At 43.5% G+C, this 60948-nt stretch overlaps 1 protein-coding gene across 1 annotated transcript; it reads right to left on the reverse strand.

The window, feature by feature from the left end:
- Nucleotides 1-21650: 21650 nt before the first annotated feature.
- On the reverse strand, nucleotides 21651-60691 carry zgc:110789 (Xan_ur_permease domain-containing protein). The gene is made up of 14 exons (XM_036977920.1): nucleotides 60355-60691; nucleotides 49819-50050; nucleotides 49476-49635; nucleotides 39031-39165; nucleotides 38497-38654; nucleotides 30727-30886; nucleotides 28767-28948; nucleotides 28131-28251; nucleotides 27304-27460; nucleotides 25390-25643; nucleotides 25070-25234; nucleotides 24322-24430; nucleotides 24038-24133; nucleotides 21651-22098 (listed from the first exon to the last, which is right to left on the reverse strand). The coding sequence occupies exons 3-14, from the start codon at nucleotides 49521-49523 to the stop codon at nucleotides 21845-21847; spliced, it is 1839 nt and encodes a 612-aa protein (XP_036833815.1). The 5' UTR covers nucleotides 49524-49635; nucleotides 49819-50050; nucleotides 60355-60691; the 3' UTR covers nucleotides 21651-21844.
- Nucleotides 60692-60948: the final 257 nt, after the last annotated feature.

Below are 60948 nucleotides of genomic sequence, written 5' to 3' on the forward strand. Positions count from 1 at the left end.
CTTGATTATGTATTACTGTGTACATGTAGTGTATGCCTAATATTGTGAAGAATATATGTACTGTATTGTAATTTGTTCACGAGACACAGTACTGACTTGAATACCCCACTCCTCAGCATCATCTCTCAGCATCCTCTGCCAAACCCACCCCCTCGACGGAATCATACAACACAGCCATTAAAAAGCTATAAATTGACCATTTACGCTGGCTTTCTCTTGTCCGCATGTGGCTTGGATTGAAATTAGCTGGTATTTTCTGTGTCCCCTGGAAGCTATAATTTTCAGAGATCAACCACCTCCACATAAAGCAGCATGAAACATCCCCTATGGGAGCGCTCCTCCTTCACTCTGAGTGCACTTTATCCATTCTACATAGGCACTTGGAAAACAAATAAAAGAAGACTGGGAATGGTAAAAGGTTTTTGAGTTTTGGCACTGTCCACCTCGTTTTCGTAGGTTTTTAAAACGCGGAAGCCAAACGGGGAAACTATGGATACAACTTCCTCCGCGCTTCTGCATTATCATAATTCATAGGCGCGCCACTAGAAATCCCTGCTTTAGCATGTTTCTATTGGACGATACATCCTTACAAAACACACCATATTACTGGCCTGCTAATGTTCCTAGACCTTGTAGGCTAAACTGACAAGAAAAGACCCATAAGTGATCCAAATGGTTGCCAGATCAGGCAGGCTAGCTGCAGTTATTTCGAAATGAATATGCATTCAAAATGCCAGGCCTTTGAGCGGTTATTCAAATGACATAGGCTATTCACTGCAGTTACCAGCCTAGACTAGAGTTTTGTACTCACTTCAAAACAACAATAACATTCTTCATGACATTGTGTTGTTGTAGCTTGGGTAGGATACATTGATTGTCCCAAAAAACGGAATGAATAGGGTAGCTTATCGAGCCCGAGGACAGGGAGCGCTGACATGGTTTCATAGGCTACTCTTGTCACAAAATAGCCTATAGACCTACAACAAATTAGTATAGGCTACTGTACCATTTGTCCCATTTCTCATTTACATGTAATTGGACCCATGTCACAGTACTAAATAGACAAGCTATTTCAAGTATTTTTTTCTATGCGATCTAATCCGAAGCGCAGTTTAACAGTAGAAAAGACGGTACACCTTTTTCATTGATATTTGTAGTCTGAATATTGTAATGTCAAATTTCGTTGGGCCCAGTTCTCTGTAGGTCATTCGGGGTGGCAGGGTAGCCTAGTGGTTAGAGTGTTGGACTAGTAACCGGAAGGTTGCGAGTTCAAATCCCTGAGCTGACAAGCTACAAATCTGTTGTTCTGCCCCTGAACAAGGCAGTTAACCCACTGTTCCTAGGCCGTCATTGAAAATAAGAATTTTTTCTTAACTGACCTGCCTGGTTAAATAAAGGTAAAAAAATTCACTAGAACCGTGTGGTTCTGGGATTTTTGCTCACCGTTCTTGTGATCATTTTGACCCCACGGGGTGAGGTCTTGCGTGGAGCCCCAGATCAAGGAAGATTATCAGTGGTCTTGTATGTCTTCCATTTCCTAATAATTGCTCCCACAGTTGATTTCTTCAAACCAAGCTGCTTACCTATTGCAGATTCAGTCTTCCCAGCCTGGTGCAGGTCTACAATTTTGTTTCTGGTGTCCTTTGACAGCTCTTTGGGCTTGGCCATAGTGGAGTTTGGAGTGTGACTGTTTGAGGTTGTGGACAGGTGTCTTTTATACTGATTACAAGTTCAAACAGGTGCCATTAATGCAGGCAATGAGTGGAGGACAGAGGAGCCTCTTAAATAAGAAGTTACAGGTCTGTGAGAGCCAGAAATCTTGCTTGTTTGTAGGTGACCAAATACTTATTTTCCACCATAATTTGCAAATAAATTCATTAAAAACCCTACAATGTGATTTTCTGTATTTATTTTCTCATTTTGTCTGTCATAGTTGAAGTGTACCTATGATGAAAATTACAGGCCTCTCTCATCTTTTTAAGTGGGAGAACTTGCACAATTGGTGGCTGACTAAATACTTTTTTGCCCCACTGTATAAGTTAATTTGTCCCAATACTTTTGGTCCCAGAAAATGGGGGGACTATGTACAAACATTTCTGTAATTTCTAAACGATTCATCCAACATGGATGAAAACACCATCAAATTAACGCTGAAAGTCTGCCCTTTAACCTAATAGGCATTGTACCCTTTCAAATCTAAAGTGCTAGAGTACAGAGACAAATACTTTTGCAGCTCACTGTATAGCATAACCATTGCAGAATACCTTTCTCCTCTTTTCGGTACATGTTGTGAGAGTTGAGTTCATATTCTCGAAGTAGCCAAACAAAAAAAATTACCGTGTGCATCTCTCACTTAGTTGGGCCTATTAGATAGGCTATTATAATTTTCTAGTTTTTTCTCTATGAATCTGACAGGGAGCGCGGTTTACAACATACAGAAGAATTGAACAGGTGAACAGACAAGTTGATCTTTTCCATTGAAATGCGTAGGCTACCACTGTAAGTAGGCCTGCTGTAGTTTAAAAAAAATTATGACTAGACAATGTTTCAGAATCCGCGTGCAGGGCAGGATATTTAGGCTTGGGAAAAAGTGAATGCAAAACATTATTGCATTCAAACGATCTGTCCAGAAAAAAAAAGGTCCAGAAAAATTTGGTTGTCTTTCAGATGTGGTCAGATACAGCAAAATAAAACATTCTGCCAACATCTCCAAAGATATTTGATCAAGTTCGCCATACATTGCTATTTCCATTAGATAGGCCTACTGTCTTGGCCTACCTCCTATACTTCCAAAGTTAACAGCAAATAAGGCTGTTATTATTACCATAGAAGGTGAATGATGGGCGTTTTTCAGGCAGAATTATAATGCTTGTTCACGTGCACGCAATTTTACAGACAGATCTCATTTATAACGAGAAATATTTATATGTTTATAAATCGAAATGGCGCATGCAGATATTTAGTGTTTATGTGTTTCTGAAAAACCTGCACAAGCACAAAAATATAACGATTTCTAAACTTAACAATAACGCCCTTATTTGCTGTAGGCTACTACTTTCACCACTTTTAGTCTTGAAATCTTTGGTTGTTTACTACACTACCTTACTCCCTCTGTTTAGCACATGGCCTCACATGTGAATCCTTAAAGAGATGGTTGGGGAAAAGGCTTAAGAGGGTGTGAACAATGCTGACTGGGTCTAGACAAAGAAGAGCTCTCCAGTAGTTGTACCAAAACATTCAAAGGCCATTTTCTAAAAAGTGGGGTTACAAGTTTATCAACGTTTAAAGCAGAATTACTTTCCCATTGTTCCTCAACTGCAGTGTATGATATATAATTTTATAGCTCTGAGTCGCTACTTTTATCCAATGTTATTTACACCATGAAAAATGTTTCTACATAAGCATTTGCCCACTGAAGTCGGTTACGACGCTGAATTGCAATCAAGTCAAGACCCTGGTGAGGATGACAAGCACGCAGGTGAGCTTTACTGAGACGGTTTCTGACAGTTTCTGCAGAAATTCTTTGGTTGTGCAAAACCAGAGTTTCAACTGCTGTCTGGGTGGCTGGTGTCAGACAATCCCACAGGTGAAGAAGCCAGATGTGGAGGTACTGGGCTGGCATGGTTACTCGTGGTCTGCAGCTGTGAGGCCAGCTGGACGTACTGCCAAATTCTCTAAATCAACGTTGGAGGCAGCTTATGGAAGAGAAATTAACATTCAATTCTCTGGCAACAGCTCTGGTGGACATGCCTGCAGTCAGCATGCCAATTGCACCCTCCCTCAAAACCTGACATCTGTGTTGTGTGACAAAACACACATTTTAGAGTGGCCTTTAATTGTCCCCAGCACAAGGTGAAATTTGATCAAGTTCACCATACATTGATATTTCCTTTAGATAGGCCTACTGTCTTGGCCTACCTCCAATACTTCCAAAGTGTAATGATCTGTGTAATGATCATGCTAGTTAATCAGCTTCTTGATATGCTACACCTGTCAGGTGGATGGATTATCTTGGCAAAGGTTAAAGCTCACTAACAGGGATTTCAACAAATGTGTACACACATTTTGAGAGAAATAAGGTTTTTGTGCATTTGGAAAATGTCTGTGATGTTTTATTTCAGCTCATGAAACATGGGACCAGCACTTCTCATGTTGCATTTATATTTTTGTTCAGTGTATAAAGATGTGAAGTGCTAACCACATAGGCACCCAAATTGAGTTACAACATTGTGGCGATGTTCTGATAATTTAAGACACTTTATACAAAGCATGGAGCTAAATTATAAATGAGTCATTATAAATGCACATTTCTTTGTGAATTGAAATGCTTTTCACCTCTATTTGTGGATAAATTACTAACTGGTTGCCCCTCTCCCGGGACTAAGCGTCCAAGTCATTAAAAAGTTGGATAGTTTGGTGTGTGTATGTGTGAATGGGGAGGGATACAGTCTGGGGAAAGGACAGTTTGGATAATTAAGACTAATGCGCTCTCAGCGACGCCTCTCTTTCCTGCTCAGGGAGGACGATAGCACGACATGTTCTTAGAGGATGACTTTCAACATCACCTTCCGTGGAGGAAGCCTCACAGCACTTTAGATGGGAAACAGATTGACTTTAACTGTAAGTGTAACCTAATATCTGTAAGCTAAAGATTGATAAAAATAGCAATTTAAAAAAAAACTTGGTATGAGATACGTACTGTTTGGCACAGTAGTAAAAAGATCCACTCAAACTAATCTGTCATGAAGGACTTGGTTCTAGGTGCCGAGGTTACAAGCAAACTGACTTTACGTTTTTACAACTGTTATTCTAGTTGGTCTCAAACGGTGTCAAATGGAACAGTAATATTATCCTAGCCCATATTGTTTGGTGGTTACAACATACAATACACACTTTTAATATTCAAACAGTTGCAATCATTTTTGCTATCGTATCAATGTCAAGACAAGCCCAAATCCTCTAACCCCCAATGTTTCTTGGAAATGTACAAAGACAGGAGTGTAACATTTTGCTTTACAGCTAAACCACTATTGGCTTTTCTTAGATATTCCAAAGAGAAAAGAAGAGCAAGTTGAAAGTGTTATTAAACATGTGGCTATGGTTATGAGGAAAATAATGGTACAAACTTCTAAAATTGTACTGGATTTGCAAAGCATCTCATTGGTCATCATTTGGAGCTTCATGCAGCCAACACAAACCAATTTCAAATGTTTCACAATGGCTGTTTTATCTTCTTGGTATAGTGGTTGTAAGAAAAATCTATTGCAAGCAAAATGTCAAGCAGAACCATCCTCTTGATGTTAGACGTCTGGGATGACAAATCCACTGAAATCCCCACCACAGAATAATGTATTTTTCCAACAAAGAAAACAAACATGCATTGTCATACTGAATGACATTGATGTTGCCTGATTTGTAACCTCGTATTTAGATTGCCAGCTTCCAAGATACTGGCCAATGATATACAGTTGGTGACATAGCCAGTGTGTTCTGGAAATGTATAGATGTTAATGACCACACTGGGAGGATGGAGTGAGTGAAATATGTGTACAATCTATTTAACTTGGAACTTGGAATCCAATAATATTTCCATCTTTGATAATATGCATCTCACCTCTTGCAAACAATTAGTCTGAAACTGTTTAGAAAAAGAAATGGCCTCGCTACTGGGAATTAGATTTCCAAGGCATTGTAATAATGTTTTATAAAGAATATGTTTCCCTGAATGATGTATACTGCTAACTGCCTGCCAACTCATGCCCCTCCTCTGGTTAACTCTATAAACCAATCCAGCTGGGGTCTGTTTTAGACTGCTGTGGATTTTCAGAGGTGTTTGTAAAAATGTCCTCTGATGCTGTGACCTGGAGGACAAGCTACAAATACTACCCTAATCAGGCTCAATGGGTGCAATGTAAATCCACACAGCTCTAAATGGTCCCTAGTTGTACTGCGTAAACTGTATTCACACACCCATTTCCAACTTCTGTAAAAAATTCTCATTGACAAACCATGAATTACAAAGCATTTATTTTTCCACAAAGCATCTTCTTCACAACACAGACCTGTAACATGGGCAACCACATCGGCCCAGATCTCTGTCACGTGGTTATGCTATTGTTTCTGCTAGAGTGATGGGGTTTGTTTACACACACAATGGAAAAGTCCTTGTTGGTTCTGTAAATGTGTCAAAGTTTAATGTCACGCTCATAAAACAGGATGAGGTCTGGTTTGGATTATGGTCTGATCTGACACTAGTATTGCAAAGCCGTTCCTTATAACAGGTTTTTAATGGCTGAATTTGTGGCACCTAAAGTAAATATACATAGAAGTTATACATGTAGTGTACATGCCAACACACTGACACACACCTAATCCACTTTACACGTGTTCAGTCATACTGTATACACACACACACACACACACACACACACACACACACACACAGATCCCTCTGTGACTAATGAACTGATTTGCGTGTTTGTTTTGGCTGATTCGACCATCCTCATTAATCAAACAGGGAGGAAACATCTCCTGGGCCTTTGAATGCTCACATAAAGAGTCCAAACACAAATAAAAGTGAGAGTGAAGAAAAGAAAACACAGTGAAAGTTTCCCCTCAGAAAGGCTGAGCCGGTGAACTTCAGCAGTGTGGCTGGTATTAATGCTCACGTAGATTTATGAGATAAATGATTGTCCAGAGTGTTCTCTGTAATGCATATCCACACTACTCATCCCCAACAGGCCGGGAGAGAGGGACGCCAGCCCTGGAGACCATACAGCTGGCCTCCCAGATCACCTTTCAATACCACACGCTCTCTGAGCTGCTAATGTTTGTGTAAATAACTTGAAAAGGAAATGTTCGGTTCACCACAGAATGTTAATCGATTTAGCTAAACAATGTATTGAATCACTGCATAGCCAGCCAAGGGTATATGAGACTAACATGTTCCTTTTTAGAATCATTTGGATTACATTGCATTTCACTGTAAAAGCATTGATGTCTTGATGTGGTTAAGTGGTAGCAGAGAGATGAATACAGAATGCTTGGTAATGCCCGTAGATCATTTACCCACTGTTTGGTGGGTAAGCTACACATTGGAGCTTGTGTGATGCCCTTGATGCGTTTGATGCCTTTCCCATTGAGTCAGCAGGGCAGAATGCACCTTGACCCACATTTTCCAGTAAACCTTAGACAGTCAACACAGTGTAACTGGAATAGAAGGACAGTCAGAAACCTATATTTAAGCACATCCTATTGCTCATTTCCTTGTTTTTCACCTTAGCCAAGCAAGACTCATATTACAGTCTGACGGTCTTCGGCCACAAAAATGTTGTGTCCTTTTAATGTCGGCATATTCACTAAAATCTATTGATTTCCCATTTAAAAGTTCAATTATAAAACGTTATTTGGTGAAGTAATTACAGTCTGCTGATAATAGACAGGGTATGTTGACTTGTTAGTTCACATTGAAATAGATCTTATAACCTGCAAAAGCTAAATAACGACAGCTAATTGACCCTCTTTAACCATGGAATACTATGGATGCTTGTTTTGAAGGGGTCTATTGAAGTTCACTGCAAAGGGAGGGACCTACCTTCTAACAATCATCTCCTAATGTCTGTGAAGCAGTGAGTCAGTCAGGGAGTCCGTGGTGAGACCAGACCACAGGGCAGTGAGTAGCTCAAGATTCCCAAACCACAGAAAAGTTGTTTTGATTGAACCACTATTGCATGTGACTTCAGAATGATCCTCGATATGATACAAGTCTCCTTCCCGAAAACTCTTGAGCCATGGCGTGAGTTGACTGTCACCTAATCAGTTTGTCAGCATTTAGTCAGCCAGTGTTGCCACAAGTATCCATTGCCTAAGTCTATAATATAATAGTCAGTGAACTTGAAGCTTTTTTCATTCACTTTCTTGTTCGAAAGGTGTAGCACACTCACTCGACTTTATCATGCTCTCACTCAAACTTGAGTGTTTTGTTTCCATGCCTTTGTGGGAATAACAACAGATGCCATGTGCTATTTCATAAATCAGGCTACAGTATAATCACTCTATATTTATGCAGGACATAGTATTATACATTATGTTGAGTGCTGTGTAACAAGTGGCTCTTGTAATGGTGAATTTCAGAATATATGAATGTCTGGACTTACGGTATGTTGCATATTTTGTCTAGACTTATTTTGCATAATGTAACACAAAGCCCTCAACCTAAGCTGGTGGCGGGACTGTGTTGACCTGCTAGATGTCTTTGTTTCTCTGAATGGCAGAAAGAGATTACAACACTACAGCGATAGTGGAGATCAGAGGACATGACAAGAGAAACAAGCATATTTCATTTCTTCATCCATGCTGAGTCTCAAACAATACGCACTTTGAGGTTTTGCATGAGATACTTCTCACAACCCCTGGGTTCCACATAGGGAATTCCTCTCCTCGTATGGGGACATTAGTCTTGGAACCAGCACTAACATCATTACTCAAACTGCATTAGAGCCTCAAAGAAATCCTAGCATTTAGCACCGGGACTAAGATTTCATTACTGATGCTTTATTTGATATAAATGACTCAGACGTCTACGATATAAACAACTCAGACGTCTACGAGGCCACAAATCGATGACAGTGCAAGCATCCATATCAATCTCCTCCTAACCTACCCTCTCATCTCGGCCCCTCACCAACTCAACCTGCCCAACACACCATCCATCCCTACTAACGGCCTCCTCATAAAGTCTATCCCTCTCTTGGACTGTGTTTGCCTGACACATACCATTTACTCCAGCCTAAAGCGTTGGCGCCAAGTGCACAGCTGTGAAAACAATCATTTCACATGTATTTCCCAATTTTAGAGCTTGAAATCATTTGACATTTGGGGTCCTGTGTCTGTGTACTGGTGTAGGATTTGGGACTACAAAGACTGAGCGGATCATCAGACGGAGACAGATATGATAAGACTGGTCCACTGGGGACCAGATGTCAGAGAACACCTGTCAGAGAGAGAGAGAGCAGTGGCTATTTTAGCTTGTAAATGTTGGTGGGTTAAAAAAATAAATAATTGTGGGATGCGTGCCAGCAAAGCCACTACATTAATTGGACAGTGACAAACGGTGCCCACAAACTGTTAGGGCCTACATAAAGCTGTCCCAACAGCAGAGTCCCAACAGCAGTCCGAACACCTTACCACTGCTACACCTGGCTATCAGCTGAGCCTTGTCTGGCAGCGAAACAGTTAATTCAGCTTCATTTACTGCCTTTTAAAAAAACATAGCTGATATAGCTGACTTCCTTAACTTCTTGGTGCACCCATCCCGTTAGCGGGATCATTTTTGTCAACATCCACTGAATTGCAGAGCGCCAAATTCATAAATTACAAAAATATTACATTTTCATGAAATCACAAGTGTAATATAGCAAAACACAGCTTAGCTTGTTGTTAATCCACCTGGCATGTCAGATTTCAAAAAAGCTTTACAGCAAAAGCTATCCAAGCGTTTATGTTAGGACATCTCTCAGCAGACAAAACATTACAAACAGCTAGCAGCAAAGTAGATTGGTAACGAAAGTCAGAAAAGCAATAAAATGAATCGCTTACCTTTGATCTCCGGATGTTTGCACTCATGAGACTCCCAGTTACACAATAAATGTTCCTTTTGTTCGATAAAGATTATTTTTATATCCAAAAACCTTCATTTGGTTGGCGAATTTTGTTCAGAAATCGACAGGCTCGTGCAGGTCATGACAGGCAGACAAAAATTCCAAATAGTATCCGTAAAGTTCGTAGAAACATGTCAAACGTTTTTTATAATCAATCCTCAGGTTGTTTTCAATAAATAATCGATAATATTTCAACCGGACCGTAGCTTTTTCAATAGGAGAGAGAAAATGTCTGCTCCAAGCTGTACTGCATGCAAAACTCTGCTGGCACCCAGCCATCAACTGACGCGATGTGATCGTTCTCGCTCATTTTTCAGAATAAAAGCCTGAAACTATGTCTTAAGACTGTTCACACCATGTGTAAGCCATAGGGAAAGGAATCTGGTTGATATCCCTTTAAATGGAGGGAAGGCATGCAATGGAGCAGGGAGATTCGTTTCTCTTAGGCACATCCTGGTTGGATTTTCCTTAGGTTTTCGCCTGCAATAACAGTTCTGTTATACTCACAGACAATATTTTGACAGTTTTGGAAACTTTAAAGTGTTTTCTATCCTAATCTGTCATATATGTTATATTATATATTATATATATTATATTATATGCTTATTCTAGCATCTGGTCCTGAGAAATATGCCGTTTACTATGGGAACGTTATTTTTCCAAACATAAAAATAGTGCCCCTACCTTCAAGAGGTTAAACTGAAGACTTATAGTTTTTAATCAAAGTGATTAATCATGTCACTGTAATTACATGATATTACATGATATAACTGTAATTAACTAGGGCACCAAGGAAAATATTCAGATTACAAAATTATAATTTCCTAATATAACCTTTCAGATATTTTCATATCTGATCAATAGTCTTCTGATTAATGAATTATTTACTTTACCTCACGTTAGTCTCATTCCAAACGTCGTAAATTGTTGGTTATGTGCATGAACCCAGTCTTCACTATGAGTCATCCATACATCAATTGTCTTAAATCATTTATTTATTAACTAACTAAACAATCACAGAAGTGCACACACAATCAAACAAAGTAAATATGTTTACAATAAATGATAAGGGAATGTGCCCTACTGGGTTAAACTGGCATGGCGGCTTGTTAGTCAAAAGGGAAGTGGGGGTCGACTGAGAAGTCACTACAGAGTTGATAATTATAACAATTGAAATGCTAATCCTTTGCACATGAACGCTCACTCATTCGGGAACAAGTGCAATCAATATATATATTTACGCTCAGTGTGTCCACGTGATCGCTATTGAAAAGTTAGCTTCTGTTGGAGAGTTTTCGTCCTCTCTCTCTCTCTCTCTGTCGTTGTTAGAGGGGATAGTTCAGAGCGACATTCATTCGTGTTGTTGTAGCATGGATGTTTCAGCAGTTATCGTTCTTCACTTTCAATGATACCCGAATTCCTAGCTGCAGACTAGTAATTAATATCAAAGACTTGTTCTTATCTGTCAGTATCAATAGTCTAAGAGTTTAACCACGTGGTATGGTTAAAAGATTCAGCAATGGTCTGCAACCTTTGCCCCCTCCTAATGGAGAAAAACATGGTCTGGTGAGAACTTCTCAAAGTTGGGGTTTTATTCGGAATTTCAGAAAAGGGGTTGTCCCAGGATGCCTGACCATAACTGGGCTCATGGGCGGTCATCTGATTTAGTTCTACTCAAAATGGAATTGGAGTTTCCTTCATTAAACAGTCCAAAATCACATTACACAATTTTATGAACAGTATCATCCTCACCCATTCATCTTATACAACAATTAGATGTAAACCTCATATCCGAGGCTATTATATAAACAGCATTATGGTAATGTGGCCGCACCGTCTCCCATGAGCTTCCCCAAGTTGTAACAAACGGACCAGTTCGTAGCTGGATTCTTCACCAATCTTTTATACCTTCTCCGGAACATAAATGTTGTTCGGACCTCAAGTTCTGTGAGGTGGAAGAAATTCCTTTGTTTTCTATGAAAATTCACTCTGTCTCTATACTATGTGGCCATGAGGAGATAATCTCTTCGAGGAATTTATGACCTCTCTGACCACAGCAGCCTAGTTGTAGGAGTTAGGGAGAGGCAGGGAGAGGGGGATGGGGCTTGCTATACCCAAAGAGGGCAATGTCATGACAACATACACTTAGTATTACTTTCTTAGCTCCAGTATACATATCTCCCTGGCATATTACATAATTTATGCAGCAGCATACAATACATTTTTGCACTCAACCTTGTTGTGCTGTGCTCACTTGAACAGGAAGGTGGTGCTGCGGTCCTTCGTGGGCACCTATACGTTTTATCTATATTTTTTCTTTATTATTTATCTGCATATGGCAAGGATTAAAAAGGATTTACCAGTAGATTGTCAACTTGATTCATGACGATGACTCCTAGCTAAGATTTTTGAAAGTCAGTCCAATCAAAGCTACTGTAGATATAATCAGGCAGTTAACCCACTGTTCCTAGGCCGTCATTGAAAAAAAATAATTTGTTCTTAACTGACTTGCCCAGATAAATAAAAGGTAAAATAAAAAAAATAATGTGATTTGACATCATGTTATCTGCGGCCAATAACTTTGAGCCTTCTTTGATGGGCACTTCTAATGTAACTCTATGGCAGCACCCAAGGGGCTTGAATTTTCTAGCTATACCTGTTATGGTGCGTGAATGAGGACCCAAAAGCGAATTAACAAACAGAGTACTTTAATGACGAACATACGTGGGCTCAGATGGACAGGTAGATTCCGACAGGACAGGACAAGGTTGCAGCACACACGATGATAGTCTGGTTCAGGCATGAGACACACAAACAAACAAACAAGAATCCGACAAGGACAGGAGCAGAAACAGAGACAGATATAGGGACCTAATCAGAGGGAAAAAGGGAACAGGTGGGGAACTGGGTGACGAGGTAGTTAGGAGGAGACAGGGCACAGCTGGGGAAAAGAGGGGGAGAAAAGGTAACATAACAACGACCAGCAGAGGGAGACAGGGTGAAGGGAAAGGACAGAGACAAGACAACATGACAGTACATGACAGTACCCCCCCACTCACCGAGCGCCTCCTGGCGCACTCGAGGAGGAAACCTGGCGGCAACGGAGGAAATCATCAATCAGCGCACGGTCCAGCACGTCCCGAGAGGGAACCCAACTCCTCTCCTCAGGACCGTACCCCTCCCAGTCAACTAGGTACTGATGACCACGGCCCCGAGGACGCATGTCCAAGATTTTACGGACCCTGTAGATAGGTGCGCCCTCGACAAGGATGGGGGGGGGGGGGGGGAAGACGAGCGGGGGCGCGAAGAGCGGGCTTAACACAGGAGACATGGAAGACCGGGTGGACGCGACGAAGATATCGCGGAAGAAGAAGTCGCACTGCGACAGGATTAATGACCTGAGAGATACGGAATGGACCAATGAACCGCGGGGTCAACTTGCGAGAAGCCGTCTTAAGGGGAAGGTTCTGAGTGGAGAGCCAAACTCTCTGACCGCGACAATATCTAGGGCTCTTCGTTCTACGCTTATTAGCAGCTCTCACAGTCTGCGCCCTATAACGGCAAAGTGCAGACCTGACCCTCTTCCAGGTGCGCTCGCAACGTTGGACAAAAGCCTGAGCGGAGGGGACGCTGGACTCGGCGAACTGAGATGAGAACAACGGAGGCTGGTACCCGAGGCTACTCTGAAAAGGAGATAGCCCGGTCGCAGACGAAGGAAGCGAGTTGTGGGCGTATTCTGCCCAGGGGAGCTGTTCTGACCAAGACGCAGGGTTGCGAAAAGAAAGACTGCGTAAGATGCGACCAATAGTCTGATTGGCCCGTTCTGCTTGACCGTTAGACTGGGGGTGAAAGCCGGAAGAGAGACTGACGGAAGCCCCAATCAAACGGCAAAACTCCCTCCAAAATTGAGACGTGAATTGCGGACCTCTGTCCGAAACGACGTCTGACGGAAGGCCATGAATTCTGAAAACATTCTCGATGATGATTTGTGCCGTCTCTTTAGCAGAAGGAAGCTTAGCAAGGGGAATGAAATGAGCCGCCTTAGAGAACCTATCGACAACCGTAAGAATAACAGTCTTCCCCGCTGACGAAGGCAGTCCGGTGACAAAATCTAAGGCGATGTGAGACCACGGTCGAGAGGGAATAGGAAGCGGCCTGAGACGGCCGGCAGGAGGAGAGTTACCGGACTTAGTCTGCGCGCAGACCGAACAAGCAGCCACGAAACGACGCGTGTCATGCTCCCGGGTGGGCCACCAGAAACGCTGGCGAATGGAAGCAAGCGTACCCCGAACGCCAGGGTGGCCGGCTAACTTGGCAGAGTGAGCCCACTGAAGAACGGCCAGACGAGTAGGAACGGGAACGAAAAGAAGGTTCCTAGGACAAGCGCGCGGCGACGGAGTTTGAGTGAGTGCTTGCTTTACCTGCCTCTCAATTCCCCAGACAGTCAACCCGACAACACGCCCCTCAGGGAGAATCCCCTCGGGATCAGTGGAGGCTACTGAAGAACTGAAGAGACGAGACAAAGCATCAGGCTTGGTGTTCTTAGAGCCCGGACGATAAGAAATCACGAACTCGAAACGAGCGAAAAACAGCGCCCAACGCGCCTGACGCGCATTAAGTCGTTTGGCAGAACGGATGTACTCAAGGTTCCTATGGTCAGTCCAAACGACAAAAGGAACGGTCGCCCCCTCCAACCACTGTCGCCATTCGCCTAGGGCTAACCGGATGGCGAGCAGTTCGCGGTTACCCACATCATAGTTACGTTCCGACGGCGACAGGCGATGAGAAAAATACGCGCATGGGTGGACCTTGTCGTCAGAGAGGGAGCGCTGAGAAAGGATGGCTCCCACTCCCACCTCTGACGCGTCAACCTCGACAACGAACTGTCTAGAGACGTCAGGTGTAACAAGGATAGGAGCGGATGTAAAACGATTCTTGAGGAGATCAAAAGCTCCCTGGGCGGAAACGGACCACTTAAAGCACGTCTTGACAGAAGTAAGGGCTGTGAGAGGAGCTGCCACCTGACCGAAATTACGGATGAAACGACGATAGAAGTTCGCGAAGCCGAGAAAGCGCTGCAGCTCGACGCGTGACTTAGGGACGGGCCAATCAATGACAGCTTGGACCTTAGCGGGATCCATCTTAATGCCTTCAGCGGAAATAACAGAACCGAGAAATGTGACGGAGGAGGCATGAAAAGTGCACTTCTCAGCCTTCACGAAAAGACAATTCTCTAAAAGGCGCTGGAGGACACGTCGAACGTGCTGAACATGAACCTGGAGTGACGGTGAAAAAATCAGGATATCGTCAAGGTAAACGAAAACAAAGATGTTCAGCATGTCTCTCAGGACATCATTGACTAATGCCTGAAAGACAGCTGGAGCGTTAGCGAGGCCGAAAGGAAGAACCCGGTATTCAAAGTGCCCTAACGGAGTGTTAAACGCCGTCTTCCACTCGTCCCCCTCCCTGATGCGCACGAGATGGTAAGCGTTACGAAGGTCCAACTTAGTGAAAAACCTGGCTCCCTGCAGGATCTCGAAGGCTGAAGACATAAGAGGAAGCGGATAACGATTCTTCACTGTTATGTCATTCAGCCCTCGATAATCTATGCAGGGGCGCAGAGACCCGTCCTTCTTCTTGACAAAAAAAAACCCCGCTCCGGCGGGAGAGGAGGAGGGGACGATGGTACCGGCGTCAAGAGCTACAGACAAATAATCTTCGAGAGCCTTACGTTCGGGAGCCGACAGAGAGTATAGTCTACCCCGGGGGGGGGTGGTTCCCGGAAGGAGATCAATACTACAATCATACGACCGGTGTGGAGGAAGAGAGGTGGCCCTGGACCGACTGAACACCGTGCGCAGATCGTGATATTCCTCCGGCACCCCTGTCAAATCACCAGGCTCCTCCTGTGAAGAAGAGACAGAGGAAACAGGAGGGATAGCAGACATTAAACATTTCACATGACAAGAGACGTTCCAGGAGAGGATAGAATTACTAGACCAATTAATGGAAGGATTATGACAAACTAGCCAGGGATGGCCCAAAACAACAGGTGTAAAAGGTGAACGAAAAATTAAAAAAGAAATGGTTTCACTATGATTACCAGAAACAGTGAGGGTTAAAGGTAGCGTCTCACGCTGAATCCTGGGGAGAGGACTACCATCCAGGGCGAACAAGGCCGTGGGCTCCTTTAACTGTCTGAGAGGAATGTCATGTTCCCGAGCCCAGGTCTCGTCCATAAAACAGCCCTCCGCCCCAGAGTCTATTAAGGCACTGCAGGAAGCTGACGAACCGGTCCAGCGTAGATGGACCGACAAGGTAGTGCAGGATCTTGAAGGAGAGACAGGAGTAGTAGCGCTCACCAGTAGCCCTCCGCTTACTGACGAGCTCTGGCCTTTTACTGGACATGAAGTGGCAAAATGACCAGCGGAACCGCAATAGAGACAGAGGCGGTTGGTGATTCTCCGTTCCCTCTCCTTAGTCGAGATGCGGATACCTCCCAGCCGCATGGGCTCAGCACCCGAGCCGGCAGAGGAAGATGGTAGTGATGCGGAGAGGGAGGCGACGGAGAGCGCGAGCTCCTTTCCACGAGCTCGGTGACGAAGATCAACCCGTCGCTCAATGCGAATAGCGAGTTCAATCAAGGAATCCACGCTGGAAGGAACCTCCCGGGAGAGAATCTCATCCTTTACCTCTGCGCGGAAACCCTCCAGAAGACGAGCGAGCAAGGCCGGCTCGTTCCAGCCACTGGAGACAGCAAGAGTGCGAAACTCAATAGAGTAGTCTGTTATGGATCGATTGCCTTGACATAGGGAAGACAGGGCCCTGGAAGCCTCCTCCCCAAAAACAGATCGATCAAAAACCCGTATCATCTCCTCCTTAAAGTCTTGATACTGGTTAATACACTCAGCCCTTGCCTCCCAGATTGCCGTGCCCCACTCACGAGCCCGTCCAATAAGGAGAGATATGACGTAGGCGACACGAGCAGTGCTCCTGGAGTAAGTGTTGGGCTGGAGAGAAAACACAATATCACACTGGGTGAGGAACGAGCGGCATTCAGTGGGCTCCCCAGAGTAACACGGCGGGTTATTGATTCTGGGCTCCGGAGATTCGAAAGCCCTGGAAGTGGCCGGTGGATCGAGGCGGAGATGGTGAACCTGTTCTGTGAGGTTGGAGACTTGGGTGGCCAGGGTCTCAACGGCATGTCGAGCAGCAGACAATTCCTGCTTGTGTCTGCCTAGCATCGCTCCCTGGATCTCGACGGCTGAGTGGAGAGGATCCGAAGTCGCTGGGTCCATTCTTGGTCGGATTCTTCTGTTATGGTGCGTGAATGAGGACCCAAAAGCGAATTAACAAACAGAGTACTTTAATGACGAACATACGTGGGCTCAGATGGACAGGTAGATTCCGACAGGACAGGACAAGGTTGCAGCACACACGATGATAGTCTGGTTCAGGCATGAGACACACAAACAAACAAACAAGAATCCGACAAGGACAGGAGCAGAAACAGAGACAGATATAGGGACCTAATCAGAGGGAAAAAGGGAACAGGTGGGGAACTGGGTGACGAGGTAGTTAGGAGGAGACAGGGCACAGCTGGGGAAAAGAGGGGGAGAAAAGGTAACATAACAACGACCAGCAGAGGGAGACAGGGTGAAGGGAAAGGACAGAGACAAGACAACATGACAGTACATGACAATACCCTTAAACTTAGCGGTGACGTAGTGTCCCAATGAGTGACAGAACACTGAGCCAATCACGACGCAACGCTTCGTATTTTCTGCTGGCTTGCCCCACCACAGAAAGAACCGAGCTAGGCTGAAACATCTGCATTTTGAAACTGCCTTACTCAAGAAAACAAAAAAGAGACAATGTTTATAATGTATGCGGCTTTCTCAATGATATAAATATATATATATTTTTACATTGTTTTCAAACTGATATGTGACACATATTAATGTCAAAATAACATGCAAAGCAGGAAAGCCCCCCACCCCAAAAAATGTGGGGCCGCCACTGAGAGGGAGAGTGAGATCTCAAAAGTCATGTGAAGTAAATTACAGAAAGGCAGAACCATTTAAATGTAATTTTAGTGACAACCTTTTAGAATATTGATTACTGACAATATTGCATCTATGCAAATCACTCTTTGTCAAATAACTGGCATTGCGTTAGTGTGCATGTGTATGTGTGCGCTTACATGCGTGTGTGCATAACAGCTGACCTGGCCATATCACCCAGGTTCTATGTGATAATGCTCTGTTTGGCCATTAAAAAAGGGATTTCCTCCTTGGCCAGCGTGCCAGGAAACAGGCCCAAGTCCCAGATCCCAGCAGGAGATGTAGTCGTATTCAATGTAATGGCCTTGGACTGAGGCATCACAGCCTATAATAGTGCTTCAAGAACAGTCTCACAGGCTTTAGTTGTTAATAACCTTAACTAGGAAAAGGATGAGTTCAGGACTAAGTTGAAGTGATAGATTTGAACGGGCCATACATTTAAACATGCCCGGGCAGCTCTGACATTGAAGAGGTAAAGGAAAACAAATGACACTGTTTTTATTTTTTTCTTGCCTGTCAACTTGGGTATGGTGTAATGTCCCTCTCTGCATCTCTCTCTTTCTATCTATCTCTCTTATTTTTCCCTTAATCTCACTCTCAGGAAGCAAGACAACAGAATGCAGGCCCAGGTGGATGAGAGGAAGGTGTGAAAGCTGGGACAGAGCAGAGGAGGATCCAAGAAGAGACGAGTAGGAGGAAGAGACCTTGGACCTTACTTAGTAAAGGACAGAAGGTCTGGCTGGCTGGAGGTCTGGACACATATCCATAAAGTTTCTCAGAATAGGAGTGCTGATCTAGGATTACAATAAATGCACAGGTGTGTGTGTGTGTGTGTGGGGGGGGGGTTCTGATCCTAGATCAGTATTCCCACTCAGAGGTCCTTTATGAATACGGGCCCTGGTGTCCTGTGTGCTGAGAGGGGGTGAGAGAGGCTGGAACCTCATGGAACCTCTGGCACTGCAGCAGAAACAGAGGAGGAGGAGGAGAACTGTGTGAGGATCAGACCAGGATGTTGAGCAAACTTTATTAGGGGTTGTCTGTGTGTCTTTGGATTTAAATGTTTTGGAGAGCTTCACAGTGGAAAGGGGAGACAATTAAGTGTAGCTCTCAGAATTTCCCCAAAATTCCCCCTTTGAAGTCTCCTGTTTTAAATGAAATACAAAGGAAAGGAAATTATTTGCAGTACACGTGTGGATGGGAACCATATAAATGAAGACTAAATCAATATAATATTGTTCACAAGTCACAAATATTTGGTATCTCATAACGGTTTAACCTCTGAGAAACTTTGTGTAAAATATGTTCCCTTCGACGGAAATGCTTGTACAGAGGCTAAGGGGGGCTCTGTGTGAGATGAAGTAATCTTCATAACCTAGAATGATAGAAACAACATACAACATTATCATCCATCCACACCAAATATTTTGCATTTCCCTCAGTAGATATGGAGGAAAGTCATTATTGGAGTAATCTGAACTGAGTATTGTACATATTTGACAAATCTGGCCACAATGGAATATTGTTTTGGGCACATGTATTCTCCTAGGTTTAATACAGAAATGTTGTTGTTCAGTCTGCAGGGGATTTAGTATTGTAGCGAGTAAAACCATTATGGAAAAAACAAGTCATTTGTCAGAGTCATTTTGCTCAGTCAGCGCCGGATCCAGCATATTTCCACAGTGCTATTTTCGGTGCAGATTTGATACAGCAAATATGGCTTGTCCTAGAAAGTCACGATTCTACCGGAGACTGTGGGGATTTTCTTTACTGCTTCATGCGGCTAATTACAGTGATCATTCTGCTGTCTATGAAGAACAGATGGACAATGGGTTTGATGGTCATGCTTGGTGAAGTGTGAGTGCATAAGGGGACATTTGTTCAGTCCAAAAATTCAGTGATGGGAGTTGGTAGGGTTTTAAAAGGGGTGGTGGAGGCAGGAGGGGGAGGAGGGTTTCACCACCAACTGAATTTATCCTAAGCATAGAGCACTGTAATGACGACAGATGGCATCTGAAGAGATGATGATCTCTCTGGAGCCAGATTGGGAAGTGCCTACTGTGTACTGTAGCTATGATAAGATGTGCTGACATGCAGTTTTCAGCCCACCATGAAGCATCACTATAGGATAATTATGAGTTACATTGGTTTACTTTAAGTTACAGTATGCTGTTCTTAATTGGTTTAGGTATATTACTCCAGAAACAGTCAACTATATGTGATTTTTCATGGAGAATCATATTTGCTCATCTTGAAAATATACTCACTGTACTGTACTTCTATATGTGTGCTATTGCTTTATGCATTCATGCGAAGCATCAGTTGATCAGTGGCAATTGTAGTTGAAGGAATTGACTTGAAAGGTTATATATTACGTTGTCTACTGTCTTCTAGTAGACATTTGAAGGTAGCATTGATGGTCTAAGTACATTTTCAAACAAACCCTAAAGGAGAACAGTTAACTTAGTTCATTTTTGACTGGCAGTATTAGAATTGACTGAGAGGCATCTGGCATTAGTTTGAGAAGAATGCCATCTCCTGGCACTTTGCAGTAGGACACTGAAGCTGATTCCGTCCTTACGCTGACCAGCTCACTACCAAAGATTTCTAGAACTGTGTCGCTACTTAATGGTAACAGTATGTCAGGGGAGACTACTTCAGTAGAGGATGAAAGCAGAGAGGCTCAAACAGCGTGCCTGACAGTAGTAGACGTGCCCGAGCTGGGTGAAAATGTGGACAAGAAACAGTGACCCTGGCCATACAACTGTGCTTCCATGAAAAGTCCCTTAGATAACACATTGCAATTGATTCATCATAATGATTTAAGGGTTTGTTCTAGATGTGATAGTGAGAACCATATGTTTCCCCCTTATGGTTTTGTTGCCTACAGTTCTATAATTCTGTCAGTACTTAGGCATGTCCTGATAAACGTTCCTCACATATTTTAGTTTAGAGGTGAAACCACATTCAATTTGGCAACTCTTTGAATTGGAGTGTGACACAAAGCAACCCATTTCTTTGTCTTTCCCCTGTGAGAATAACACACTGTGTTTATAAATCATGTATAGAGTATGACATACATATGTTAGCCTTTTCTAGACAAATATTAATATGCAATAAATATGGTTCAAGCCACATGCTCTGCAGCACATCACACGATGAAACCTTTGGCAAGACTTAGAGAGAAAAGAGTTAACATTCTCTCTCTCTCTCCCTCATTCAGCCCTTTACCCACCAGCTGTTAGAGTGAAGAGAGAGATGGTGTCAATGATGAAACCCCACCTTTCAGAACGCTATAGAGGATGTAAATGTACTCTTTGAGGTGAGACATTTTTCCATTTCTCCTGACCTCTGATCTTTCCAATCACATGGGCCACGTGCGCCCGGAGGACTTTGAGTGCACTGTGCTGACCACTGGCAGAGTTCTTTCTCAGCTTGTACAGAGCCATCAAGCAGGACCTGACAGTGACAGCTGAGGAAAAACCTCACAGATAAATGATAGCTCTATGTTGTGGATTGATACTCTACTGATACATATTGTCGTCTTCATTTCCAGGGCTCCATTGGTTTCCATTTTTCAAAACTTTTCCATTAATCATTATAGATAGTGTCAAGAATGATTTCATTGGCTACCCTTATACTATCGTATCGCCGAATCCAAATTACAGTTTGAGATACATTTTAATCATATTGCAGTTTAGATTTTTGTTAGTATTTAAAACTATTGGAAAGGTTTATTACTAGTGCTACTCTGAACACACTTGGAAATGTAGTTCTGAAAAAAATCTGTATATTTACGGATATTATTATTTTTTAAATCTTTAAAAATGATTATATGGTTCCTATACAGTGTGTTATGAGTAAAATACAAGTCCATTAAAATATATATATATTTTTACAACACTTTACTGTAAAAAAAAAAATATATGTATCACAACAAAAATGTATTTACACCACACAAATGCCAAATATTATTGCCAAAAGTTAATTTATAAAATGCATAATCAAATCTTTACAAGATATGAGTATAAAATAGACAAAATAAAACAGAACGGGAGGACCATATTACGAGAGCTGCCTCTCTTATTGTTGTTGTTTTAGCCCGTGTCTGGTCCTACACAGTGTTCATAGGGCCACTGATCTGATAGGCTCTGGCTTCACAGGCTGCTGCTTGGTCGCCAAAGAGTCCACCTTGGCCTCGTCCTGTGAGCTTGGTGCATTTGGAGGGAGGAACGGCACATATCGAACCCAGGAGAAGGAGGAGAGACAAGAGCTAATTCCAAGTGGAAGGTTGTACACCTCACTGCTCTCCAAAGTGTTGCTGGAGTCATCAAGGGGGATCTTGTTCCAGTCCATGATGCCCCGCTCCCGCAGGGTGCCTGTGTTGCCCAAAGCAGTAGAGTAGAATGCTTCAACTCATCCATAACAGAGACTGAGAACAGGCTATGATATTGTAGACATGAAAGAGGACTAGTGCATTTTACTCTATGTGAAACGGTTGGATAGATACAGTGTTCCCCATCCTCCCATACTGGAGACGTAATTTAGTCAAATCTGGGATACTCAAATGAGTGAAATGTTACGTTTGTATGGTACTGTATGTATTAATTATCTAGGTGGCTAATGCCAACACTAGCTAGGTGGCTAACATTAGGGTTAGTGGTTAAGGTTAGGGTTAGGGTTAGGATAAAGTTTAGGTTAGCTAACATTCTAAGTAGTTCAGGGATACAAACTAGTCACCTTGCGGCATCAATCGCAATTTTGAATCCTAAATAGGTGACCTACGTGATTTGTGTAGATCTGATGAGAAAAGTAACCAGAAAAACTGCCATTTGGGAAGTTTGAAGTGAGGGAGAAAGTGTGATGGAACAAGTATTGTTAGCATTGTTAAGTATCTTGCTAGCTGGATCGAATTATCCGTTAGCTAGCCAGAGAAATGTTGAGCAATATTAGCCAAATTAACTGATTAAATAATTGAGTTTATGGTGTGAAAATTAGCTGGCTAATAAAGTCAGACAACGTTACAACATCAGATGAGCTAACATTAGTAACCTAATCATTTCATTATAGCATTAACTGGTAACGTTATATGACTCCTTGCCATTCCTTAAGTTATAACGTGTTAGTTGCTTACTGGACCGTGGCAATCTGTGTGAACTGTTAACTAGTTAACTAGCTAACGAACTAACTACTATATGTGAACTAATGTTTTCCCTCTACAGTATGGGGTTAATTTTCAGAATGAGAGAATTAGGTGAAAATGAGGCGTTGCTTGTTAAACAGTTAAGTGTAGCTGGAGCTGGGCCTGGCTTAAGCTGGATGCCATTGTAGAGGTGAAAGGAACACCACACACACTCCTTTCGCAATACAGTGGATAAAAAGGGGTATGCCAGGTGTACTCTCTGCCTGAAAGAGTTCAATTATGCCAACAAAGGGTATCATGCTCTGCTGGCACATTGTAGAACAGATGTCCACAGGCAGAAGGTGTACAATGTAATAATGTGCAGTGTAGCGCAAAGTTATTGCTTTGTGTTGAACTTGACAGTAAACACTTGTGTGTGAGTAAGGGGGTATTATTAAATGTTTCACTCAGTGAATGTTATTTTTGCACACATGTAGCCTTGGGCACTTGATCTATGTCTACTCTGATTCAGAGGGGTTGGGTTAAATGCGGAAGACACATTTCAGTTGAATGCTTTCAGTTGTACAACTGACCCTTTCCTTTCCCTACTATAGTGGCCACTATAATAGAGCAAAAAATAGAATGCCTGTTTCACTCTATTTCTACAGCTCCTGATTGGCGCAGCGGTCTAAGGCACTGTATCTCAGTGCTAGAGTTGTCACTACAGACACCCTGGGTCCAAATCCAGGCTGTATCACAACCGGCTGTGATTGAGACGCCCATAGGGTGACGCACAATTGGTCCAGCGTTGGTCGGTGTAGGCCGTCATTGTAAATAAGAATTTGTTCTTAACTGATTTGTCTAGTTAAATAAAAAAAAATCCCAAGTGCTTTATTTAGATGTGTGTGGTCACAGGCATTCTATTATAAAGGCTGTCATGGTTAACTGCAATTAGTTCAAATCTGCATAAAATGCTAAAGTTGTCCGTGATGAGATTCGAGTAGTTGCAAGGTAGCTAAAAAGTAGTAAGTAGTTGCAAAGTTGCTAATTAGCTAATATTGTCCATGATGAGATTCGAACATGCAACCTTTGGGTTGCTATACATTTCTTTTTGCGTTAAGTAACCATTCGTTGAGTGTCCTGGATTTTTCATATAGTCTATGAAACCAGGCTGGTCCTCCTGGGTGGAAGCTTACCTGGAATGGTGTTGTCAAGGAAGAACCCAAAGAAGCCTCCAATAAACATGCTGGTTGTTAGAAGCACCTGCAGCAGTTGGTCCAGCTCGACCACACCTGACCAAGAGAATACAGTTCATCACACTGGGCCAAGTCACATACTAGAGGAATCTCAGATCTCAGCAACATGACCTCCACTTGCCCTCTATTTTGTTCTTCTGCCGAGCTTTTTCCACCCAGCTTTTTTTGTAAGGAATTGTGAATTTTCTTATTCATAGTGTTTCATGCATTATCTGCTCTGATACCTGTTGCTATGGCATCCGGGTTCTTGAATATCCAGTTTGGAATGACAAGCCCGGAAAACATGGAAAATCCAAAGATAAACACATTCCGGGAGGAGTTCATGTCTGCGTACTGTCAAATGATAAGCAGAGAAGAGTTGACAGAGAAACGCCACAAAGTCATTGGGGTTGTTTTAATTCTAATAACTTTCAAAACATTGTACCAAAAACGTATTCACAGATTTCTTGCTTATTTTGAAATTAGCTACCTGAATTTTGCAACCCTACAAGCAGAGTTGGGTAGATTACTTTCTAAATGTAATCTGTTAGTTACAAGTTACTTGTCCAAAATTGTAATTTCTAACGTAACTTTTGAATGACCCAACCTGAGTAATGCAATCTGATTACTTTGAGTTACTTTTGGATTACCTTTACCAGCATTAGAAGAAGACAAATACAATCCATCAAACTCATTTGGTGTGTCAGAATAGTGGTCTCTGACTTGTGATCAGACTCGCTCAGGTGGAACAAATTTAAACTTCCGCCTTTCTTCGATGGTGAATTGAATGTCATTGAGAAAACAATGCATTTTTTTACAAACATCCTTTCTGAATATAAAAGTAATCTGATTATTATATTTTTGCTGGCAATTTAACTGAAAGGTAAGCCATGACGGGTAAGACATGACTGAAAAAGCCTTCATATGTAAAATGTCTCTATAGTGGTCATTGTACTATTCAACGTGTAAATAAACCTAGACAACTGCGTTTACCTGCAGATTTGAAACTCCAGCTGCAGAAATGACCCCGAACATGACCAAGAACATTCCTCCAATCACAGGTGTGGGGATGGTGGTGAAAATTGCTCCAATTTTACAGAAAAGTCCCATGATGATCATCAATACCCCACCAGCAACGATCACCATGCGACTGCCCACCTGAGAGAGAAAGAAATAACCATGTCTGTTGAGACTGTATAACAGCCAATAGCTTGTATAACTTCCATATTCCAAAAAGCATTGATTTATCTATAATATGCTAAAAATTGTATTGCAGATCGTCATAATGAAAAATAGCCTCTAGCCCATCTCACCTTGGTGATGCCCAGTGCACCCACATTCTCACTATAGGAGGTGGTTCCGTTGCCCGTGCCCCAGGCCCCAGCCAGCAGACAGCCAATCCCCTCAATGCCAATGCCCCTGTTGATGGCATGCTTAGGGGGTGGAGGGGCCCCTGATAGTCTGGCACAGGCGTGGTAGTCCCCCACCGACTCTATCATGGAGGATAACACCCCAGCCAAGATCCCTAACACTCCCGCCAGGCTCACAGTTGGCAAACCCCACTGACCTGAGATTGGAATCAGAATAAGGGGTTCCAGTTAACATACCCAAATGTATTGTATTTCTATTCATATACAGTGTCTTCGGAAAGTATTCAGACCCCTATACTTTTTCCACTTTGTTAGGTTACAGCCTTATTCTAAATTTGATTTAATAGTTTTTTCTCCTCATCAATCTACACACAATACCCCATAATGACAAAGCAAAAACAGGTTTTTAGAAATGTTTGCTAATTTATAAAAAATATAAATTAAATCACATTTACATAAGTATTCAGACCCTTTAGTCAGTGCTTTGTTGAAGCACATTTGGCAGCGATGACACCTCAAGTCTTCTTGGGTTTGACACTATAAGATTGGCACACCTGTATTTTGGGATTTTCTCCCATTCTTCTCTGCAGATCCTCTCAAGCCCTGTCAGGTTGCTGCACAGCTACTTTCAGGTCTCTCCAGAGATGTTAGATAGGGTTCAAGTCCGGGCTCTGGCTGGACCACTCAGAGGACATTCAGAGACTTGTCTCGAAGCCACTCCTGTGTTGTCTTGGCTGTGTGCTTAAGGTCGTTGTCCTTTTGGTAGGTTTAACCTTCACCCCAGTCTGAGGTCCTGAGCGCTCTGGAGCAGGTTTTCATAATGGATCCCTCCGTACTTTGCTCCATTCATCTTTGCCTAGATCCTGATTAGTCCCAGTCCCTACGCTTGGCATTCAGGCCAAAGAGTTCAATCTTGGTTTCATCAGACCAGAGAATCTTGTTTCTCATGGTCTGAGAGTCTTTAGGTGCCTTTTGGCAAACTCCAAGCGGGCTGTAATGTGCCTTTTACTGAGGAGTGGCTTCCGTCTGGCCACTCCACCATAAAGGCCTGATTGTTGGAGTGCTGCAGAGATGGGAGAACCTTCCAGAAGGACAACCATCTCCACAGAGGAACTCTAGAGCTCTGTCAGAGTGACAATCGGGTTCTTGTTCACCTCCCTGACCAAGGCCCTTCTCCTCCAATTGCTCAGTTTGGCTGGGCTTTGGCTGTTCCCAAACTTCTTCAATTTAAGAGTGATGGAGGCCACTGTGTTCTTGGGGACCTTCAATGCTACAGACATTTTTTGGTACCCTTCCCCAGATCTGTGCCTCGACACACAATCCTGTCTATGAGCTCTACAGACAATTGCTTCGACCTCATGGCTTGGTTTTTGCTCTGACATGCACCGTCAACTGTGGGACCTCATATAGACAGGAGTGTGCCTTTCCAAGTCAATTTACCACAGGTGGACTCCAATCAAGTTGTAGAAACATCTCAAGGATGATCAATGTTAACAGGATGCACCTGAGCTCAATTTCGAGTCTCATGTAAATAAGGTATTTCTGTTTTTTATTTTAACTATTTTATTATGGGGTATTGTGTGTAGATTGCTGAGGATTTTTTAAAATCCATTTTAGAATAAGTCTAACATAACAAAATATGGAAAAGTCAAGGGATCTGAATAATTTCGGAAGGCACGTTCCATAATCGATAAACCATACATATTAGTTACTCATACAGCACTAACTACTGAAGGTTGGGTTAGGATTGTGATAAGCCCTGAGTTTTTTCTGACCATATGAAAGTACCAGGAAAAACTTGAATATCAGGTTATGGAGTTATTGCTTATGATCCCACTGAGCAGCTGTGCTTCGTACCTGGATATGGGAATCTGAACCAGGGGGCCTGGCTTATGACATCCCCCTTCAGGTCTGTGCGAGCCAGGTAGCCGTACTGCTCCGGCTCGGAGGGCAGGACATTAGAGATGGTGAAGATGTAACAGATCAGCCATGACAGTGTGATGCCAAGGAGCACCTGAGGAAGAAGTCACACACAGTACTGTACATGCAAATATTACACCAGTCATTATCAGGACCAGGAGTGTTTCCAGACCACAGGAACTGACCAGGGAAAACTTTGGGCTATATAAGGTCCATAAGTGAACAATGAACAACTTTGAGTCTTTGGCCTCGATTCAATCAGCTCGAGCGTAGTGGATAGTTTTGCGTTGTTGGAGGTGTAACTGCAGTATGAGCTGACAAATCAGTGAGTGGCTGCTCGTGTGACACCAACCACTCCATTCCTTATTATCCCTACCGCGTTAGAAGTTCAAAACGGTGAAAGAGAGAGTAGGCTCTATCGATTATCCGAATTTATGACAGGCTAGTGCATGTTTTCATGTGAATTTGGATGGGGGAGGATTTATAGCCTATCAGTCTAATTGCGGTGTAGACAATAGAACATCACGCATTTGAGTGGTTGAACTTGTAGCGCAGCTTCATGAACTTCTTACATGGCTGCATGGGATTTGTCGGCTATAAAGTCGGGTGTAGTTTTTCATCCAATAGCAATGTCAAGCAGGGAGCCACATGTGGATTGACAGCTAACGCATTTCCACCTCCGACACCTCCAAAACAACCACTGTGCAGATGTCGGCTAGTGCGGTTCTGATAGAATCTAGTCCTTTATTTTCCAATGGACGTACAGGGAGAAGCTGGAAGATGTAGATCCTGGAGGTGTGGAGTTTCTTGGTCTTGTTGTATGTGGGGAATGGTACAGGGATGTGTCGGAGGTACTGGGAGAACAGGATGATCAGAGCAGTTGTCCTGTAGGAAAGAGAAAAACTCTGTTCACAAAGCAGAATGAGCCATCCAGTGGTGCATTTAGAATGGGTAAGATTTTTCTAGTATCCACTCAAAATCCGCTCTCAATCTGCTCTTTAGGTATTGTTTTCATTAGTCCACTGCTGATACAGTCCCAAAATGTAAAGTGTCACATCATCATGATGATGTGGAAAGTGACACTTTGCTTCTTGAAAGTCCATTATCTTGAAAACTTGACTGCTTACATGCAACAGTAGACTAATGAAAAAAAATATATATCATTTGAGAGTGGATTTTTCTTTAACTGGTTCTGACAGCTCATGAGGTCTCCTAAATACCTGTCGTCTAGGTGGGACTCTTATGACTAAAGAGGCTTCATGCATAGCTTTTTACCCATAAGAGTAAGAGTAAAATGTCTCTCTTCTCAGCACTTATGACAAATCTTCTACTCTGAGACTCTGTGGATATGGGCCCAGTTCAACAGTTGATAACTACAGGCTTGTGGGGAGTTTACACACATAGTGGAGATGCCCCAGTGGTTCCCTGCGCTCATTCCAGCCGAGTCATACAGGGACAGGCCAATCAGAGAGATGGTGGGTGCGATGGTAAGGGGGCCAATAAAACGCATGAAGAAACCGATGAGGCCAGAGAAACCCACCAGCACCTGGAACAAAGAGCCCACCATGATGGAGCCCTGCAGCTGTAGAGGAATACAAACACACCACATGAGCAAACACACATCAATAAACACGAGTAATAGTATTTAATCCTATTTCATGTGAAACACATTAATGTGTATACAATATGTAAACTCAGCAAAAAAAGAAACGTCCTCACTGTCAACTGCGTTTATTTTGTGTGTGTAAATATTTATATGAACATAAGATTCAACAACTGAGACATAAACTGAACAAGTTCCACAGACATGTGACTAACAGAAATTGAATGATGTGTCCATGAACAAAGAGGGGATCAAAATCAAAAGTAAGAGTCAGTATCTGGTGTGGCCACCAGCTGCATTAAGTACTGCAGTGCATCTCCTCCTCATTTTTGCAGTGCATCTCCTCCTCACCAGATTTGCCAGTTCTAGCTGTGAGATGTTACCCCACTCTTCCACCAAGGCACCTGCAAGTTCCCGAACATTTCTGGGGGGAATGGCCCTCCGATCCAACAGGTCCCAGACTTGCTCAATGGGATTGAGATCCGGGCTCTTCTCTGGCCATGGCAGAACACTAACATTCCTGTCTTGCAGGAAATCACGCACAGAACGAGCAGTATGGCTGGTGGCATTGTCATGCTGGAGGGTCATGTCAGGATGAGCCTGCAGGAATGGTACTACATGAGGGAGGAGGATGTCTTCCATTTAACGCACAGCGTTGAGATTGCCTGCAATGACAACAAGCTCAGTCCGATGATGCTGTGACACATGGACCCTCTACCTCCAAATCGATCCTTCTCCAGAGTACAGGCCTCGGTGAGACAAAACCGTGACTCGTCACTGAAGAGCACTTTTTGCCAGTCCGGTCTGGTCCAGCGACGGTGGGTTTGTGCCCAAAGGCAACGTTGTTTCCTGGTGATGTCTGGTGAAGAACAGGCCTACAAGTCCTCAGTCCAGCCTCTCTCAGCCTATTGTGGACAGTCTGAGCACTGATGGAGGGATTATGCGTTCCTGGTGTAACTCGGGCAATTGTTGTTGCCATCCTGTATCTGTCTCGCAGGTGTGATGTTCGGATGTACCGTTCCTGTGCAGGTGTTGTTACACGTGGTCTGCCACTGCGAGGATGATCAGCTCTCCGTCCTGTTTCCCTGTAGCGCTGTCTTAGGCATCTCACAGTACGGGCAATGCAATTTATTGCCCTGGCCACATCTGCAGTCGTCATGCCTCCTTGCAGCATGCCTAAGGCACATTCACGCAGATGAGCAGGGACCCTGGTCATCTTTCTTTTGGTGTTTTTCAGAGTCAGTAGAAAGGCCTCTTTAGTGTTTTCATACTTGTGTTTTCATACTTGTGACCTTAATTGCCTACCGTCTGTAAGCTGTTAACGACCGTTCCAGAGGTGCATGTTCATTCATTGTTTATGGTTCATTGAACAAGCATGAGAAACAATGTTTAAACCCTTTACAATGAAGATCTGCAAAGTTATTTGGATTTTTACTAATTATCTTTGAAAGACAGGGTCCTGAAAAAGGGATGTTTCTTTTTTTTGCTGAGTTTAGATACTGGTGTATCAAGGGTTATCAAAAAATTATCAAACTTGCTCTCTTTCTTTACATTGACAAATATAAAGTATCTCCTAAATGACAATCACATTACTAAAAGGCAGCAGATAACCGAAAAGTTGCTGGATCGAATCCCCAAGCTGACAAGGCAAAAATCTGTGATTCTGAACAAGGCAGTTAATCCACTGTTCCCTGGTAGGCCGTCATTGTGAATAAGAATTTCTTCTTGACTGACTTGACTAGTTAAAAACAAATCACCTCTCGCATGCGGCTCTGCCACACATCTATGTACTCAGGAGAGGTGGTGTTGACCAGGGAAGCGTTCTGGGTCCAGGCAGGGCATGTCCACTTTGGCATTGACAGCATAGCCATGGAGGGAGCTAGAAAGGCAAAGGTACCCCCCTGAACAATGGGCAGTCTGAGGGATAGAGAGAGATGGGAGATAGAGGGGAGAGTAAAGACAGATACCTGAAATCACAAATTGCAGAGATGAGATGTTCTGGCTTGAATCTTTAGACTGTTACATAAGGAATTCTTCCCCTTTATAGTATAATCAGAAGCCGACTTGTCTTGTGAAGTAGTAGTTGGAGGTTATGGTTGGACCAGAGATGAAACGGCAACACTGGCTCTTTTGTCATCTTCATGTTCTACACAGATCTGGGACTGGGTTGATGGTTGGCTTTTCTGAATAATGATTCATCAAGCATTTGCCTGCATGATTATGGATTCAGGTGACCTGTGCTCTGTGTGAGGTCTCTCAGCTTTTGCTCCATATACCTTACTATCACTTTGGGTCATCAGAATTGCTCCTATCCATAAAATAAGTGAGGAAACTTAAATACAGTACATAACCTTCAAATTAGTGGATTCAGCTATTTCAGTCACACCCGTTGCTGACAGGTGTATACAATCAAGCACACAGCCATACAATCTCCATAGACAAACACTGGCAGTAGAAAGGCCTTACTGAAGAGCTCTGTGACTTTCTCAGGATGTCACCTTTTTATCAAGTTAGTTTATCAAATTACTACCCTGGTCAACTGTAAGTGCTGTTATTTTGAAGTGGAAACATCTAGGAGCAACAACGGCTCAGCCGTGAAGTGGTAGGCCACACAAGCTCAAAGAATGGGAAAACCGAGTGCGGAAGTGTGTAGCGTGTAAAAATGTTATGTCTTCGGTTGCAACACTCACTAATGAGTTCCAAACTGCCTCTGGAAGCAACATCTGCACAATAACGGTTCATCGGGAGCTTCATGAAATGGGTTTCCATGGCCAAGCAGCCGCGCACACAAGCCGAAAGATTACCATGCGCAATGCCAAGCGTCAGCTGGAGTGGTGTAATGCTCGCCGCCATTGGTCTCTGGAGCAGTGGGAATGCGTTCTCTGGAGTGATGAATCACGCTTCACCATCTGACAGTCCAACGGACAAATCTGGGTTTGGCGGATACCAAGAGGACGCTACCTGCCTCAATGCATAGTGCTAACAGTAAAGTTTGTTGGAGGAAGAATAATGTTCTGGGGCTGTTTTTGTTCCAACTTCTAGTGGAACGCCTTCCCAGAAGAGTGGAGGCTATTATAGCAGCAAAGGTGGGACTAACTCCATATTTATGCCCATGGTTTTGTAATGAGATGTTCGACGAGCAGGTGTGCACATACTTTTGGTTATGTAGTGTACAATACATTCAGAAAGTATTCAGACGCCTTCCCTTTTTCCACATTTTGTTACGTTACAGCCTCATTCTAAAACAGATTAAATAAAACATGTTCATCAATCTACACACAATACCCCATAATGACAGAGTGAAAACAGGCTTTCAGAAATATTTGCACATAAAAAACAGAAATACCTTATTTACATAAGTATTCAGACCCTTTGCTATGAGAGTCAAAATTGAGCTCGGGTGCATCCTGTTTCCTTTGATCATCCTTGAGATGTTACTACAACTTGAATGGAGTCCACCTGTGGTAAATTCAATTGATTTGGAAAGGCACACTCCTGTCTACATAACAGATTGACAGTGCTTGTCAGAGCAAAAACCAAGGCATGAGGTTGAAGGAATTGTCCGTAGTGATCCAAGTAAGGATTGTGTAGAGGCACAGATCTGGTAGCAAAAAATATCTGCAGCATTAAAGAACCCCAAGAACACAGTGGCCTTTATAATTCTTAAATGGAAGAAGTTTGGAACCACCAAGACACTTCCTAGAGCTGGCCGCCTACCCAAACTGAGCAATCGGGGGAGAAGGGCCTTGGTCAGGAACCCGACGATCACTGACAGAGCTCAAGAGTTCCTCTGTGGAGATGGGAGAACTTTCCAGAAGGACAACCATCTCTAGCCAGACGGAAGCCACTCCTCAGTAAAAGGCACGACACCCTGCTTGGAGTTTGCCAACAGGCACCTAAAGGACTCTCAGACTATGAGAAACAAGAATCTGTGGTCTGATGAAACCAAGATTGAACTTTTTGGCCTGAATGCCAAGCATTACATCTGGAAGAAAACTTGCGCCATCTCTACGGTGAAGTATGGTGGTGGCAGCATCACACTTTGGGAATGTTATTCAGCGGCAGGGACTGGGAGACTAGTCAGGATCGAGGGAAAGATAGAGAGATCCTTGATGAAAACCTGCTCCAGAGTGCTCAGGATCTCAGACTGGGGCGAAGGTTCACCCTCCAACAGGACAACGACCAGAAGCACACAGCCAAGACAACGCAGGAGTGGTTTCGGGATAAGTCTCTGAATGTCCTTGAGTGGCCCAGCCAGAGCCCAAACTTGACTATCGAATATTTCTGTAGAGACCTGAAAATAGCTGTGTAGAGACTCTCCCCATCCAACCTGACAGAGCTTGAGAGGATCTGCAGAGAAGAATGGGAGAAACTCTTCAAAATACAGGTGTGCCAAGCTTGTAGCGTCATACCCAAGAAGACTCAAGGCTATAATCGCTGTCAAAGGTGCTTCAACAAAGTACTCAGTAAAGGGTCTGAATACTTATGTACATTTGATAGTTTTTTTTGTATACATTTGCTTGTATACATTTGCAAAACTTTCTAAAAACCTGTTTTTGTCTTGTCATTACGGTATATTGTGTGTAGATTGATGAGGGGGAAAAATCAATTTAATCAATTTTAGAATAAGGCTGTAATACTTTCCAAATGCACTGTATGGGTCGATCTTAAATTGTGGTGGCATTTGCATCCTCCTTCTTTTGCAACCATGAAACACACTGGAGTGGCTGCTCGTGGGGTTATTGAACATGAAGCCACACCCGTCTCACTCGCATTATAAATTCAGAATGAGAAAGTGTAGGTTATAGAGAATTATTGTGACACAAAAATAGAAAATCATTCAATTAAATAATGAGTAATTTATATATATATGTTTTTATTTATTTTACCTTTATTTAACTAGGCAAGTCAGTTAAGAACAAATTCTTATTTTCAATGACGGCCTAGGAACAGTGGGTTAACTGCCTGTTCAGGGGCAGAACAACAGATTTGTACCTTGTCAGCTCGGGGATTTGAACTTGCAACCTTTCGGTTACTAGTCCAACACTAGGCTACCCTGCCGACCCCATATTAGCCTAATCGAGGTGTAAATAAGGCTAGCCTACATTTCACATTCCATCGTTTTAACACAGTTCTACCTCCGACACTGCCAAAACATCTGCTATGCAGATATCGGCAAGCGCAGATCTGATATAATCTAAATTTGACGAAATATGTTAAGATTTGTTAAATATTTTCAACATTAGTGTACTGGTATATTGCGATCATCTTTGAATTCTGGGACTTTGTTTTGTCAATCTATGTGTAAATGATTTAAATCTCAGTTCCAAAATACTTCAATAATATCTCACAGCTGTAATGTGCTGACTGCTCAACCGACAGGATTTCCGGTTTCTAATTTTCCAAATCTGGAGTCAATCTGATTTGTGCTTCATGAGAATTATTTGTAAGTATTTTTAGCATTAGCATGCTAAAGTTACAGTGCGGGCATATTTCAAGCAGCAACTTATGTTATGGAGTGTATCTGATGTATGGTTTAGGAGGAGAAAATAATTGCAGATGATTTTGAGCATTACATACAGATGTAGGATCTTAATTTAAACCAGTTTGCTACAACAGGAAAATAGAGTGATCAAATTAAGAGTGATCAAATGAAGTGATCAAATCCTACATCTGTAAGTCTTTGTGGAGTGGAGTTACAAAGGGTTTAAATGGACATGTAAAATCAGATTTGCTTATTTATCAATAACTCAATCAATCCCTTAGTTTTGCTCAGACTAAATCAATCATCTTTGCTTGAGTTATTTGACCATGTCAGCTTTGCTGTGAACCCCTAAAAAGATGATAGAATGTTTGTTCCACTTTGACATTAGAGTACTTTGTGTAGATCGTTGAATTGTTGTGTTTATAATTGAATCCATGTTAATTCCACTTTGTATCACAAAAATGTGGAAAACCACTAATTACAAATAGTAACAAACGTTTTTGTTTATATTGAACAATTTATCAATGATAAAACATAATGCAAGTCCTTTATAGTGCAAAATATCATTTTTATGCATTGTTTAAAGTAGTTAGGGCAAGCAAATTGGCTTGTCCCAGTACTGACCCAGTAGAATTGTAGTGACATTTTGGGGATTTAGACATCTCTATTATTTTGAATGGTAGAAAGTAAAAAACGTATTTAGTATATTGCATAGATCAATAAAACAAAGAAGGCTACTACAATACATATTTGTTTGACAAATATAATATGTGTCCCTTAGTTTTATGTAATTGGTGTTAAGACTTTGAAAATCATTCATTACGGCGCAGTGGTCTAGGGCACTGCATTGCAGCGCTAGCTGTGCCACCAGAGATTCTGGGTTTGCACCCAGGCTCTGTCACAGCCGTCCGGGACCGGGAGACCCGTGGGGAGACGCACAATTGGCCTAGCGTCATCCGGGTTAGGGAGGGTTTGGCCGGTAGGGATATCCTTGTCTCATCGCGCACCAGCGACTCCTGTGGCGGGCCGGGCGCAGTGCACGCTAACCAGGGTCGCCAGGTGCACGGTGTTTCCTCCAACACATTGGTGCTGCTGGCTTCCGGGTTGGATGAGCGCTGTGTTAAGAAGCAGTGCGGCTTGGTTAGGTTGTGTATCGGAGAACGCATGACTTTCAACCTTCGTCTCTCCCGAGCCCGTACGGGAGTTGTAGTGATGAGACAAGATAGTAGCTACTAACAATTGGATACCACGAAATTGGGGAGAAAAGGGGGTAAAAAAAAAAGAAATAATTAAAAAGAAAGAAAATCACTCATTACAAGGATTTACCAGGACCTTGAGCATTCCCTGAAGTGGCAAGCGGTTATTGCGGGAGGGATCTATATTAAAGAAAATGATGAGCTAATCACACCTTTAGTATGTCATACATTTCAGGATTCCATTGATGATATGGGCTGTCTAAATTTAAAGTGTCATTGGTGTTACTCAATTTAAATTAAAGGAAATTGCATTGGGAGCTAAATGTATTCATGAAATCACATTAGGCCTCAGTTTAAGAAAAGCCTCAAATACCTCAAATGCGTCATTGGTGTTACCGTCGTTACTACTCCTACTGGTGGCACAGTGTTGATAATGGTCACAATTATTTCAAGTCATTAAGCTGCCTTATTAGTTGATTTAGAATGGGAGGATGTACATTTAAATTACAAATATAGAACATTAAGTACATGCTCTCTAAAATGCCACCAGAAATTAAGAACCGCCCATTCAGTATATTCTTGAAAGTGTATTATCAGATTATATCAGCTCATCATGGTCTGGATATAGATTACATAAATGACATAAAAACAACACAGTTAACCTAACCTACATTAAGCTTGACGACTACAGTGCCTTCAGAAAGTAGTCACACCCCTTGACTTTTTCAAAATGTTGTTGTGATACAAAGTGGGACTAACATGGATTTAATTGTAAAGAAAACAATTCAACGATCTACACAAAATACTCCAATGTCAAAGTGGAACAAACATTCTATCATCTTTGTTTAATGGAAACACTAATATATTTTGATTTCATTAGTATTAAACCCCTGAGTCAATACATACATTAGAATCACCTTTGGCAGCAATTACATCTGTGAGTCTTTCTGGGTAAATCTGTAAGAGTTCAGCAAATCTGGATTGTACAATATTTGCCCATTATTCTTAAAATTATTCAAGCTCTGTCAAGTTGGTTGTTGATGATTATTAGACAGTCATTTTCATGTCTTGCCAGAAATTTTCAAGCCGATTTAAGTCAAAACTGTAACTAGGCCACTCAGGAACATTAAATGTCATCTTGGTAAGTAACTCCAGTGTGTATTTGGTCATGCATTTTAGGTTATTATCTTGCTGAAAGGTGGATTTGTCTCCCAGTGTCTGTTGGAAGCAGACTGAACCAGGTTTTCCAATAGGACTTTGCATGTGCTTAGCTACAGTATATTCCTTTTCTTTTTATCCCCAAAAAGCTCCCTAGCCCTTGCCGATGACAAGCAAACTCATAACATGATGCAACCACAACCTTGCTTGAAAATATACTCTTCTTATTATAAAGAGTGGTACTCAGTGATGTGTTGTGTTGGATCTGCCCAAACATAATGCTTTGCCACATTTTTTGCAGTATTACTTTTTTTGTTGTTGCAGTTTTATTCTATACCAGTTTCCTTCTTTTCACGTCGACATGTAGGTTAGTATTGTGGAGTAACTACAATGTGGTTGAGCCATTCTCAGTTCTCCTATCACAGCCAGTTAACTCTGTAATTGTTTTAAAATCACCATTGGCCTCCTGCTGAAATCCCTGAGCGTTTTTTCGTCCTCTCCATTAACTGAGTTAGGAAGGACGGCTGTATCTTTGTAGTGACTAGGTGTATCGATACAGCATCCAAATTGCAATTAGTAACTTCACCATGCTCAAAGGGATATTCAAAGTCTGCTTTTGTATTACATTTTTACTCATCTACCAAAAGGTGACCTTCTTTGCAAGGCACATAGATGGGGGTAGTCATTCAAAAATCATGTTAAACACCATTATTGCACACAGAGTTAATCCATGCAATTTACGGTATTATCTGACTAGTCGAGCAAATCTTTACTCCCAAAGTTGTTTAGGCTTGCCATAACAAAGAGGTTGAATATTTATTCAGCTTTTCATTTTTTATAGAATTGTTCAAAAACAGAATTCCACTTTGACATTATGGGGTATTGTTTGTAGATCAATGGCACAAAATCTAAATGTAATCTATTTAAAATTCAGGCTGTAACAACAAAATAAGGAAAAGGTATAGGGGTGTGAATACTTTCTGAAGGCACTGTATACTTCACCACTCCTCCTGCATATGACCAAGCAAATCTCTTCTATTGACCCCATGCCAATTCAGGCTCAATGACCTGGAATTGTATGAGTGGGGGAGCTGAGCTCCAATACCAGTTCTTCAGTTAGAGATTCAGCTCGATGGCTTTAATTTCACAAAGACCCAGTGCCCAGTCGAGAATATGCTATGGTGTGAGGCTAATGCAGCACACTGACCTGAAAAACTGGCTCTGAATATCAACAGAGGCTTAGAAAGAAACGTGAGAGCTCATACTGTACAACCTAGCTAATCAGATGCTTCAGCAAAATCAATCTTTACAATAAACGATAGTCTACTGCTGGATCTCCTGGAAAGCATGACAACCAAATCAGATATTGTGTTTTGCCTTAAGTAAAATTCCAGGAAATTGCCATGGATTTTATTGTACTTTGTTTTGATTCCCACATGACGCCTCACCCTTTTGATGTCTGGCAATTCATGACTAGTATATTCCCTTATACAGTGTCATGGTTGGATGACTCCAACTTGATATTGCCCAGGATATCTTATCAAGGTCAATCTTTATTGACCAAATAAACAATAGACTCCCTTGTACCTTCTTCTCCCTGCTTTTGGCTCCATTTATGTTCACAGACACTCGGTTGCTGTTGAATAATTTGTCCAAAGCCATATCCAACCAACCACAGTTTCACTCACCTGATTCCGAAGGTGACCTGCAGCAGGGTGCACACGCCTGACACAAAGAAGATGGTGCTGATGAGGTGACCCTGGGTCAGGCCATCGTGCTGCAGACACAGACCCTGAGACAGGATCAGAGGGATGGCAATTATCCCCCCAAACGCTGTCAGTAAATGCTGAGGAGAGGGGGACATGGAGGTAAGAGAGGAAGAAGAGATGCACTCATGACGGTTACATCCACTGATACTGAGGCCAAGATGAGCAGATAAAATCACAGGTACAGGAACAGTACTTGCCATCAGCCTCAACAAAACTCACACAGTTGAATCTCTTAAGATCTCATTCTTGAGGCCCTCATGTGACTTTGTGATTTTATTTTTCATTTGCAGCCAAATTCATCCTCAAAAACTAGGTTAGTTTGACTGTTCATCCAATTGATTACATTGGCTGATCAAATCAATGGAATCCCAAGGAGGCCCAACCTCTCCAACCTCAACCAGTGAGAAGGGAACCCTGTGGCCTCCAATAAAACGGAGTAGGGATTGGATTTACCTGGATGCCCAGGATAATGCATAGGTACCAGGCTGGGACGTCTGTGACACAGTAGGCCAGCTTGTTCTTGTCATCCTCCTCAGAGAGTTTGGAGCCCTCTCCATCATTCTCCAGCTCACAGAAATGTCCATGAATCTACAGGACCGATAGCAAGGTCTCATTCATTAGGACAATGGAAAACATTTCATTCTGCAACGGAATAGGAAAATGTGCGTCTCTTATTGGCTAATCCAGGTAGTACCTCCCTGTTTCCGTGCATTTTCTTCTGTTTAATCCCAAATGGGCTGACTCACAGGCATAACATTACCCATACTACAGGAATAACCTAGAACAAAAGCGTAATATCACTCATAACTAGGGTTACAAAGTTATCAGTAATTAAGCAAAGTTAACGAAATCTTTAGTAATTCTGGTATTTCACCCATCGCTCAGCCCCGCCCCCCCTGGTTAATTATAATTCAAAAATGTAAAAAAAATACTCCCTCAACAGGCTCTACATTTCAGAAATCACAGTAGCAATTATTCCTGGTGCACTTAAATTATTTTTGGCATTTCAATATTTATTTTTTTGAAGAAAACTGTTTTTGCCCCGGCCTGGCTTTCATGTGATTTAAACATGAGCTTGTGCGAGGTGTCAGACTCAACAACAGTCGCTATCCATTGGAGCACTGCAATTGGTTGCCCACAATTCTGAGGTGGGGCATAGCGAAAGGTCAATTAGCAGGTAATCTATGGTAATTTTGGTTATTCATGCTTAAATTCAAGAGAAAATAGCCTAATTAATGAAAATAAACAATGGCAATGGCAAACTCTTGATTTGTTTCACTTGCCACAAGTTTGGCAGCAAAACATTTACAACAAAGACATATTGACTTCGTAAAATAAATAAAAGTGTGTAAAAAAAAAAAAAAAAAAAAGAATATCATGCTGAAACCCTCATATTAAACACCAATGGTATTCACTAAGTTGATGGTTTATATTTTGGATAATGTTTTCCAGCTTTGTCATTCTATTATTACATTTTGTATCATCTTATTTGATATATTTTACATGTGACAAGGTCACACAGAGGACTAGAGATAATTACAGACACGTGATAATCTGAAGTACCCAAAATGGCCACTAGATGTCTTGTGATAAATTAAATACAATCCTTGAAAGTTACCAAAATGCTGGAAGTTTACAGTAATATTCCCTCCGTTTGCAACCTTAACCATAACACAGGCATAATATCACCCATAACACAGGCATAATATCACCAATAACATAGGCATAATATTACCCATTACAAAGGCATAATATAACTCATAACACATGCAAAATATTACCCTTTACACAGGCATAATATCACCCATAACACAGGCATAATATTACCCATAACACAGGCATAACATTACCCATTACACAGGCATAATATAACTCATAACACAGGCATAATATTACCCATAACACAGGCATAACATTACCCATTACACAGGCATAATATAACTCATAACACAGGCATAATATTACCCATTACACAGGCATAATATCACCCATAACACATGCATAATATTACCCATAACACAGGCATAATATTACCCATAACACAGGTGTCACGACTCCGACCGAAGGTGGCTCCCCTCCCCGTTCGGGTGGCGCTCGGCGGTCGTCGTCGCCGGCCTACTAGCTGCCACTGATTATTTCCTCCCCCTCCCTTATGTGTTCATTGAGTGCACCTGTTTTGAATTATGTATAATTAGTGAGGCTTTATTTAGTCAGCCGGCCCGCCTGGTTCCTTGTGCGGGATTAATTATTGTGACCTTCTGTGTTGTGTAAACTTGTGCGCACGTCTGTGAGTTACGTGCTTTCCCATTTCGTGGGTCTTTTCTGGACAGTTTAAGTCCCCCTGTTTGGGGCGTTTGTTTTGTATTACGCCCTGTGTTTTCGTGGGGTTGGCTTATGTTCGCCGTTGTGGTGCATTAAAATAGCACTCCCCTGAACTCTCTGCTTCCTGCGCCTGACTTCTCACCCACTACACTCAGAATGTTACAGAATCCCGCACCCTGAGGAATGGAGTCAGCAGGAGCAACAGCCAATCCCCTCCCATCGATGGAGGAAAGGGTTCTACATCATACCACCGTTCTCCATCGGATCGGAACGGCTATGGATCAAGTGATGGAGAGAATGGACCGATGGGAGAGAAGTGGTCTCCTCTCTCCACCTTCGGCTCCCCCCCCTCAGGACCCCCCATCTCCCGACTCCAGCACCCTCCGTCTTACGCTCCCGAGGGTCTATGATGGAGCGGCGGCGGGGTGCCAGGGGTTCTTACTCCAGCTGGAACTGTACCTAGCCACCGTCAGACCCACTCCCTCGGGAGCGGAGAGGGTGAGTGTCCTCATCTCCTGTCTCACGGGTCGTGCTCTGGAGTGGGCGAACGCAGTCTGGAATGGCCCAGACTCAGCGAAGGAGCACTACCCAGAGTTTTCCCGCCGCTTCCGCGCAGTGTTTGACCACCCTCCAGATGGCCGAGCAGCGGGAGAGCGACTATTCCATCTCCGGCAGGAGAAGAGGAGCGCCCAGGATTACGCGTTGGAGTTCCGGACCTTGGCAGCAGGATCTGGGTGGAACGACAGGGCTCTTATCGACCACTACCGGTGTAGTCTCCGGGAGGACGTCCGCAGGGAGCTAGCGTGTCGGGACACCGCTCTTTCCCTGGATGAGCTAATTGACATGTCCATCCGACTGGACAATCTGCTGGCTGCCCGCGGGCGTTCGGAGAGGGTCCTGTGTGTTCCACCACCCAGCACCGCCACTCCCATTCCGATGGAGTTGGGAGGGACTCGGAGGAGGAGGCTCCCTCTGCACCAGCTGTGGTCGGAGAGGACACACGGCCGATCGGTGCTGGGGGGGTCCGTCTGGGAGTCGAGATGGCAGGCGGAACATTTCTCGATCACCCCAGGTGAGTCAGCACCAAACTCACCCAGAACCCCCTGTTGGTCACATGTTTGTCTTGATTTTTTTCCTTAAATTTTTCCCCTCTTCCCAGCATAGGGCGCTAGTCGATTCAGGCGCAGCTGGGAACTTTATGGATCGCGGACTCGCTACTAAATTAGGTGTTCCGCTTGTGCCGATAGATTCTCCCTTTCCCGTGCACTCCCTAGATAGCCGGCCATTAGGGTCAGGGGTGGTCAGGGAGACCACGGTTCCACTGGACATGGTAACGCAGGGGAATCATAGGGAGCGTATCAGTCTCTACATTATTGATGCGCCTGCGTTTCCAGTGGTGCTAGGGATTCCCTGGCTGGCCCGGCACAATCCTAAAATTTCGTGGAGACAGGGGGTTCTCCAGGGGTGGTCAGAGGAGTGTTCTGGAAGGTGTCTGGGAGTTTCCATCGGTGCCACGTCGGTGGAGAGTCCAGACCAGGGTCCCACGGTGTGCATTCCCCCCGAGTATGCCGATTTGGCAATCGCTTTCAGTAAAAAGAAGGCGACTAAATTACCACCACATCGACCGGGAAGGGATTGTGCGATAGATCTCCAGGTAGACGCTGCGCTTCCCAAGAGTCACGTGTACCCATTATCCCAGGAGGAGACGTTGGCTATGGAGACATATATCACGGAGTCTCTGGGACAGGGGTACATTCGGTCCTCCATCTCACCCGTCTCCTCGAGTTTCTTTTTTGTGAGGAAAAGGGAGGGAGGTTTGCGTCCGTGTATTGATTATAGAGGTCTAAATGCCATCACGGTGGGATTCAGCTACCCACTACCTCTCATTGCTACGGCAGTGGAATCATTTCAGGGAGCGCAGTTCTTCACAAAATTGGATCTCAGGAGCGCGTATAGCCTGGTGCGTATTCGGAAGGGAGACGAGTGGAAAACCGCATTTAGTACCACATCGGGCCATTATGAGTACTGCGTCATGCCGTATGGGTTAAAGAATGCTCCAGCCGTTTTTCAATCCTTTGTAGACGATATTCTCAGGGACCTGCACAGGCAGGGAGTAGTTGTTTATATCGATGATATTCTGATCTACTCAGCCACTCACGCCGCGCATGTGTCTCTGGTACGCAGGGTGCTTGGTAGACTGCTGCAGCATGACCTATACGTCAAGGCTGAGAAGTGTGTGTTCTCCAAACGAGCCGTCTCCTTTCTGGGTTATCGCATTTCCACCTCGGGGGTGGAGATGGAGGGTGACCGCAGTAAGGCCGTGCGTAATTGGCCGACTCCGACCCCGGTAAAAGAGGTGCAGCGGTTTTTGGGTTTTGCCAACTACTATCGGAGGTTTATCCGGGGTTTTGGCCAGGTAGCGGCTCCAATTACCTCACTGCTGAAGGGGGGTCCGGTGCGGTTGCGGTGGTCAGCAGAGGCGGACGGAGCTTTCAACAAGTTGAAGGCGCTGTTCACGGATGCACCCGTGTTGGCCCATCCGGACCCCTCTCTAGCATTCATAGTGGAGGTGGATGCGTCCGAGGCTGGGGTGGGTGCCGTGCTATCACAGCGCTCGGGCACGCCACCAAAACTCCGCCCCTGCGCTTTCTTCTCGAGGAAGCTCAGCCCAGCGGAGCGTAACTATGATGTGGGTGACCGGGAGTTGTTAGCGGTGGTCAGGGCTCTGAAGGTGTGGAGACACTGGCTTGAGGGGGCTAAGCACCCCTTTCTCATCTGGACCGACCACCAAAATCTGGAGTATATTCGGGCAGCTAGGAGACTGAACCCGCGTCAGGCAAGGTGGGCCATATTTTTTACCCGATTCCGGTTCACTTTATCGTATAGACCGGGCTCCCAGAACGTGAAAGCGGATGCACTGTCCCGCCTTTACGACACAGAGGATAGGTCCACCGAACCTACTCCCATCCTTCCCGCCTCAAAGCTGATAGCACCAGTGGTATGGGAGGTGGACTCGGACATCGAGCGGGCGTTACGGGCTGAACCCGCGCCTCCTCAGTGTCCGGCGGGGCAGAAGTACGTGCCGCTTGGTGTTCGGGACCAACTGATTCGGTGGGCTCACGTCCTACCCTCCTCGGGTCACCCTGGGGTGAGGAGGACAATAGGGAGCCTTCGGGGGAGGTATTGGTGGCCTACCTTGGCTAGGGACGTTAAGGTTTATGTCTCCTCCTGTTCAGTATGCGCCCAGAGTAAGGCTCACAGGCACCTTCCTAGAGGGAAGTTACAACCCCTCCCCGTTCCACAACGGCCATGGTCACATCTATCCGTAGACTTCCTGACCGATCTTCCCCCGTCTCACGGGAACACCACGGTTCTGGTGATTGTGGATCGGTTCTCTAAGTCCTGCCGTCTCCTCCCGTTGCCCGGTATCCCTACAGCCCTACAGACTGCGGAGGCATTATTCACCCACGTCTTCCGGCACTACGGGGTGCCGGAGGACATCGTTTCTGATCGGGGCCCCCAGTTCACGTCCCGAGTATGGAGGGCGTTCATGGAGCGTCTGGGGGTCTCGGTCAGCCTGACCTCCGGTTATCACCCCGAAAGTAATGGGCAGGTGGAGAGAGTAAACCAGGAGGTGGGTAGGTTTCTGCGGTCGTACTGCCAGGACCGGCCAAGGGACTGGGCGAGGTACATCCCCTGGGCCGAAATGGCCCAGAACTCACTACGCCACTCCTCTACTAATGTGTCCCCTTTTCAGTGTGTGTTGGGGTACCAGCCGGTCCTGGCACCGTGGCATCCGAGCCAGACCGAGGCTCCTGCGGTGGAGGAATGGGTGCAGCGCTCCAAAGAGACCTGGAGGGCCGTCCGGGAATCCCTTCAACAAGCTAGTGGACGGCAGAAAAGGAGTGCTGACCGCCACCGCAGTGAGGCCCCCGTGTTTGTACCGGGGGACAGGGTCTGGCTTTCGACCCGAAACCTGCCCCTCCGCTTGCCCTGCCGGAAGCTTGGGCCGCAGTGTGTAGGGCCTTTCAAAGTCCTGAGGAGAATAAACGAGGTGTGTTATCGATTACAACTCCCTTCCTATTATCGTATTAACCCCTCGTTTCATGTGTCTCTCCTCAGGCCGGTGGTAGCTGGTCCCCTACAGGACGGTGAGGTGCCGGAGGTCCCTCCTCCCCCTCTGGACATCGAGGGGTCCCCGGCGTATACGATACGGGCCATTCTGGACTCGAGACGCCGGGTGAGGGGCCTGCAGTACCTCGTGGACTGGGAGGGGTACAGTCCGGAGGAGAGGTGCTGGGTACCGGTGGGGGACATTTTGGATCCATCAATGTTGAGGGATTTCCATCGCCTCCATCCGGAGCGCCCTGCGCCTCGTCCTCCGGGTCGACCTCGAGGCCGGTGTCGGCGCGCTGCGGGAGCCGCGCGTCAAGGGGGGGGTACTGTCACGACTCCGACCGAAGGTGGCTCCCCTCCCCGTTCGGGTGGCGCTCGGCGGTCGTCGTCGCCGGCCTACTAGCTGCCACTGATTATTTCCTCCCCCTCCCTTATGTGTTCATTGAGTGCACCTGTTTTGAATTATGTATAATTAGTGAGGCTTTATTTAGTCAGCCGGCCCGCCTGGTTCCTGGATTAATTATTAATTATTAATTATTGTGACCTTCTGTGTTGTGTAAACTTGTGCGCACGTCTGTGAGTTACGTGCTTTCCCATTTCGTGGGTCTTTTCTGGACAGTTTAAGTCCCCCTGTTTGGGGCGTTTGTTTTGTATTACGCCCTGTGTTTTCGTGGGGTTGGCTTATGTTCGCCGTTGTGGTGCATTAAAATAGCACTCCCCTGAACTCTCTGCTTCCTGCGCCTGACTTCTCACCCACTACACTCAGAACGTTACAACAGGCATAATATTACCCATTACACAGGCATAATATTACCCATTACACATGCATAATATTACCCATAACACAGGCATAATATAACCCATAATATAGCATACAACCCAAAGGGGTTTTGAATGATTTACTGAAAGTGTGTTTGTTTACAGTCAACATTAAGACATTCTGGAATCCCATGTCACGTAAAGTAGTTGTAGTTACGAATCCCTTTTTGGCCCGGCAGTTTATGGGGGGATGGTAACAAGACCCGTTACATAACTCATGCAAATTTTAAATAGTGACAAAGTAAAAGTGCGAACGAAAAACCACAGACAACTTAATTACCGTCAAAAACTCAGGGTTTATTTGAAAACACACTGTAAAGGGGGGCAGGAAAAGGGGCTGAGCTGGACCCAAGGAAAGAAACATATCCAAAAACACCCCTAAGCTAGACTAGCCTACTACTGTACAGCTAACGAACTGACCAAAAATACAGTGGGTGGTCCGCCCAGTTCTACCTAGTGTTCTTAGACAAAGTAGTCCTACGGGTAGTGTATGCCCATGGGCAACTTGTCTTGGTTCCCCCTTTTCCTACCATCAAACACCATAACACAAACAATACTCACAGGTGGGGACAAAGTGACCTGGAGGTGCTAAAACAAACAAGAGAACTACCGAGAGATTGTATGACAGAGATATTGACAGAGATATTGACAGAGATATTGAGCTCCAGAGGAAACAACTGAATGGGTTTTCAAACCAAGGGAAATGAGATGTGATTGGGTAATGGAAACAGGAGGAGGGAGATGTGTCTTCTGATTAGCGACTGATCGATGACTGATTGGGGAATGATGATTGCCACCTGTGAGGAGGGGAGAAGGAGAGAAAAGAAATACACACACACACACAAACACACACACACACACAATACCTGTATCCGTAACAGTTGTGCACCAACGCTGGCCTATCAGTGTTAGCTGAATAGATTGCCTCAGAGATGCATGTAGCCTGTTGGCATGCGTTAGCAGTAACCGTTTATTTTAAGGTATTAGCAAATAATTGGCCAATAAAACATGACTTCTAATAACACAACACTTTTCACAGTCAATGATTTGCACCAGAGAGCCGTACAGTATGTTCGTTACGCATGAGGGACTGGAATGTTGAGGCTCAGGTGATCATCAAGGCTGTACCATAAGTAAACAACACTTCTCAGCCTACTAAGAATGAGCACCTTCATTCTGCTTCACCAGACCCATCCTAGAGTACAAATTCTTTCATTTCAAAATATACATGTGACTGTTGGGTTGAAATAGCATGCACTTAAACAAGCCCCATTCAAAGGTGCTCAAGTCACTCAGTTCTTATGAATTCACTCTGACTTCTGGGAAATGATGACTATTCTAGACCGTTTTTACAACGGTAGGCCTACGCAATCTGGAGAGCACCACCTGTGTTATGCTATGTGGTTTGGTAAGAGGAAGAGATCAATATATTACCAAGGCTGAAAATCACAGGGAATTTGTTTCTTTGTTTGAGTTTACACATTCATCTATGTCAAAACCTATACACAGGGTCAGGGAGTAATGGATCACATCTAATCCATTACATGTAAGGGATTACAAAAAAAACGTTAACTGTATTCTGTTATGTTACCAGCCAAAATATTGTACTCAGATTACAGATACTTTTGAAAAAGTAGAAGATGACTTTTAAATTGAGAAAGGAGGTTTGCAAAAAACAATCTTTGACACTTTTTCCCCCCAATTACATTCAAATCAGCATTGAAAAAAGGCGCAAGTTTAAGTTTGTTCAACCTGAGCGAGTCTGACCAGAAGTCAGAGAACACTATGATGACACACCAAATGGGTTTGATGGATCGCAGGAAAAGAGCATAGATAGGCTTTTGTAGACTACAGTCCAATGGTGCGACTGCTGTCGGCTTCCAAAGATTATCCAACTTGAATAAACGCTTGGAGGTAAGGATGACAGCAGTGGTGTAGTCTACGGCAATACGTATGTCATTTATTATTGTTATCTACATAGCGCATTGATGTGAATCACAATGCTGCTCTCTCATTTAGCTATTTTTGCCCTACGGATTGTGGTTGTTGTGGATGGCTGTTCACAAATCTAAATGTGTATTTTAACCCAATAATTATTGAATTCTAGAAGTTTAAGGAGCCTATCAATCATTGTTTTTGAAACCAGTGGACAGCCAGCGAAAAATGCGCTCTTGCAACAGCTGCACAGTGCAGATCCCAGCCTACGGAATAAAAGTGAGGCTTTTATTGCTCAATCTAATTCATACTGATAAAAACATGTAATCCATACTGTAGGCCTAATGGACACATGTTCAAACTCGCACACTTTCTATAGACTTAAAGGGACCATCTGTAGTTGCTACATCCATTTTTGGACTTATATATAAGTCATATATACTGTATATATCCATTGATTCTTGAAGAATATAACCTATAAATGCCTCATGAGCTTAGTTCAACTGCCACACTCCATGAGAACCCAAAATATAAGCTTGTTTTTCTCCAATGTTTGCAAACATTGTAAATGTAACAAACACTGTATAGCTTCATAGCATAGCTAAAACAATAATGTTGATATCATGGATGGTCAGTCCTTGCATCCATAGCTCTGTCTATTAATCTGAGAGTAGTTACATTTCTCCAGGCCTACCCGTCAGCTTTCTACCAAAACAGAGACGGGGCAAGCATTTTGTTATTGTTTCATCTGTGGGTTTGCCCTTTATACAGCTGCATGTTATCAATATATCAAAGTGTCACCAACAAAAAGGTAAACAAATGCAGCATATGTCATTCATTTTTCACATGTAAATAGATGCACATGCACTTTTCATCAGCTCTCAAAGCATGCCATTCCATGAGGACAGCATTTTTTCTACAACTCAAATCAATAAGTGGAATCAGTAAAATAAGCGGAATCATGACAATAAAATAGTAAATAACAGTGTAGGGCTGGATAATAAGTCCTTAGTTTTGGGGTCATGCTCAGGTTAAACAATTTGGCTAATCTATACTTCCATATTTCCAAGTCCTATTCTTGGAGATCAAGGGGTATAACATTTATTGGAATGACTGGAATTCTGATAGACTTTGGTTTTTAATGTAAAGATATAATTTAATTGTATTATTATATGTAGTTGAATGTGATGGGAAGCCTACATAACCAACCCATAAAGTAAAATGTAACATCCATATATGACCAGCTATGTAAACTTTAACATTGATTTATCCTGCAATAGATGTTGTTCAGTTGGTAACATACATTTTTGTCTTCTTCTAATGCCTCTAGAGGGGAAAGTAATCTAAAAGTAACTGAATGTAATCAGATTACGTTACCGAGTTTGGGTAATCCAAAAGTTAAATGACTGATTACAATTTTGGACAGGTAACTAGTAACTGTTACAGATTCCATTTAGAAAGTAACCTACCCAATCCTGCCTATACATGTAATAGGTTGCACTTGCAAACCTATGTAGCCCAAAATGTAATATTTGTGTAGATAAACATCTCTAAAAGTTCCAGGCTTAAAGCCAGTACATGTAACATGTCCTGCCTATACAGTGTGTGTGTCCATAGGTCCAATAACAACATAACCTCTACTCATAGCCACAGCAGAAAATGTCAACATAATCCTCCAGAAGTGGAATAAATGTGTACATACTCACAGCAAATGTGTCGTTTTCGAGACCATTGCTTTCCTTCTCTGGAGACATGGCTCCAGTCTGGACTCAGCTAGGATACTGGGTCCTGTGAGTTATGAGTGAAACGTCTCAACAAGAAGTGTACTACCTCGACCTCTCTTTCTCTGTCTCTCACAATGGTTAACTATTGGAAACAATAACACAATAAGAGACCATAACACTCTACTGTAGTACCCATTTGTACAGTATAATGTATTGTAGAACGGCCCCAATTTATCTACAAAAGATAGGTATGCCTGCTCAATGCATTACATTTCCATCCAAGTGTTAAGAAATGTCCCCTTTGTAAATAAACTTCTCCACTCACCTGACCGTGTGTTTGCCTCTAGTAGTGTCTCTGTTGGCTCTCTCCTTTCACTTCAGTGATAATCACTTGATTATATGACTGGCCACCCTTAATAGCCCCTCCCCCATCCTCATTTATTCAGAGCGCTGTCAATCTTGCTCAGATTGGAGAGAAAAGAGAGTGTGTTTGTTCTCGAAGTTCAGCGGGTGGCTTAGGACCATGCAGACGCCTTGGAGCGGGCCTCTCTCCTGAGCTATGGAGAGAGCAGATGCAGTGAGGGAACACTGAACAGTGTGACTTCTCTCTCAGTTGAGTTGACTAAAGCAGTGCAGTAATGGAAGATGGCTAATGACTGCTGTTTGACTTGACAGGAAACTAAACTATAGCTTTTGTAGGATAGCACAAAGCTCTTCAAGTGTTGGTGCAGTGTTCCTAGACCCTGAGATGTGTTTAATTTAATTTAGAATGTTATGTACAGGTAAGTGCACTTGAGTAAATGAGGGATACAAAGTATATTGAAAGCAGCATAATTGAGCTTTTTCCTGGAATGCCATAATGTCCAAATTATGTATATTTTTCTGTGTATCTAAGCATACCTCTTGATCTGTCTAAATCCACCATTCTGCACTAACTGTCATTTTTATTCAGACAATTTGGAACAGCACAAATAAGTAATCATAATATTTAAAACTATATAAACCTAAAAATACAAAAATAAGACTCAAAAAGACACTCAAGCATCAATACATTACCCATCCCACCCAACACTGTTGTCGTTTCTTTACTATCATTAACTGAAGACTGATAGTTTTTATCAAAGATTCTCTGTAATTAGTTAGTGCGCGATCAACTGATTAATCACATAACTAATTAACTAGGAAGTCGGGGCACCAATGAAAAATATTACAAAGTTATCATTTCCTAAAATAACTTTTCAGATATTTTATCTGATCAATTAGTCTTCGAATTAATGAATTATTTACTGTACCTCACGTTGGTCTCATTCCAAACGTCGTAAATTGTTGGTCATCTGCACGAACCCAGTCTTCACTATGTCACCCAGTCATCCATACATCAAATGTCTTAAATAATTTATTTATTACTAAGTAATTCACACAAAAAAAAAATCAAAATCAAATGTATTTATATAGCCCTTCGAACATCAGCTGATATCTCAAAGTGCTGTACAGAAACCCAGCCTAAACCCCCAAACAGCAAGCAATGCAGGTGTAGAAGCACGGTGGCTAGGAAAAACTCCCTAGAAAGGCCAAAAGACACTGTGGCCCCATCCAATGACACCCCCGGACAGGGCCAAACAGGAAGGATATAACCCCACCCACTTTGCCAAAGCACATCCCCCACACCACTAGATGGATATCTTCAACCACCAACTTACCATCCTGAGACAAGGCCGAGTATAGCCCACAAAGATCTCTGTCACAGCACAACCCAAGGGGGGGGGGGGGGGGGGCAACCCAGACAGGAAGATCACATCAGTGACTCAACCCACTCAAGTGATGCACCACTCCTAGGGACGTCATGAAAGAGCACCAGTAAGCCAGTGACTCAGCCCCTGGTATAGGGTTAGAGGCAGAGAATCCCAGTGGAAAGAGGGGAACCGGCCAGGCAGAGACAGCAAGGGCGGTTCGTTGCTCCAGAGCCTTTCCGTTCACCTTCACACTCCTGGACCAGACGACACTCAATCATATGACCCACTGAAGAGATGAGTCTTCAGTAAAGACTTAAAGGTTGAGACCGAGTTTGCGTCTCTCACATGGGTAGGCAGACCATTCAATAAAAATGGAGCTCTATAGGAGAAAGCCCTGCCTCCAGCTGTTTGCTTAGAAATTCTAGGGACAATTAGGAGGCCTGCGTCTTGTGACCGTAGCGTACATGTAGGTATGTACGGCAGGACCAAATCAGAGAGATAGGTAGGAGCAAGCCCATGTAATGCTTTGTAGGTTAGCAGTAAAACCTTGAAATCAGCCCTTGCCTTGACAGGAAGCCAGTGTAGGGAGGCTAGTACTGGAGGACCGAATGCACCTCTGACGCAGGGAATCGGAGACATATGTTTCCATAGCCACCGTCTCCGCCTGTGACAGGGGATACACGTGACTCCTGGGAAGTGCGGCTTCTACCAGAAGATTATCGCACAATCCCCCCCGTCGACGGGGTGGTAATTGAGTCGCCTTATTTTTGGAGAAGGCGAGAACCAAATTGGCATATTCGGGGGGAATGGTGGAGACCTGGTCTGGACTTTCCACCGTAGTAACACCAACAGAAACCCCTAAGCACCTCCCTGAGCACTCTCACGACCACCCCGTGAGAGCACTCCATTGCCATGAAACAGTGGGGTCATGACAAGCTAACCAGGGTAGGCCTAGCACCATGGGAAACACAGGAGAGTCAATGATGGAGAGACTGATTCTCTCTGTGTGACCCCCCTGCGTCACCATGCCCAGAGGAGCGGTGGCCTCCCTAATCAATCCTGACCCTAATGGTCAACTGTTTAAGGCGTGAACTGGAAAGAGCATAGCCACTGGAACGATGGGGATCCATAAACTATGGGCGAATTATCTGTCTATAAAATTCCCAGCCACGCCTGAATTGTTGGGAATGCGGGGAAAACTCAGGAAAAGTAACAAACAAATACATGTGTGCAACAGAGGGCTCTGGGTGAGAATGGTTCCTTCTCACCTGGGATGATGCCAGAGTGCCCTGCCTGCTGCCAAGACCCCCAGAGGAACCAACCCGACACCGACTGGCAGTGTGACCTCTGTGGCCACAGACGGTGCACGAGACAGTAAATCCTCCGGTCTCCCTGAGCGCAGCACCTCCCAGCTCCATGGGCATCGGAGCGGTGGTGCTGGGGGATGGAACCGCCAGACTCCTGTCTGGACGTCCGCGGGTGGCCAGCAGGTTATCCAGCCAAATGGAAAGGTCCACCAGCTGGTCGAAGGTGAGGGTGGTGTCCCTGCAGGCCAACTCCCGACGGACATACTTACGCAAACTGCAGCGATAGTGGTCGATCAGGGCCCTGTCATTCCAATCCGCACCGACGGCCAGGGTCCGAAAGTCCATGGCGAACTCCTGGGCGCTTCTCGTCCTCTGCCTCAGATGACAGAGACGTTCACCAGTCATTCGAAATGGTCCCCACATGGCGTTGGCACACTCCAGGGCTTTCCCCGAGAGGCATGAGACGAGGGTAGAAACCTTCTCACGGCCCGAAGGAGCCAGATGGACGGTTGCCAGGTAAAGGTCCAGCTGTAACAGGAAACCCTGGCAGCGTGCAGCCGTCCCATCGTATTCCCTGGGAAGTGCGAGACGAATCCCACTGGAACTGGGTGTGGAGGGGGTGAGTAGTGGAGACCCCGGTGGTGCTGGCGAGGGCGCTGGAGGGACTCTCTGTCTCTCCCAGTGGTCCATCGTCTGGACGACGCTGTCCATGGCGGCACCGAGGCGGTTGTCATGTCTTTGGCTATGCCGGATTAAGTGACATGACATGCTATTCTATAAAATAATTTCTCCGTAATTAATATTACCTGATTGAGCTAATCATGTAAATGTAATTAACTAGAGAGTCGGGCACCACTAAATAATATTTATAGAGCTGTTATCTTCCGAATAAACTCTTAAAGACCTAGTAATATTTTACATCAATAGCAGTCAATATTAATCGTCATCTTAATTCAGTCTCATCTGAAATGTGTAACTTATTGGTTATCTGCACGAACCCTGGCTCACAAGTTGAATCAGCAATACAAAATTGGGTTTAATTATTTATTTACTAAATACCTAACTAATCACACAGAATTACACATACACATAATTAAATCATAACTTGATTACAAATTACATCATAAAGGAAAACGTCCCTAGCGGGTGGAACAGATATGACAGCTGGTTACACAAAAGAAAAGAGGCTGGGTTTGAGTGAAAGAGCGGGAAGACTGAGGAACAAAGGGAGAAGCTGTGCTACCACCCATTTGGAAAAGGAAAATGCAATAAATATTTACTCTGAGCTGCGCTTCGGTAGGTTGGTGGTAGATGGAAGGCCGTGTTGCCCAACCGAGTCCTTTGTCCCTTGAAGAATGTCTCTGCTGGTAAATTGAATACGTTGTAGTAACGTCGTTGTGTGGTAGACAGGATACTCTGTCTGTTCCTTCCTAACCCTCGTTTGCAGCGGCTGTTGCTAACTCAACGGCTAGGAGGTATCACTTCTGTAGTGAATAAGAGTTCAAAGTTCATACCATTCGCAACCAAAGCTCACGCTGATGTTGGCTTCGTTCTGTAGTTATTATCTGAACCATTCTGACATCGGACCGTCGTCCTCACCTCCTCGGAACAGGAGGTTATATTGTCGTCAAGGGCTTATATAGGAAGGGAGAGGAGGGCGTGTTTGAAAAGTTTTATAGCCCATGTCCCTTCACAGGGCCACTGATTGAGCAGAGCTCTATCTTATGAAAACCCAAATCTCACATTTTAGAAGCTAAAATCCCATTTCATCCCATCCCGAATAATTTAATATTCAAACTTTTAAATTAAACAACAATTCCATGTGAATCCGATAACTCTGATGTGTAGGCTTTCCACTGTAGAGTTTATGTCATCTTATCATTGATGAGAATGTCTCAGATGACTACCGAACTGACATCATATTCATTAAGTACCACCGCATATGTTCAATTGGTTGGATTACCAGAATATAGTTAATTTCCCCCCACCTTCTGATGTTCCCAGAATCTCTATGTTAACCAAGGGTTTAGCAAATGTAACATTAGGCAATCATTTGCACAGAACGCAACTGCGTCACAAAACAAATACCCAATGAACCAGTGAGGCAGCACAAAGTACAACACAAGTACAAAGTACAGGCTGACCCAAAGCATGGGTAATAAAATAAGCCAGCCGGAAGCGTGCCAACCTCAACAATAAACAATTACACACATAGACATGGGGGGAACAGAGGGTTAAATACACGACATGTAATGAGGGAATGAATACCAGGTGTGTGGCGAAACAAGACAAAACAAATGGAAAATGAAAGGTGGATCGGCGATGGCTAGAAGACCGGTGACGTCGACCGCCGAACGCCGCCCGAACAAGGAGAGGGACCGACTTCTGCGGATGTCGTGACACCAGCAGTGGAATGAATGTTTTCATACTCACATCAAATGCGTAGTTCTTGAGACCATCACTTTACTTCTCTGGCACCATGCTCCAGTCTGGACTCAGCTAGGATGTTGGGTTCTCTGGGTTATGAGTGAATAGTCTCAACAAGGGAGCAAAGAAGAGAGAGCATACAGAAGACGGAGAGAAAGTGAGAGAGAATGTGTGTGTGTGGGGCGAGACTGCCTCATTAACTGATGTTGTCACGTTCTGTTGCATAATTCAACATGTGTCAATAGCAAGATACTCTCAGATTAAAAATCAACACGCTTGGCTCTAGATTACACCTATCTATACATACTTTACATTGTTTGCAAGAGTAGACATCATAGCACTATAATCAGAGTGTTCATTTTCGGAAGTTGCTTTCATTTCAGTGCATCTAATTTGTTAACACTTCAACTGTAGCAAAGGATAACTGTATTAAATGTAATCTGGCCTCCCTTGAAAAAAAAAATATAAAAAGTTAGCCAATCAGTATTGAGCTAAACTGAGGGAGCTCAACTGTGAATGGTCCTGACGCACCCAAAAAGTGTCAAGGGAAGCCCGCTTGGATTTTGGTGAGAGGTACGAAGCAGATTAACATGAGGAATAGTTTTGCTGCCCTGGTGCTTGATCTATCTACGCCTTCATCGCTGGGACTGCCTGTGTCTGTGACTGCTGTGCTGACTCCAACCACGCTGACTCCAGCAGCGGATTCGTTGTCGAGTCCAGCACCTTTTCCTCTCTCTGGATCTGCCTACCGTGGGAGGTCTGGACCTATTGCCGGGAGCTGCAAGTGTATGCTATCATGCTTCTCATGGGCCTGTGAAAGGTTCCACAAATTTCTCTGGCAGTTGTATTGGGTAGTTCAATGGTGAGAAATGTCTCAGTCCGTCGAGCAAAACCGTTGTGCTATACAGGAGCATGAGTATAGGACATCAATAAGCTGCTCCCAAACATTTTAAACCTGCATCAAGAAATTGAGTCTATCATAGTTCATGTGGGATTCAATGACATTATGAAGGACAGCTCAGAACAGCTGAAGATGGATTTTAAAGATTTGAGTTGGTCTCTACTTGTCACCAACAAACACCCCATAATATATGGCCCTGTGCCCTCCCTAAATCGTGGCATTGAACGTTTCAGCAAACTTTTAGCCCTCCATAACTGGCTACGTGACTATTGCAGCTCTGTGGATGTAACATTTATTGACAATTTTGATACCTTCTGGAAACAAAGCTTGTTTTATAAGGAGTATGGTATCCACCCAAATAATTTGGGTTCCTGGATCCCTTCATAGCATTATAAGGCTGCTTTGAGACAATGACTCATCAATGACCCAAACCCAGCTCAGTGAATCCCTACCATTGTGTCGCTAAGTTGTCATAATGCTTCAACAAATGTATATTATCCCAGGTGCGTTGGAAGACACAATGTAAGTAACCTAATTGATGTCCCGCTAACTGCCCTGAATGTCTCTGCTGATCCTACAGCTATTGTATGCAGTTATCATGTGCATATGAGCTAGGGTTCTACTGTTAGCACAGAGGTGGTGTGCCCTAGTAGGAAGTCCACAGTGTGCAGCTCACACTGCACTATATTAAATAACATGAGCATGTCTACTTCTTCTAAGCTTCCCAGTAAAGCAATGAAAACAATCAAGCATCCCAGAAAAGTGTGAAAAAATAGACCAAGTTAACATATGCATCTTAAGAAACAAGGTTAATGAAATCAATTTGAAAGTAACAGATTCCTATTCTGAAAATCTCTGAAACTTACTTAGATAATACCTTTGATGATACAGTGGTAGCAATACATGGTTATATCATCTACAGAAAATACAAAAAGGTGTTTCTGTTTACATTCAGAACCACATTCCTATAAAGCTTAGAGAGGATATCACATTAAATACTGCTGAAGTATTATGGCTTCAGGTTAATCTGCCTCACATAAGGCCCATTCTTGTTGGAAGCTGCTATAGACCACCAAGTGCTAACAGTCAGTATCTGGATAAGATGTGTAAAATGCTTCATAATGTATTTGATATCAACAGAGGTATATTTTCTGGATGATTTGACTGGCTTTCATCAAGCTCCCCACTCAAGAAAAAGCTTAAAACTTTAACTAGTGCCTGAAACCTGGTTCAGGTTATCAGTCAACCTACCAGGGTAGTTAAAAACAGCACAGGAATGAAATCATCAACATTTATTGATCTCATCTTTACTAACGCTGCAGACATTTGCTTTAAAACAGTCTCCAAATCCATCGGATGTAGTCATCACAATATAGTAGCCACATCCAGGAAAACCAAAGTTCCAAAGGCTGGGCCATTTGTTGTGATTCCTGCACTTCACACATTTATGCAATTCCTTGCAGTTGCTAATGAGCATGTATCCATTAAGAAAATGACTGTAAAACTGTTAAATCCCATGGATTGATGAGGAATTTAAAAATGGTATGGTTGAGTGGGATGAGACAAAATGAATGGCAAATAAGTCTGGCTTGACAACCGATTGGCAAACGTACTGCAAATTGAGAAATAAATAAAAAGAAGAAACTATGAAACAAAGACAACTTAAATATAGAATGAATGTAGAAAGCTTTGGAGCACCTTAAATGAACATTTGGGCAACAAGGCAAACTCAGCTCCATCATTCATTGAGTCAGATGGCTCATTCGTCACAAAACCCACTGATATTGCCAATTACTTTAATAATGTTTTGATTGGCAAGATTATCAAACTGTCGCCTCCGTCGTAAGGAGGAAACCAAGGTGCAGCGTGGTATGCGTACATTCTTCTTTATTTTAGAATGAACACTGAACAAAATAACAAACAAACAAAATAACAAACAAACAACAAAACAACAAAATGAACCATGATGCTAATATGAGTAGTGCAGACAGGCAACTAAACATAGAACAAGAACCCACGAACACAAAAGGGAAAATGGCTACCTAAATATGATACCCAATCAGAGACAACAATAAACAGCTGCCTCTGATTGGGAACCATATCAGGCCACCATAGACATACATACAACCTAGACCTACACAACCCCTAGACATACTAAACCCCTAAACAATACAAAAACTAGCATACCCACCCTAGTCACACCCTGACCTAACCAAAATAATAAAGAAAACAGAGATGACTAAGGTCAGGGCGTGACACAAACTTAGGAATGACATGCCAGCAACAAACGCTGACACTACACATCCAAGTATAACTGATCAAATTATGAAAGACAAGCATTGCAATTCCGAATTCCGTAAAGTGAGTGTGGAAAAAGTGAAAAAATGATTATTGTCTATCAGCAATGACAAGCCACCGGGGTCTGGCAAATTGGTTGCCAAATTACTGAGGATAATAACGGACGATATTGCAACTCCTATTTGCCATATCTTCGATCTAAGCCTACTAGAAAGTGTGTGCCCTCGGGCCTGGAGGGAAGCAAAAGTAATTATGCTACCCAAGAATAGTAAAGCCCCCTTTACTGGCTCAAATAGCCGACCAATCAGCCTGTTACCAACCCTTAGTAAACTTTAAGAAAAAAAGTGTGTTTGACCAGATACAATGCAGATACAAATTGACAACAGACTTTCAGCACACTTATAGGAAAGGACATTCAACAAGCACAGCGCTTACACAAATGACTGATCATTGGCTGAGAGAAATTGATGATAAAAGATTGTGGGAGCTGTTTTGTTAGACTTAAGTGCTGCTTTTGACATTATCGATCATAGTCTGCTGATGGAAAAACATATGTGTTATGGCTTTACTTTGCTATATTGTGGATAAAGAGTTGCATAACAGAACACAGAGGGTGTTATTTAATGGAACCCTCTCCAACATAATACAGGTAGAATCAGGAATTCCCCAGGTCAGCTGTATAGACCTCTTACTTTTTTCAATGTTTACTAATGACATTCCACTGGCTTTGAGTAAAACCAGACTTTACTCAAACTGCTTGGATTAACCCTGGATTGTAAACTGTCATGGTCAGAACATGTTGATTTAACAGTAGCTAAGATGGGGAGAAGTCTGTCCATAATAAAGCGCTGCTCTGCCTTTTTAGCAACACTATCAACAAAGCAGGTCCTACATGCCCTAGTTTTGTTGCACCTGGACTACTGTTCAGTCGTGTGGTCAGGTGCCACTGTCACGTCCTGACCATAGTTCCTTTTTTATGTCTCTGTTTTAGTTTGGTCAGGGCGTGAGTTGGGGTGGGCATTCTATGTTGTGTATGCTAGGTTTTGTATTTCTGTGTTTGGCCTGGTATGGTTCCCAATCAGAGGCAGCTGTCGATCATTGTCTCTGATTGAGAACCATACTTAGGCAGCCTGTTTTCCCACTATGGGTTGTGTGTAGTTGTTTTCTGTGTTTTACCATACAGAACTGTTTCGGTTTTAATTTATTTATCTTGTTCTTTTGAATTCAGTGTTCGGTTATTTCATTAAAATATGGACACTTACCACGCTGCGCATTGGTCCGATCTTTCCTACTCCTCCTCAGAAGAGGAGGAAAACCATTACAGCCACAAAGAGGGACCTCGGAAAATTAGAATTGGCTCAGAAAAGGGCAGCACGGCTGGCCCTTAAATGTACACAGAGTGCTAACATTAATAATATTAAATTTCTCATGGCTCAAAGTGGAGGAGAGATTGACTTCATCACTACAATTATTTTGTAAGAAGTGTTGACTTGCTGAATTCACAGAGGCGTCTGTTTTAAACTACTAGCACACAGCTTGGAAAACCATGCATACCCCACAAGACATGCCACCAGGGGGCTCTTCACAATCTCCAAGAACAGACTATGGGAGGCGCACAGTACTACAAAGAGCCACGACTACATGGAACTCTATTCCACATCAGGCAACTGACGCAAGCGGTAGAATCAGATTTAAAAACAGATAAAATGATGCCTTATGGGACAGCGGGGACTGTGAAGAGACACACACACACACATGCACAGACACACATCATAAGACATGCACTCTAAACACAAGTACACATGGATTTCGTATTGTAGATATGTGATAGAAGCGTGTCATAATCTAATGTCATGTTAATATTTTAAATTGTATGTACAGTAACTGCCTTAGCCTTGTTAACATTACAACAACATGAAATCCATGTCTTAAAATGTGCTACTTCTCGGGAAATAGCAAAGAAAATGTGTAGTCTGCTTGGCACATTAAAGTTACTTACCTTACAGATCAAAGCCAGCTAATTTCCACTCCATTCATATGCAAGTCCGTTTGCTTCCTACACTGGCTTGTCTGGATGGCATGTTGTAAGCTACCCTTCCTTTATCTACACTGAAATAATATTACTTCAGTAGTCTTCTATTATGATTCTTTTTTTTTAACCTCTTATGGGTAAAAAGTGCAATGCATGTACTTACGTGTTGAAGGTCTCCGTTGAATATCTCTTCATGGGCGGAGTTCTGCTTAGTGGGAAAGGTTTGGCAGACGCCTTGTTCTTTCTATGGCTGTCTCCTTCGTTACCGGGTGTAAGTCTCCGATTATCCACACAATGTCACAATATCCTTTCTCTTAGTTGTCTGCTTCCTTGCACTCGTTCTGTGAGAGTGAGTTTCTGAGGAGGCTAATCAGCAGTGTTGACGCTCCAAGCGTGGGTAGGAGGGCCGTGTAGACCACCGATGACTTCAAAAAACTATATTTAATGCTTACATTCACCTTCCTAGGTACAGTACTTAGAATAGCTACTCCACCATATACTTGATTGTTCAGAGATTTTCTTTGTCTTCAACCTCGTGTTGCGTTTCGGGGTCACGACTAGTCATAGACATCGGCTGCAGCGCGTGGTCAACTTAGTCTAGTATGTAAATTCTTAACGCACATGTTTTATACCCCAGAGTAGAAAGGGCATTTCTGTCTTTATGACACACTCTCTGGGTACCCTGGGGCGTAGCTAGTTACAAGGCAAGGTATTAGGATTTACTACGATCTCTTAGACAACTAAAATCTTAGTCTTA

This window comes from Oncorhynchus mykiss, chromosome 1 (genome assembly GCF_013265735.2).
Source record: "Oncorhynchus mykiss isolate Arlee chromosome 1, USDA_OmykA_1.1, whole genome shotgun sequence".
Lineage (NCBI taxonomy): Eukaryota > Metazoa > Chordata > Actinopteri > Salmoniformes > Salmonidae > Oncorhynchus > Oncorhynchus mykiss.

Coding starts and splice junctions, on each gene's coding strand:
- zgc:110789 (XM_036977920.1), bottom strand. CDS start 49,523: ATGTCTCCAGAGAAGGAAAGCAATGGTCTCGAAAACGACACATTTGCT. Junction 30,887..38,496: donor CAGGTCACCTTCGGAATCAG/GTGAGTGAAACT, acceptor TCTATCCCTCAG/ACTGCCCATTGTTCAGGGGG. Junction 25,235..25,389: donor GTGCACTGGGCATCACCAAG/GTGAGATGGGCT, acceptor TTTCTCTCTCAG/GTGGGCAGTCGCATGGTGAT.